Here is a 71,824-nt window from a genome sequence, read left to right on the forward strand (position 1 = left end):
AAGGGTGGGTGTCAGGAGGATGGGGCCAAGCTCTTTTCAGTAGTGTCCAGCAACAGGACAAGGGGCAATGGACACAAACTGAAGCAGATGAAGTTCCATCTGAACATGAGGAAGAACTTCTTCACTCTGAGGGTGATGGAGCACTGGAACAGGCTGCCCAGGGAGGTTGTGGAGTCTCCTTCTCTGGAGATATTCAAGACCCGCCTGGACAAGGTCCTGTGCAGCGAGCTCTGTGTGACCCTGCTTTGGCAGGGGGGTTGGACTAGATGACCCACAGAGGTCCCTTCCAACCCCTACCATTCTGTGATTCTGTGATTATGAAGTGTGAAATGAAGAAAAGACTGTCAGGGCAAGGGGGAGAGGAGGCAGGACCTCTCCTCTGCAGCCTAATCTGCGAACTTTCACAAAGTCACACCTCACTGGGAAGGAGAGACGTGCATCGCCATCTGTGCTTTGAACTTGCCCTGCATTTTGAATTTCATCAAGTGGTGGGAAACTGGGTGATCACAGGGCTGGGCTGTAGCAACGGAATAGCTTCAATAGTGTCAGTGTAGATAAAAGTGAGATACAAATGTCTATCTGCCAAGGAGCTTGGGCACTGACACGTTTAAGGGAGACTTGAACAGAGCTATCCAAAGCCACAAGCTTGCGCATCCTTCCTCCATACAAAAGCAGAGTCCCGTACCTGTCTAAAGACCAACACATGCCCAGTGAAGCGCAAGACCTTGTGCTGCCAAGAGAGAGTTGCCGAGGTCCTTGAGCCTAGAGTAGATGCAGTAAACTGACCCCCAGCTTAGTAAATTGTAGGATTTCCCTTGGCTCCACCAAAGGTTTGCCCATTACAGAGATTAAAAATCTAGCTCAAAATCCTCTACATGCCTCTAGGACAGAGAACAACAACATTGTGGTTTTTCAGAAGGCACCATGCGGACAGTCACATGGTGACATCCTGGGTTCCCAAATTCATGGTAGAGGAGGGACTGTAGTTTTCTCTGGGCCGGTCTTCCCTGTGACCTCAAGGGGTGAAACACCTCCCTGGGATCCATGAGTTACAGGACAGGTTTCGCTGCCTGTACCTCTCCCACCACATCCTCTGCAGATCTGGCTTTCAGCAATGAGCAGCCTAACAGGTTGTTGTAATGGCCTTGAGATCTGTGAGAAAAAGTCAGAAGTAAAAAGATTTCTACTTGCAAAACTTTCTCAGAGAAGCTGGATTTTAAACGAGTAGTTCCTTCAACAGTGGGACTACTAAAAGCTGATTTCTTACAGTTTTGTACTCTGTACTTTGATTTTTCTGGTAGCCAGGAAGGGGCAGACTCCAGATGAACATTTTTCTGGGTTTGAGGTGCTGAGAACATCTTTGCCTGTGTGGACTCTTCCGTGGCTGACTGCGGGTGAGGTCTGGTTGCAGCCTTTCCACTCGTGGGGATAGCAGTGCCTGTTTTCATGACAGCCAGAGGATCTCAGTTGCCTTTGAAACTGCTGATCTCTTTCAAATTTGGTGCAGACAGCCCCATGGATTCAAGAATTGCTCGAGGAGAACAGACATAGATGCATAGCGGTACATGGAGTATGATTGCATGACCCTCACTTGCTTGGGAAAATAGACTAAAAAAATAATAAAATGCAGAAGCCTTGTTATTATCACAGCTGAACAGTCCTTTCTGACATATTCTATTAAGCTGCTTCTGTTTCACTCGAGTTTTGCATTACCGGCTCTCCTTTCCATGAATGACCTTTTCCATGCCAGGCTTTGTAAAACTATTGCCATTCTTCATTTAGAAATCTGCTAAAGTGTGTTTGGAGAAACCATACATTTTTTTTCTGATGATTCTTCCCTTTTTGGGGAAAGGAACAAAGAATTATACTACTGACCTTTCTTTATATGTAACAGAATCTTTTTGCAAGTTGAAAATCATACCATTGACTCTAAGTAGGAATAGCTCTCTTATTCTGCGTCAGTGTGTTTATTCAACCGTTTTGTAAGTACATCTGTAATGGTATTTATAGCACAACATGCTTTGTGGAGAAACCTGACTTTCTCATTCCTCATAAAACATAACTGAGTAACTGAAAGAATATTTTAAAACATTTAAGAAGACAGGGATAGGTCAGTAGATGGAAGCACCGTGGGACTTGGGTGTCCTCTATTTTGATGAGAGAGAACAAAATCTGTCATTCATGAAGCCATATTTCAGTTGTTTTGCAGCTTTGGGGGTGCACTCAGGTTTCCTATCTCACGCACAGCACCACCATCTCCCCACAGAACAACAAGGGAGCAGGGCTATGATGGCCGACGGTGGTGAGTTAATTGAATGTCTTGCTGCTGTATTGCATTGTGCCCTGAGGGTGCCCACACCAGCATGGCACGACGAGAGAACAGGAGGTAAACAAGATTTAGCTTGACCTCCCCAGTCATACAAAAGGTTTGTTCGATGGCTGCTTGTACACAAAACTCTTGTTCATGCAGTCTTACTGCCTGTTCCAGGAATGTTACTTATTACTTAGGCCATGAGGACTTTGTTGCTGTAGGATTTTATTTGCTGCATGAAAAAGCTACCCAGCTTTCACCTTTACTGCTAAACTAGTTATTCCAGCCACTCTGTTGCTGGAAACAGAGACACGTTACCCTTGTGATGTAGTACCTAAGCCTTGGTAATATACAATATCACCTGGTGCACTGAGCAATGATGCTCATTAGTGATTTGTGATTCCCTGGTATGTGCTGAAGGTAGATGAACGAAATCATGCAACTCCAAAGTGCTCGCACACCCCTTTTGTGCACCTGTCAGGGTTCTATGAGAGCAAAGCTACGGGTTGGTGGCTTCGGTCTTTCTGAGATGTCGTGTTATAGATCTAGTGAGGAGCTCATGCCCAATTACAATTTGCTTCTTTCTTTAAAACCTGGCTCCTGGAAGTCTCCCCAGCTACATCTTGCATGGTGATCATGCCAGCTATCTCAGGGATTCCTGATAGCTGTGCGCAGGGTTTGGAAAGCTTGCTGGCTGTCCCCATAAATCACTGCTTTCCATTCTGTGTGGCTGTATCCATAATGAGTTTTCATTCTCTCAGCATCTGGCTCGCATCTCACAGCACTGAGCAGGCGTCTGAGCCAGGGGACCCTGAGGCATTGGGTTCAGCTATTCAACCTAATATTCCACTGTTAAATGTCTGTAAGAGAGGAATACCTTGTGCCGCAGCCGCGCCACTGTTTCCACTGATGGCCAGGGCTGACTTGCAAAGCTGCCGTTGTTGGTGCTGTAATGAACTGAGGACTTCTTCTCAGCCAAGGAGCAGAGAAGTGCCATCGAGACGTCCCGTTAACTTCAGCAGCACGTAGGTGCACAGAAGGACCGGCTCAGCCCGGGCTGCCAAGCCTCCCAGTTTATTCGGAGCAAATCTCTTTTGTTCTCCCTCTTTGTTTCATGCAGTAAATAAAAATGAGTCCCCCAAGGACTAGAGCATTTAGGCTTAGCATATTTTTGTTTGTTCAGAGCATATCAGTCTGTTGCTCTTCCTGGCTAATCAGATAGAGCGGAAGCTAAAACAATCTCAATTTGTTGTTCCATTTTATTCTATACATAATCACTGCGTCTCGTTTGCCTCTAAATAGCTGCATAAATACACATTAAATGCAGTGACATCTCTTTTGGGACTCACTCCAGTGTTTTCTGGTTATTTTCTCTCTTCAAAAGAGATTAGGTTCTCAAATATTGCCATATTTCTTGTAAAATCCTCTATACTGTGCACATGCAGGAATGGATATTGTAATGCCAGGCCCATTCTTGTCCACTGAAGACATAAGGGGTTTGGTGACACTAAATAAATGTGTAAGAATAACATGTGTCCACATACCATGTGTGAAAGCAGAAAAAAGCTCTCAGTCTCAGTAGCCATGAAGGTTATTTTGGACTGACACTTCTTGCACCATTCCCTCTTCTCTCAGCTTTCTCTCCTCTCACTCTGTCTCTGACTCTCAACCTCCCATCCCAGTTTGCAGGGATCATTTTGGGTTAGCAGCTTATGGTTCCTGCAGAATGGCTAACTCCTCCTTTGGTCTGGTTTCCATCACGCAGCAGACATCTGCTGTCATTTTTAGCTTTTCAAAGAGCCTTTATGCTCATCAGAGGCCTAATGGGTGGATACCAGCATTTTAGGCTTTCAAGATTGAAGTAGATACAGGTACCAGAATCTGAATTTCCGGCCAGTGGATAGGTGTCCTTCTAGTACAAAAAGAGCCATTTGATGCCGTATACACCAACAGTCAGGTCTAGAAAACTGTGAGCATTAAAATCTCTGCAGAATTCATAAATGAATTTTGGTCATCTTCGTGTGCTCTCTGAATTCATTTCCCAGAGATAAGCAGGAGGAGGAAAGTTTCCAGCACCTGACGAGAGTGGCTTTCAAATTCCCCCATTCAGGTAGCTGCGCAGCATCGTTTCCAGAGCGGTAGTGACCTCAGGTGGGCACATACCTCTGGGGCTGCCACATCTGCCCGGCTCAGAGCAGGAGAAGGCTGAGCCCACATCTGTCCTCAGGGTACCACACAGTCACATCAGTTTGTTCATTTTAGCTGGAGAATCAGGAGAGTAGCCTCATCGGTTTAAGCCAACCCGTAGGTAGGTTTTTGCAGTGTGGCATGAGAACTGCTAGATATCTGTCCAGAAGAGATTGTGGTTAACTAAAAGTATTTATTGCAAATTAAGTATTTCACTCTAACAGTGAGTCACGCACCCAAAACATCAGCAAATCATGCGAGATGCACATCTGTATGCACACAGGCGTATATATTAAATCTTCTTCTAGGAAGACAGTCCCAGCTATTTGGCAAAGCACTGGGACAAATCCTGAGGTTGAACACCGTTCTGCCTGGGACAAACTCACAACTGAGGTCCTGCAACACAAGTTAAGTTGGAGCCCAGTTCCTAATGGTTTGCATCCTTTTGTATTCCACGCGCTTCCCACATCTATGTGACAATTTGTCACGGCTGGTTACATCGGCACATCATGTTCAATGTATTTCCAAGGCGCAAAATGAGAGATGATCAGAGAAGTTCTGAAATACCCAAACCAGGAAAACTATGAGCTTAATTGCAACATTAAGCCTAAGTGTGGCACTAAGCGGGAGCTGGAAGAGCTCTGCTCCAGGGGAAGCATCTGCTGAGTTGCTTCTTACGGATGGCAGCTGCATGCTGCTTTACCACTTTGGTTACTGAGCAGTGCGATACCACTGCCCCCAGTGTCCCCAGTGGGCAGATGGAGTGGCGTGGGCACGGGGCAGGATGCAGGCTGGGAGCCCACCAGCCCAGCCCCAAGCACGCAGGGCAGTGCTGGGCTTGTATGCTGCCCGCTGCCTCCAGCCTCCGAGAGCAGGCAGCGGATTGGGGTGGGAATACCCTTGCAGGAAAGCAAAATGTCCTTTTCTTTTGTCTTTTTTTTTATGCCCCCTCCCAGATTTGCATGTGCCTAAGAAAGGAATAGGCACAGCACTAGCAGAGTCACCAGACAGCAGATAGGAGTTGGGGGGGGGAGAGGGGGGGGAGAAGAGTGAGGGAAACAAAACTAAAAGTTTATAACAGTGTAGTATAAAATAAACCAGCTGAAACAAAGCAGACAGCCGGAGGAGAGAGGGCGAGTCCTGCATTTCTGCCGCAGCGAAGCGCACAGAATGTCTGTGCGAGCAGAGGCAGCGTCTCCCGTGCCGCGGGCTGAGAGCCGAGCGAAAGGGCTGGGGGCAGCACGGGGGGAGCTGCGGACGCGCTGGGAGCAGCCCGCCCGCTCGCAGCAAGCCGGGGGTCACGGCCAAGGGGGGGCTGTCGGGGTGGGTGGATGTAGGGGGGGATGGAGATGGGGATTGGAGGGGGTGGGGGGGTGTCCAGCGCGGCGCCGAGAGCGGGGCAAGGCTGATCTCTAGCGGCGGCGGGCAGAGCCGCGGCCGTCCGAACTCCTCCCCTCCCCGGCTTTTGGGGGGTTTTGCGGGGGGTCACCCACAGCAGAGTGAAAATTTGCCCAGGGGTTGGGTTTTTCTCGACGTTAGTACCAGACCCGAAGGTATTTCCGTCACCGAGAGCCGTTCCTGCAGGAGCACTCCCGCTCATCGCCTGGCGCGGAGCAGAGCTCCTTCCCCTCTCTCGGGCTGCTTAACGAGAGTTGTTTGGATAAAAAGGAAAATATCCTTCTAGAATATTTAATATTCTGGTTCAGATCAGTAGTTTATTTCTTATTCTCTGTTGAATGCTTGATTTCTTTTTACTTTCTCTGTGGTGGCCAGTCTTCTTCCTCCTGTAATTGTTGGAAGGAGAAGAGGTGGAAAAAAGAGAAGTAAAGCCAAACGTGGAGTATTTTTCATGTGTTTGAAATAGTTTTCTTCCCAATTCTAACGAGGAAAAAAAAGAAAAAACAATCACCTTTCGTGCATAATATTTGCAGTGCTATTAATAAGAGACATTGTTTCTTTGGAAGAAAAAAGGATGGTTCCTCTCCGACAGGACAAGGGAACTGCTCAGGAAGCAAAGCACACACTTGTGCCACCAGCCAGACAGCAAGCCAGCAGTTCTCGCTCAAACGTGCACCAGTTAGTGCCTGGTTCACGTTCTCTGGTTTCTTGGTCAGAGTCTCTGAAAGGGCAGTTCGGAAAATCGGCTGCCTTTTAGCCACCACTCCCAGGAACCTGGACAAAGAAGGAATCCAACACACATTCCAAAATGGGCAAAAATGATGAACACTATGTACTTTGAAGGGCTATATAACATTGAATTTGTCAGACAACTCCTGTCCCTCTGGGTTGTGCTGTACCACCTAAACCCACTAATTTGTTCTCAAGCTGCAAGACTAATAGTGACGATACTGTTGCTTTTTCAGTCACGGTGCGTATTTGTGCTCTACATAATGCTGACAAGTCACTGAAACAGACACCACACATTCAGAGCATCACTGATTATGCCCACACATCCTTAATCTAAGGGCTTTCTTTTATTAGCTGATAAAACACACAGCACTGCTGTATATTGCTGTATGTTCCATTAGCAATCGTTGCTTAATAACATTTGCTGATGAACATTGCAGAAGTCTAGACAGAAAAGCCTACAAAACTACAGAAAATTATTTCATCTATCGCTGTGCTTTGAAACAGGCCAGTTTTTTCCAAATAAAATATTATATTTCCTTAATTAAGATATGATTAAGAATACTTCAAGCTGATCTAGCACAGGCCATTCAACAGTGCTTTGCCTACCACATCCTTCCCACCCCGAGCGGTTTTCATGCTGCCCATGCAGCAGCTAACACCCCGTGATCTGTTCCCTAGCTGGGTGTCTCACAACAACAGCGAATAGTATTATCACCAAAACCACAACCACCTCAGGGAAAGACAGAAACACCTAATCAGCACATAACCATGGTGTGGTGGGAAGGAGCCAAGCTGAGGGATATGGGAATTTATAGAAAGGGCACATTTGTTTTTTTCTTTAAGTGTTCAACTCTGATCTAATTCTCCTCCCACCAGCACCACTATTAAGATCCCATTTTTTAGGTGAGTACAATCCCTCTGATATTCCATACTTTTGAAAATCTTGGGAGTTACCATGTCTTTGGGCAACTCTCACTTGGTAGTGGAGCTTGGCCAGGGATAGCAGCTTGCCCTGTGCTCCTTGCTGACCTCTGTGCTGCCATAGTCCATGTCTGTCCATATCTGGGCAGATTGTGCTTTCAGCCCAGGGAATCTGTTTTTTTTTTCCTACCTCTTGTTGAAATCTTTCCTTTTTGGCGAAAGCAGTGCTGTGCCCTGCAGCAATGCCTCACTAGTGACGAGTGCTCATGGGAAGAAAGAGACCTCACTCCTCAAGAGAGTGGTGGCAAGTCCCATTCGTCCCCAGGCTGGGTCTCAGCCTTTCCATGTGATGTCCATATATCCTGGAATTTCCTTAATGGCTATAAAGAAAGGATTTAATAGAGGGCTTTTTTGGTTTTAACATCACTTTGTTTTTGAAGGGAGGAAGGTGTCCAGGTCTTGCAAAAAGCAGTAGTTCATGCCATGAGTTGGACAGGGCTGGGCTGGGCAGGAGCCTCTGGAAGGCTCTTGCAAGAGGGCACGGCAAATAGTCATGGTCATGTCAGCATAAACAGGGAGTACAAACCTGTGCAGAGGTCACCTTTTGTCACCTTTCCTGTAGCGCCTTGGAGAGCGGTTAGGGTTTTGGTGGGGCAGACGCTTTCCCAGGCTCCTGCCATGGGGGCACTGTGGAAAGCAGGTATTCAGTGCTCACGCCCCAGCATTTCAAAGGAATCGTGAACGCTTTTTGCTGGCTTCAGAGCAGTTTTTCACATTTTGCTGCTGGCTGTCCCTCTCACGGCTGCAGCAGCCAGCACTGAGGAGCTGCGTGACAGCCAACAGGCAATGGAAGTCCTGCAGCAACCTGCTGTTGTCCGCATGGATCCTTTGCCTGATGCATGTGTCTCTCTCTGGCAGCGTGGGCCTGACACATCCAGCTCTTTCTGGCATTAAGGAGAAGCCAGTCAACAGCTTTGTGCTCAGAGGAAACAGCTTGTAGAAAACTCCTTGTCCTGAGCCTTGCTGAGGAATCCTCCTCACCTGGCGTTGCCTGCAATGAGCAGCCCCAGCTGCAGAGACGGCATGGCCAAGTGTCCGTCTGGTGGGCTCTCTTGCACAGGCAGATGTAGGGGAATGAAAGAATAGCCCTATTTCCATGCTGTTTGGGGCTCTTCCATGAGAGGAGTGATGTTTTGCATGCAAGGTTCCCCTCCCCCTTGCAGTGCAGGCAGGACAGGCTGTGTTCCACCTTGAAGGGGGCACCAGAGGAAGCGGTGGCTCTTCCTCCTCTGATCCCCATCCATGTAAAGCTACTGTACTCCCTCACTTGGAGGTCACAGTGATGGAAGATGTGCTTAAAAGCCTTCTTACTTATTTATATACATATTTATATAGCTGCTACAGGAGCACTGAAGTATTCTTTGTTATGGGCTTCTGCTTTTCTAGGTTTTCCAGCTCGTATTAAAGTTATGATGTTACGACCTGCATTTTAAAGTAGGGCTTCTGGGTGGTGCAGCTCATGGTCTGTAGATAAGTGTGTGAGTCCCTGTCAGCCTGACAGTACCAAGTGATGCTCTGCTGCTTTAGGAGTGTAGAGACACTGGGAGGGTAGGAGACACCAGCCCAGCTGAGTGTGGGGCTCATGGATGTGCCAAATAACCACAGCTGGTGAAATGGCAATGGCTAATAGACATGGATCCAGTGACATCACAGAAATCCCAGGATGCTTTTAAGTCACTAGGAAGACCTAGAAACAGCCTGCACACGCATACATGGGACTCTGTCACATACATATGGTATCTGTTCTCTGCATGCAACGTGTGCACTGATAACTCTGTGTGTGGTGCACAGGGCGCCCAGGCACATCTGCACATCTGGATATTCTGCACACTGGCCAGAGCTGTCTTTCCAACTGGGTGCCCAGGGCCTAGGCTCGTGGCTTAGGATGGCATTGGAGTAACAGCCATGAGTTGGTGCAGTTCACGTCCCTGGTGCTACCTCTAGCAGTCCAGCAGCTTTGTCCCCTTCTGCAAAGCTTCTTTGAACCTACATTCACATTTCTGTTCATTTCATGCAAAATAGGAGCAGCTCCAGGAGCGAAGACCTGCTGCTCTCATCAGTGCTCACAAACCGTGTGTGTCAAGGGGAAAGCCCTGCTCAGCTGGTGTGCTCGCCCTCGTTTCTCACAGGTAATGGCTCCTGCTAAATGAGCCCCAAAACATTTCTCCAAACAGTGCTGAACTGCTTACACGCTTAGAAGTAAACCACATTTAACACTTTTTCATCTCTATTTTTATGCATTAAGATCGATTTCATGAACTTTCCTAGGTAAGATGATTGCCATCAGCAGGAAGAATGTAGTAAATTAATTATAGATGTATGTTAAATTACTTTCATTACCACCTTCAGTTCTAGGAGGGAATCGTGTGAGCAGGGTGACTGATGAAACGGTGTTTTTACATATTCCCCCAGTAATGGATATTTTGACTTGGCCGCCAGTGTTGTTTCTCAGTGCAGAGAAGCTGGAATTGCATGTTTCAGAAAATGGAGGTTCAGCCTAAAATTAACCTGCAAACATTGACAGACAACTGTGGCTAAGGCACGCTTGCTGGAAAAGAAGCTGTCTGTTCAGGGTCTTCTACTGGCATTCCTCAGGGATGTAAAAGGTGAACTTAGGGAGGATTCACCCTCTTTAACATAAGCACATCCAAATACAAGGGAGAGGGGGTCACTTGCATTTGCGGTGTTGTTTCTACACACCGTCAAAGACGTAACAGCTAAGACAAAAGTCAACATGTGTGGAAAGTTATTTTCCATATTCACCTTATAACAACCTTGGTGCAGGGTATTTTCTAGGGATTAATGACCAGGCCAGTTTAATGGCTCTCTGCTGAACTTCAGGCTATCAACTTTTCACAACCTATCATTAATCCCTGGAAAATATCTAGGTTCATGATAGATACGAGTGAAAAATAATGCACTGTGCAAAGGAAGTATATTGCTAGTGTTCCATCATGTGCTGGCCCTAATTACTAACTTCAGATACACTTCAGAATACAAGTCAATTAGCTACACCTTAGTTACACTGTAATCACAAAGCTGCTTCACTTCACTTCTATTTATATCGTGTGTAATTACTATCTTCTCTGGCTGAAAGCTGAAATCACGATATAATTGTCCCTCATGTTTCACACTGGAATGTACTACACAATACAGTATTTTGAAGGATATCTGTAACAGGTAAGTCAGAGGACAAATACCTACTCGGTAAGTGAATTCAGTGTATTTCTAGCCACTGCGTGCACAATCTTATTAGATTTAGCTAGATAAATAAGAAGATTGGTAATGGTTTTCTAGCAGAAAGAAAAAGGGAAAAAGATGAACCCAAACAGTCAGGCTGTTTCCCAAAATGTTGAGTATAGTGAGGACACCAGCCTTCTGAATATTTGGGATTTTCTAAGCCAACCCATTGATGGAAGTCTCCAAATGGAGGCTTATCTTTGGAAAGATGATGGTTCCTCCTTGTAGACCTTTGTTTAAATATTGTAATACGGGTGACATGTTTGCATGCTATGGAGGAGAAGTTCCACACGGCTGTAGCTCACCCTTTCAGCAGCTGGGAGGTTTTGCTTCTGGTCTTAATTAATCAGCACAGTCATCTTTAGTATCTTCTTGGATGAGATACAAGGACTCATCCATCTTCCCCATATCAACCCACTAGCACTGTTGTCTGACAGACTCTTGACAGACTTTCTGGAGAGTACAACATCTCACGAAGAAGCGTATGTGCTGAAACACCTTTCAACATAAATACCCACAATCTCAGTGTTAAATTGACTTTTGGAGTAATGCTAAGACATCTTAGAAAAATAAGTCCAAAGGAATAAGAAATATGAATCATCATACATCATTTCCTGGATCAGGAGCTGGGAAAAAAACTTTATTCTGTGGATTGTCCAGGCTGGAAGAGCAGAGAGGAGAGCCTAGCCATGGAGAGCAAGTTGGGCTGACTCCTCAGTCCCCAGCTGTGGACTGGGGCTGGGAGTCAGCCCTGAAAGGAGCTCCTGTCTCGCTTCACATTGCGACTGGCACCTGGCTAGGATGCATCCGGCACTATCAAAGATAATTTGAGGATCTCTCTTTTGAGTGACTCTCTGTCTTTTAACACATCAATCCTGACATCACTAGTGAATGCAGCCCCTGCATACAAGGCTTTAGCTTGTGGGTTTTCCCTCTGATCTGTTGGAGGGAGGCTGAGGCGTGGGTGCACGCATGTGCACACAAGGTAGGGACCATCTCGGAAGTCTGAGGCACATCGGAGAGGTTTCCTTCCCCATGCTGCCTCTGCAGGAGCAGGCCTCCTGTGGTTTCCATCAGACTTGTAGAAGTGCCAAAAAAAACCCGCAGTCTGCTGGGAGAATAATTAGACTTGGCAAGTTTGCTCAACAAGCACTTATTATACATAGTAGTAATGGGTGATAGGTAGAGTCTGCGGTTGTTTCACTTAATAATGCATGGATCCTCCTAGATATCCTAAGGATCTCTCTCTGGAGTTGTGTTTTGCAATCAGATGGCATAACTAATGGCCAGGGCTGATTACATACTGATTAAAAACTACTTAAGAATCTCATCTGTCCAGGAAGGGAATGCCAAGCGCTGCAGTGTGAGGGAAGTGCTTGTCCCCATTTCATCTCAGTTGTGCCAGTTCATCTGTCACTAGCAGCAGGCACTGAATGACCCTGCTTTGCACATCAAAGGGAATTCAGGACACATAAGAAATCTGATGTGTCTGAGTTTAGTCAGAATTAGACGGAGAAGCTGACATCTTTGGTGAATGGATATCTTCCCCTCCTCAGAAGCTGATGGCTTTGACCAAGAACGCAGAGAAGCACATTCTTGTCTGGTGCCTACGCAAAACAGCAGTGTCCCCACAGAAGGTGGGAATTTCTTCATGCAATACATTTTGGTGGGACACCTTTGCACTGAGCAGACAGAAATCTAAAAAACTCTGGAGAGCCTATGGGAAGCCCGTGTTTCTCTGCATTTCCCTTCTCATGGATTTAGTCTGGTGTTAAAAATGACAAATTCCTGGGCTGGGGAGTTGGTAGGGAAAAATGGACCATTCAGAGATGACCCTGGTGTGATGATGGGCAGTATCAGCTGCAGTGTTTGCACCGTTAGGACTATCAGATAGTTAGTTTGAAGTAGATCTGGACTTTGGCTCCTACAGGCAGAGCACAGGACTCTGTCCTGTGTATGCATTGAGGGACACCTCCATCATTTCCAGCTTAAGATACTTCTTCGCTGCCTTTGTAGTAATAGACATATTTCCTTCTTACCCTCCTAAAATCTCCCGGGCACCTATGCCTTAATAGGTAAGACATAAACCAGAGCTGCATTCACCAAAAGGCTTTAAACTATATGCTGGCCTGCTGGGACCGCAGCATTGGCTGGGAAATACTAATTCAGCTAAATGCAAGCTTCTGGTGTGATTTTAATAAGCCTTTGCAGAGAAGCAGTTTTTGTAGTGCTGGACATGCAGTCTGTGAATAGAAGGTCCTTTGCAGTGTTCCGTTTACAAAGGATAGCTGACCGTGACAGTCTGGGACCCTTACAGCCAAAAATCTGTCACTGAGTTACCTGTGAATTCAGAGAAATCAAAATGTAAATGCATCTTCTGAACACTGGGAGGGTACAAATCTCGATGCCTGTGCTAGGCTCACCGTGAATTGCCGCGTCCCTGCTGCAGGAGGCATGGTGCTGCTCCTCTGAAGCTGGCCCTGCCTGGCTTGCACTCTAACAGGTTTCTTAGGCTGTCCAGCAAAATTGCTTCTTGAATTTCTGACTAAAATATGATCTACAACTCTTAAATGGCTTCGTAGTATTTCAAAAATGTTGGAACAGGGGGAAACATGCTTTTAAAAAGTGTAGAAACAGCATGCTGTGACAGCCAAGCTCAGTGCAAAGTTTGTGTGTCTGAATAAGGTCATTTTAAAAAGGGAAAAGGAGAGTAATTATAGAATGCATTTTCAGTCCAAATTCATCAGTAATATTAAAGTTGAAGAGAAGTACAGTAACTTTAGAAAGTAGTAACATATAAACAAACAAATAAATACTAAAGAAAGAAAGATTATTTTTAAATGTTGTCCAAATTTATGCCTTTTTGGAGGGAGGGGATATGTAATTTTTCCATTGCAAAAATATCCTCTCTGTTTGATTGATGGATTAAGGGCTTGGGTTTCTCAAGCCACGTAGGACTGTGTTTGCCTAAGCCTCTAGACACCTGCGCTGTCGAACACGTGGAGATTCACCCTCTGCAGACACACCGAAGCTGTGGGCACAAATGTCATAGCAGGGTCACACCTTGGCAGGTGCTTGGCTCTGCAGGACAACAGGTTGTACATTTTTAAAAGGAATTATATGGTACTGTTACCTGTGATAGCAGGGTCTTGACTGTGGTGACGCAGAAGATCCCATTTACCTACATATGTTCTTTTTTTTGGTATCAGAATGTAAATGAGCCTCTCTCCAAATACAAGCACAGCAATACTTCAAAGCAGACGGCAAATTGAGTCTTCATTTCTGAGTTGCCCTGCCATTATGGGAAGCTTTACTGACAGTTATGAATGTCGCTCATCAAAACACCCTCACATGGTTCTGATAAGTCTAAACAGTACTAGTTTACAGTCAATGTCACTGTCGGCGCAGAGGGCACGAAAGTCGTCTTTTAGATTCATTCCTCAGTGTAATCAGAATGCACCTGTGTTGTCTACTAGGCGTTTTCCGAACGCAGCCAAATAAATTTGGTGTCAGATGCCACAGGAACTGTCCTTCTGAATAACCTGTTGTGTTGTCTAAAATGATTGCGTATTTCAAATACATAGGTGGGCACTTCATTATTTTGCTTGTTTGCCTGCTTGCTTGTAAGTAACACAGTTGCTAGCAAGTTACCTGTACTCAGTCATGGTTTCTCTCTGGTGCCCTCCCGTGTTTTGCGCTTTCTGGACACAGTTCTTTCTGTTTATTAAAAAGAGGCCAGTTGTATTTTGCTCTGTTGCTGCCCATATTGCCAGTGAACACCCTTCTCTTCACAGCCATGGGCTCCTCTGTGTGCCGAACGTGGAGGACTGCCCCAAGCAGCACACACACCGGTGGTGGTTACAGACCTGACAGCTGCAGCCTCCTGCGCTCACTTAACAAGACAGCCTGGTTTTACGCTCTGTTCCTTAAATGCTCGGTACTGGCATCCTCTTGGCTACCACCTCACTGAAGCAGATTTTCATTAGCAGTATAAAATAAAAAGCACTAAAGCTCTTCTTTGTGATGAGCTGAACTCTAAAGCTGACCTTGCAGAGCTGTGTCCCCCAGCCCTGCTCGTCAGCCCTGCTCCCAGGCAGGCCATGTTGCTCCCTTCCCAGCCAGGACAATGCTATGCATGGCAGCATCTGGCACAATGTGTGATGGCAGAAAATGCCCCCTTCTAGTGGAGTGGCACTCCACCATGGGGCACAGACACTGCTTTATCATGCTGTGAAAAGGGGACATAGGAAGGTGTACAAATTATTCCACTTCAGAGTAAGTGTTGAAATATGTGAATTCCTCCTCCACATCTTTAAATTTGGAAAGCTAAATATAGAGAGGGGAAAAAGTGAGGGGAACTATAAATAAGAAATTAGTACATAGGATAAATCTAAATTCAGTCCATGGTACTCAACTCACGCCTCACCAGCACGATGTGGCTGCAGGGAGTGCCGCGCTGCTGCCTGATCTGTTGGCTTCTTTTGTGGTTGTTGGGAATGATGGTTCAGCATAAAATCAGGCTCTTGTAGAAGCAACAATGGACAATTGCTTCTAATAAGATCAGAAGCTAAGGAAATATAAAAGACTTCTAATAATTGCACTGCAGTGAAAGTGTTAGCAATCATCTTTGGATGTCTGATATCCCAAACACACCCCAAGTGCCTAGTACACATTTATGGTACAACACTCACACCTCTTGACTTTCCTACACAGGTGCTTTCCAGACTTAAGCATGCATGTAAATATGGATATTGTGGTCAATTTGCCACACAAATCACTATGTTAGATGCACAGGCAGTTTCTACTCATTCACAAGAGCTTTTTCCAATGGGTATTTCATATTGCAGCAGTCATTTTTAATAACTGAAAATGTTCTTAGGAAAGTTTCAGGGTTTTCCAAGCCTGGATTACAGCTTGAGCCAGCAAGGTGTTGAATTCACAGGATCTGATTCATTGGATTGAAGCATTTCTAGGGCTACTCACATGCTTAAAAGTACAGAGTTATTTGGCCTTGTTTTGCTGCACTGATCGGCGAGATGTTGTGGTGTGAACCCACAGTGGGGACAGGAGGCCGGGTAACAGGGAAGAGCCAGGCCACCCACCACTAACAACCAGCCACAATCACCAAAATTTTATTAAAATTAGTCTGGCTTCCTACGTGATAGAAATAGTGGCACAATCTCAAAATATCTGTTTCTATGGCAGGAGGCTTGAGTAGGTTAAATGCAGTAGCTGCTTAATGTCAGAAGACTTCTGAAGCCATAAAGAACTATTTATCCAGTGTAGCATTTTTTGCCCTCAGGGACAGGTTAATAAAGGTGTAGCTTATCCAGAGGATTTTCATAGATAGCTGAACAAAAAGCCTTTATATTGAAAATGTTATCTGTATTAACAAAGTTTTTATGATCTAAAAAGCTTGCTTTGGGTTTCCGCAAGCCAAAGAGCCTTAGCATCAGCTCCTGCAGTAAGGACAGCCGAGGATCTGGGTCACTGTGCCTAAAATTAATTGATACCACCTGGTGGGAAGGTATGAAAATCATCTTGCCAAGTCGTTCTCAGCTGCTCTCAGACTTCTTATGGGCCCCCACAACTAGAGGTGTGAGTGAGGCTGGCTCAGATCACTGGGAATGTCAAAGAAACTGTGGCAAGGAGCTCCCAGTGATGGTCCTGGAATAACAGGCTATGAACAGGAGGTGTATTACCATGTATATGGAGCCAGGACCAGAAACCCTATGAGGATATATTCCTTACCACATATAAAGGCAGCATTACTGGAGATCAAAACAGGCAAGTGTAAACTCATTTCATTTTTTTAAAAGGGTTTTATTAAGTATATTAAAGCTTCCAGAAGGTATATTGGAAAATGCTCAGGAACTCCTATCAACAACCTTTTTTACTGAACAGCCATAGGTGTATTTGACAGAAATAAAGAATATTAAAAACACAGCAACAAAAGCCTAAATATATTGTATAGATTTTGGTTTTCAGAGAAAATATAAGATATTAAATTTTATCCTTATGTAATATCTTACTGAAGTCAGTGGCCAAAGACCATTTTTCTTTAGCAGAACAAAAGATTTCACAGAAAAGGTTTTGTACAAGAAGAGTGATCTAAATTTAAGATTATAGTGTATTTATGAAAGTATTTCTACAAGTTATTCTTCATTCTACAAGTTATTCTTCATAGTGTGTATACAGATGATAATTAAATACAATTCTTCAGTGACAAAGTCATGAAAGACCTATCTGATCACATAAGGGTGCCACTGAAGCAAAGAAAGAGGAGATATAGCCTATGGACTGGTGTTAGCTTTGGATTTGAGTGATCTGCCTCAAAAGTCCTTGTTTTTATCCAGTCACTTGGAGCTAAATCCACAAAAGGCTGATGATTCAACTACATCATGCCATGTTCAGCACCCATGGCTCTTGGGCAACAGCTGCTTATTATAAAATACATCAGTGCTTGCTGTCAGAGTCCGGATCTTCCCAGCTCAAAATTATTACCACTGGATGAGAGTCTCCTACGTGGCCTCAGCCACAGCTCTGCATCGCTGACCTTGGGGAACCTGATTTCATGCAACAGGATGGCACAAGGCCACCACGTATTGCGGTGCTGGCAACAGGGAGGTTCCTAACCCGGCCCAAACAAGGAGGAGGCAGCTGTGTTTGGCTTCCCTCCAGGACAGATGCAACCTAACCACGTTAAAAAATCATGGCACAAGGTTGCAGCTCCAAGACGGTGTTTAAAATCATTGATCCTGAGTAGTACGATGCACAAGGTAAGCAGGCTGCACCGCGGAGAGGGCTGTGGTTTAATGCACGATTATCCATGGTATTTCCTATTTTCTAGCGGGGGGTACCTGTGCTCAGCAGGCAGGCTCTCAGCTCCCCCCCCCCAGCTGCCAATGTTTTCCTTCATGCAGATGGCTGAGGTGCCCGACTCAGGGCAGCAGATCCCGTTTCAGGTCTGGCATGCCTCAGCTTTATGCACTGGTGCAATGATGCCCATAGCTCCTCTGTGCTTTGGTTCTACGTTTATACAATTAATTGTAACAACACCACCTCACCAGGATGTTGTAAAGAAAAAGCACACTAAAAATGGTAAGGCGCTCAGATATTGGGTAATAAGGCCTGTGTAACCTCCTAGGGAAGATTTTAAAGAATTTGCACTGTTTAAATGTAGATCAGAGTTTAAGCCCTTTAAGACCAAGCTTCTGCCCCGCATAGACAAAGGACCTGGAAGAAGGACTCCTGTAGCATGTCAGCCTTGTGCTGGCCCCCTGCATTATGCCACCTTTCTCAAGGCATTTTGCTAAATGTGGAGGTCCCTGAGAAAGTCTCTGGTCAAGCCATGAGGAGCCACCCCAAGTTAGCTCCTTCCTAACATGCTCTGGCCAGAAGGACAGGCTGTTGTGCTGCCACTTCACACACAGGTGTGTACTGCCCTCATTCTGTTCAGGCAGCTCCCTCATGTTGTATTAAAGATGAGTGTGAGGTCTATTTGACATTTCCATGAGGCAGAAGCGCAAGTCACAGTGCAGCTGCCAGTGGAAGGCAGCACCAAATCCCTGGGATAATTCTGACACTGCAGTTAAAGAGAGTTTTGACTGCCTGGTGAGAAGATCCAGCCACCACAGCACTCGATGCAAAGCCCATTCAGGCTGCTGGAAGGGCTCTACACTGACTCTGATGGCCGTTGGCCTTTTCAACGAGTAAAGCTGTAGTACTGGGAATAAAAGTGGGGTGTCAGTTACATCCTTACTCGGCCCCTCTGGAAAATGGGAAGTATCTGAAGAGATATGTTGCAGGACCTTTGGTATACTAATGGTACCGCACCATGTGTCCCAGAACTTTATAAGAAACTGGACTTGTTTCTCTTCTAGACTTCTCCTACAACAAAGAGGATGCATATGGCACAGCACAGGGCAAAATTTAAAAACCTAGTGTGATTTCACAGCTGGTGTCAAGTAACTCAGAAGTAACTTCCCATTCAGTCCATGAGAACAGTTTTAAACTTCATTTGTGCCATTCACTTCTTTCTTTTGTATTTCTTGTTCCTCTCTCAAAGGTTCCAGCTCAGGCCCATTCTGTGCTGTTTCTTTGTTCCAGTTATTTCTGCCTTCATTTTCTGTCCTTACAGATTTAGGGTCGTCTTCTTTTGCCTTTCTTTCCTTCTCCTCCTTGGCAAGCATACGATAATTATAATAATTCATGATGAACAGGAAGGTTCCTGCCAGGACCATCACAGCTCCGCATTTAATGAACATATATTTATAGTCCCCAAAGGTATCGATAAGAGTTCCTGTAAAACATATATTTAAAAAACCAAAACAACTTAGAGGTGAAGGCAAGAATATTGTGTTTTCGCATCCTAAATATAAAGGGGCACCCTTATGGCTTTAGGATAAAATAGGACATTCTCTGTACTTCTGATCTCTTCCACAAATACTGTGATCCTGCAAATACTTCACACATGTTCCACTATGTGGCCTGTGCGAAGTTAATGTTGATATAGGTAATATTACCAGTAATTTGTACAGTTAAGTAGAAGGGGACAGAGAACCTACATTGCAGAGTCTGGACTTTTCAGGGCACCTGTTTTTTCCACACAGAAACTAAGTCCTCTGATCACGAAGTCTGCAAGATAGCGTCTCCATTGACACCAATGATCGACTACAAGGATGTGCGTTTGACTTGGTAGTCCTCACGCTGCCAACAAAAGTGGCAGCTTTTGGGAAGACCTTCATGAGATGGCACCTGGCCACAGGGTCTCATCTCAGACTCTTGACAAAGACCCTCCAATTTATTCCACCACGGGTCATTCACTAGGATTAGAGGGGACTCAGCTTTTGGTCACAGCTGCCCTTTCAGAATTTACACTTGTGATCTATAGATGAAAGTGTACTGCGTGGAACTGGAAAACATTAGTTCCAGGGAAAGCAAAGATGAGATGATGCTGTCAGTGTCAGATAATTTCAAGGCCAAGACAAATGTGACAGTTTCCTCTCAAAGGTTAATGCCTCTGCTACGGAGTTACAGAGTAATTGAAGGGAGATGGCTTAATTGAAATGTCAGTGTTCTCCATTATGTCAAAATGTAATGCAAATCTTATTGGGATTATGATCCTGAGCATTAATTCCCATTTACTGGTGCAACACAGACCATTCTTAACATCTCAAATCCTAATTAAAGTAAGACCCACTCCTAACCTGGCCTTCACAGTATAGATAGTCCTCCTTGAAACTGACTCATCATCCATTAGCTCTCTGACTTTTTGGAGTATATTCTCCTCCTTAAGAGAAGGGACCTTCAATTACTTCCTGACTGACCTCTAATGTTGAAAAGCTGATGATTAATTATCCCACCACATCACGCTAACAAGTGATTTTATGGCCACAAAATAGATTTCTTGATTACAAAAATAATAATTTTAAACTGGTTTTGGTCACTGTTCTTCCTGAATCATTCCTAGACGTCTTGGTACACCATTTTCAATGCACTGTACTTTTCATGTTACTGGTGAAACATCAACCAAATGCTAATTGCAACATTTTTTCCTTTTCTGCTAATCAGAATAATGACCTAGAGGTCTCCTAAATAGGTTTCAATGAGAGTTTTAATGAGTATTGGAAAATTCAACAGTAGGATAGTCTTGCCTCTTTTCCTTTGAGAATAAGATAAAGTCATAAAACACACTGGGAACAATTTACTTAGTTCATTAAAGCAGAACCCTGCAGTAGGTTATTAAAATGCCAAAGAACCAATAAATTTGCTGCTTATTAAAATGGTGGGGAAAACCCTACAAAACTAATATTACTAATTATCACATAGAACTGGTTTAGCCTCATTAGCAGTCTATGGTCATTAACTTAATCTTCCACACAGAAAATTATGTCATTCAGAAAATGGTCATTTTAAAATTGTATTTTCTTTTGTTTGTCATTAATTAAATAATGCATCTCTAAGACAGCAAGAAGATACAGCTGCTTTTGTCACACTGTATGAGCTACATGGTAATATGAAGAATTAAATGGCTCTGCAAGATGTGTCATACAGAGTAGGAGCCAGATCTCCGTTTTGAATCCAGGAAATGGGTTTAAACTGCCTTCTTTCTGTGCATTTATTATGATACCATCATATCAAAAGAATTAGCAGAGTTCAAATTTTATACACCCAAATACAGACAGCACACACAATTAAATGTTTTAGCCTATTTAAAGATGACCAGTTTCCAAACCAGTTATTCAAGCTTGCATACAGGTGAAATGCGAACTGCAGGATAGGGCACATAGATAGGGTGGTATCTATGCACTGAGAGGATGTCACCTATAAAGTCATTTAATTCACAGCCAGCTCGGATTTGGCAAGGGCTTTACTTGAGCCAAATGCTAGATTCAAATATGGTGTCTTCCAGACAAATATGGTGTGTTCCCTGTAGAAAAAGAAGCGAGCGCATGCTATAGAGGGAAAGAATCAGAAGCTGTTAAAATCACAGGAGATCACTGCTTCCACTTACCTTCAGGTGACTGTAAGCCCTGCTGGAGGTTCCACATTGTCAGCATGGACCTTTAAAGGTCTCTGCCTTTTGATATTTCAAAGCATACCATCCGAAATAAACCTCTCTTTAATTTCAGAACAGCCTTAAATCTATCAGATGCACTAAGATGAGTGAAATCCATGAGTGGAAGTACTCAGAGCCTTAGAGACAAATAGCAAGGGTTAGGTTTGAGTCAACAAGAGGATTTCATAGAACTGATGATTTTTACTGTGCTTAACTTGTGGTGGACTCCAGCCTTTTGCAACAGGAGTCTCCAGGAGGAGTTGTCAGAAGTGCAAGGTTCTGGGTGTTGCAGGAAGTCCCACTCTACAAGTTCATCTCAAGTGTTTAAAGGGGTCAGGGACTAAAAGATCACGCTCCAAACCATTGATGTCAACTGGAGAACTACACAGAAAGGAGTAAAGAGGAAATACTGGAGGCCATACCTAGGGACCTGCCTTCTTTGGCCAATAACTAGTGGAAAAACGATGGGTGAGAAGCAGAGAAAACACATTTAGAACCATTTCTTACAAAATGTGCTTGCAAGAGTCTACATATAAGCAACAACTCAGTGCAAGCAGAGGAAGAAAATACACTCACCTCCAATAGGTGGTCCCAGCAGTATTGTGCAGCACTCCGCAATGGTGACCAGGCCAACAGCGCTTGTGAACCGGGCAGCTCCCACAAGGTCCATGAGCGTTTCAAAGAGCATGGCACAAACCATGCCAAAGGCCAAGCCAAAAAAGATGGAGTAGATGACGAGCCCCGTGTAGCCAGAAGCCAGCGGGCACAGAAGGTGGCAGGCGCCATTGAAAGCGATGGAGAAGCTGAAAAAGTATTGAATCCGTGGCCTCACCCATTTGCTGTTTGCAATGATGCCAGTGGTAGGTCGCGCAATCATATCCACGATAGCAAGGATTGAAAGAAGGAATGCAGCTGAATATTCATCAATGCCAATGTGCTTTGCATAGGGTGCCAGAAAAACAATGGGGGCAAAAAAACCCAGGAACATGAGCACATTTCCGATTAGGTAAATCAAGAAGCCTCTGTGCTTAAAGAGGGAAAAATCAAGGTACTGATTGATTTTTTCACAACAGTCCTTTCCTCCTTCCTCTTCCATTTTGCCCTCCATGGGGACATTTGTGGGACTACTCATTTCCATGGCATCTTCAGTGACCTCTTCTTTCAGAGCACCCTTCCCTTCTTCAATCGACTGGGTTTTGACTGATGCTGTGGCAGCCCTGATGGGTCTGAAAAGAGCTCCTGCCACACAGCAGTGTAATAAAATTGCCCCAAGAATTAAAAAGCTGCCCCTCCAGCCAAAATTGTCAAAAAGGAACTGGTTGAGAGGAGCCAGGGTGCAAAGCATCACAGGGCTCCCTGCCATAGCAAGGCCATTCGCAATGGGTCTTCGCTTCAAGAAGTATTTCCCTATGATTATCACTGATGGCTGGAGGTTGAGAGCAAGACCAAATCCTGGAACAGAGAAACATAGTTGAGATAAACAAAGGAAGATGAGACCCATTTATCTTCATTCAGCTCATTATTTAAGGCAAATTCATGGACAGTTGGTCCACTAGTGGCTCTTGAACACTATAGTCTGGATGCAACCCTTGCTCAAGATAACCCTAAGCTTCTAGCTGACGCGTTTAGGTAACTGCACTCCAGAAAGACACTCTCAGTCAGAGGACACCCCGTCCTTTTGCCCTGCAAATCTCTTGGGTGGCAAACCTAGCACAAAGAGTTTGCTTCAGAATAAATTGAAACTACACCCTCAATGAAAGCTGTCTGGTTTTGTGCAGACACAGTAGCCTTGTTGGAGGAGAGGATCGATCTACTAAAAAAAATGACTACTCCCAGTTTGAGGAAGGTTGTTTTGGCTTGGACGGTGCTAACCACCAAAGAGCATCCTTCCCATGGGCAGCTGGGGCTGGGACCCCCTTCCACGGGCCGTGGGCACCCAATGCTACTGCCGGGCTGACAGACCACAGAAAATAACATCAGTCTTCTCAGCTGCTACTGATTTGATGGTGTGAGCAATTCACGTCTGATGCAAAAGATTAAGAGGTCTGCAAGTACACAGCAAAACAGCTACTGAAGATGCTAATTAAACAGGACCCTAGAGCATTTCTTTTAATTAAAATTTATTTTTATTGCTTTTACATATATAAATGGTATTATAAAGCTGCATTGGTAATTCAGTTAGCCAGCTTCTCTTGCACAGGTGAAATCTGAAGGCAGAGATACCAAATGCTGTGATGGTCTCAACTTTCTGTGGTTCTGTTTGAGAGCACTAGCATATAATAATCTTTTCTTTTCAAACATTTCCATGATGTGTAGTATTTCCTTAAAAAGTTAGATTTCCAGAATTCCATCAAAATGACATTTAAAAATCATGCCACATATTTTCCATCCTGTCATCCAAGAAAGAATGAGCCACATTAGAACAAAGCAGAAATGCAATCCTTGAAGTGATTATACCAAAGAACACGAATCCTGAAAATAGGGTCATGCAGATTTCTTCTTGTTCATTAGTCTATATAATTAGTTTGTTTAACTGTGCAGTACATAATTAGGCATATGGCTTTACAGAAGAGAATTTGGAAAGGTCAAGGTCCTCAAAATTAATTAAGGAACACTATCATTAGTCGCTGATAGAGTAGAATTCAACCAATGCAGCAGAATTGAACCAATGTTGGATAGCTTCAGTTTGAACTGTTTTACAAAATTTTGATTTTTGCCAAGTCTAAGAGTCTATTTTTTTAAATTACTTGGAAGTTTACAACATTAAAGATAAATTTAAATGGCAACACTTTAAAACTAGTCTTGACATGAAACACATTCTCAGCATGAACTGTTCCAGATAGGCCATAGATTTGGTAGAGCATGTCTTTGGGAAGCTCAGCCTGCTCATAACGCATAAGGGGACAAGTTCATGCCCGTGAGAGGGCTGACCTGGGAACTATGGAGGTAAAACACAGCCTTGGTTAGACAACACATGGTGTAACGGTGCTCAGATATAGGAATGCATCTTCCTTCACCTGAGAAAATACAACATAGTGGATTAGAGTTTGCTTTAACTCTGTATTTCCCAGGCTGGTAGGTAAGGGCAGAATCTGAACCATCTTTTCCACAGAATAATTTTTGGTAGGGACCTACCATATGTTGTGCAGAGAAGGAAAATCAGACTGGATGCCAGCTACCCACTTAAACAATAATCAACTCACATATTTTATTATGTGAACATTAATTTGCCAGTTGGACGAAACTAATTTAATATTACCTCATGCTCTTCCCATTAATTAAATTTGGAGAGCTGCAAATTGACTTGACTGGAATTTCAATTTACTTCAAGCTTTTGGCTGACTTTATTTGGAAATATTTATATGCATTTCATTCCAGTTTTCAGAAACTACAACAGCTTTTCCATGACTGAAATTGTTACTCAGATAACCACATTTTCTCCCCAGGGATATGACAGAGAGGTCTGTTGGTGGTGTTGCAAGAACAGAAGCAAGCCTGGGCCAGAGGAAGCATCCTTCCCTAGACTAAATACATCTTCCTCATATTAGAAAGAAGTAACTGGTGCCACAGGACTAAGCTGTGTAGCTATTGATCTTGTTCTTACTTTATTAGCAAGGAAAGGTCTTGGCAGGTATTTCAATGCTCAGCATTAACAGTTGAGGCAAAGACTGCAGTCTCATTAGTCAACATGCTCCACCCTGGATCCCATTTTATTTCATGGCGGTCTAATTGGTACAGATTGAACTAAACTCTGACCACTTGTTATTGCCTTGTATTTTGCTGCTTCTACCTCAGACTTGAACAAGAGGTTGCATGCCGAAACGCCTATTTAATGTACCCAGGCTGGCATTTATCCAGGTGGACAGCTTGCAAACCCCATTTCTTTTTCTAAGTGCTATAGGTAAAGGAGTGAGGAAGAGAACCTGGCTTTTACAGCATATGCAGAGTGCCTCATGCAGACCACAGCTCAGTGCTGTCAAGGACAGAGCTGCTTCAGAGCTGCCTCCGACAGCAGAGCCCGGTTCCTGCTCCGCATGCAAATGGAAAAAGACATAATCAAGACCGCAATTGAGATTGCCATGTCTAATCCCTCCACCGTAAACAGACACTTCCCTCTCTGCTCCTCTGAAGAGATTTCTATTAATATGCCAAAGGCACGGGACTGTAGTAGAGACCTCCTAGTACCAACTACCTTGTTTTTATCTCCATCCCTGTGAATTACACGAACACGGTCTTTTATGTCAGTCTGTCTGTCTCCTTTTCAGGCTAGTAGGAAGGAGGCTAGAAAGAGTGTGGTGCTTACAGGTTGCTTTACCGTCATTGCAAATCACCTTTACAGAAGTCTCTCGTGCAGTAACGCTGTCTCAGCCACGTGATGAGCAGGCAGCTTCATAATTGCCCTTGAATGTTTCCGTGTTAGGCCTGACCAGTGAAAGCACTTCAAGCATAATTAGAGGCATCAAGCATGTTAGCAGGATCACAAGTCTTCCCTTCTCTGTCAACTTAATACTCCTTCCCCAGCACACACACCGTGCCTGGAAATGATGGGTTCTTAGCCAAGACCTCATCCTTACAGCCACCCTCATTCAGCAAGCGGGACGAAAAGACGTACACAACAAAAAATGTGCGTTGCTCTGAGGAGACATCACAGCATTAAAGACGAGGAGACATGGGGACGGTTTGCCCCTGTACCCTGTTGCTGGCATGAGGGTTACCTGCGTGCACTGAGCACAGCTCGTGCTGTCAGAGCTCTGGGGTGGGCAACAACCAGATTTGCAAAGATGTGCAAGGACCAAAAAAGAGCAGGGTCTTCATAACAGAATCACAGAATGGATTCATAAATTAGGGATTAGGCACAAAAATCTCTCCTGGCACGTTTTTAGACAAGTATCTTTGAAAATAGGTGTTGGTGCCTTCCTACAGCGCTGTTCCTTGCCTGAGCCCTTCTGCTCGCCAAAATGCATGTATTTTTAGCAAAGGATTTACGGTTTCAATGTGCTAATCCTGCATTAGTCAACTTGCTAGAGGACATTTGTTTAGCAAGGAATGTTGCAAGCTCATGCATCAATAAATATTGAACTTATCCATGGGAGACATTGGTTATTTTTATTTTACATCACTTTGTTTCTGGAATCTCTTTCAAGGAACCTGCAAGATTCATTCAGTAATAACACAACAGCTTCATCTAACTACAGTGACTCTCCTTAGAAAGAGTAAGGTTCAAGAGAGTGAATTCTTCATTAAGATTTATCCACTAATGTACAGATTTAATAAAGCAATATCGGTTTAGGAGAACAGGGTGACAAACCTTCTGTCCCAATTTACTTTGCTAGTGGCTGGTTTTACTGATTTTAAATGTTGAGCTTGCACTTTTCATGTTCAGAAAGCAGCAACACAATGCAGCTGCAGAGAGATAAGGAACGTTCATTAAAACACACACCTTGAAACCTTAAAAGCCAATTTTGAACTCGTTCTCTCAAGTTTTCAGGCAGATGTCCTAGCTGCACTGGAAGAAACATTGGCTGTACCTTAGCCAAAATAATAAAGCAAAAGTGCTTACAGGTAAGCATCTATACTCACACAGGTGGAGAACTCCAATCCATCTACCTTTAAAAGCAATAATCCAGCACCTGCAGGCTTTAAAGATGCTGGACTGAGCCTATGCCTTCTCTTGTTTGAGTTTCCAATATGGAAATTCATATTTCAATTTCATATTACAATTGAAATGATAACTTCAATAAGGAAATATAGGTGGGTTTCTTCTCAATAGGGAGAATATTGCACTTTTTCAACCAACTCCAGTAGTTATTATTTTCAGATAAAGGACCTCCTAACCTCACAAGCAGGCAAAGGGCAAAGCAACCCCTGAAATCTCATTTCATATATCTCACAGACGGAAGAGAACGCACAGTAATATAGGAACACAGGTGCATTCTTCATAGTCGCACTTGTATCTCGAAGGGCTTGCCTTGCCCAGGGCAGAGCGCAGTCAACGTGTGTTTGCTTCAGCAGCAGCTGTGGGCACTGATGGCCATCCTCACCATTGCCGCTGGCTGAGATCACTCATCTGCAAAGAGCACATCCCCTGCTAAGATCCCGCACGCGATGTTCAGCCAGGAACACAGTGCTTGGCAGGGGATATGCTCTTTGCTAAAGTTCATCCAGAAGAGTTACTAAGTGAGGGCCCTTGTCCCACCAGCTTTTCATCTCACCAGCTTCCCATTGCATTTGGGGGAGGTGCCAAAGTGTGGACACCCCACACCATCAGAAGTGCACCTCAATTGTGGGTGGAAAGGAGATGCTTTCTTCTTACCTGTAATGAAGCCCACGCAGATGTAGAGCTGCAGGATGCTGGTACAGAAGGCGGCTGAGACCATCCCGATGCCACACAGCAGGCCTCCGAATATAACCACGGGTCGGCTGCCATAGCGGTTTACTAAAATACTGCTAATGGGACCTGGGGAAAGAGTGCAAAATGGTCCCTGAGGTAGGTATCTTCTGACAGAAGGGCATGTTTGACACAAAGCAGGAAAAACTCTGCAATATCAGTGCCCCTGAGGTGCTGCTGACAGCTTCTAGGGTGACTTCAGGAACAAAGTGGAAAAAAAGAGAGAGATGATCCATGTTGCATGGAGATGGCAGCATGTCCCATGCCACACAGTGGCTGTGTAGTCGGTGACAGCTCCTGCCCCCAGGACTTTAAAGTGTCATCAGAGAAGAAAAACGGCAATAACAAATCAGTGAACACATGATCCCAGCATAGGAGCTTCTTGATTGATTATGATGCTGAACCAAACACACAAAGCAGTGGTTCATATTACGAGGCTGATATCACGAATACTGTTGCATTTTTAATGCCCCTATTTAATGCAATTCCGATACTGCTGACCAGGACTGAAGCTTCAGCAGAACAGTTGTTAATTAAATCTTAATGGCAGTCTATGTATGTAGAAACAATTTGGGATGATGGATTAGCCGGAGCTCAAAAGAACCAGTTTGGTCTTGCATTTATGTAAAGATGTGGTTCAGGAAAGTGCAAAATTATGAAAGTGGGAAATGGCTTAACAAAGACACTGCATTCTGAAAGGAAGCATTTACATCCGAGGAAGCGGAACATGCCAGCAGCTTTGGATGGAGGAGGAAAGGAGGGAGGTGTTGCGTATAGTAGTCTCAACCAACTGGAGGACCAGTAAAAATCAGGATCACGGAACAATATATGTGAGGGAGACTTTGAAGGTCTCAGGACGAACCTCCTGCTCAAAGCAGAGCCACCTCTGAAGTTAGATCAGGCTGAGGAGTCAGAATGAAACAAAGCAAACTGAGCAGGAAAGAGCAGTCCAGAAGTCAAGCTATGAGATGTAAGAAAAAGATTCTATATTACTGAAAAACCCTGAACCAAAATGCTGCCAAAATGATGCTGGAAATGAAGCAGGGGGATACAGGCAGCATTCAGTATCTTTTCTTACCTGGTGCTACTCAGCACACAGCAATGGTGTTTCAGAGCCCAGTGTGCCTGTTTGCCTTCTTTTCTGCCGTTAGGAACAGCCCACGCTGTCCACATACAGATTACTGGAAATGGGTATTTTGAGCTTACAGGCGTCCCTGAAGAGTTTGACTGCGGGATCTACCTCACCACAGAGCCATTTGGTAGGATGTTTACCTTTGCTTAAATAATTTCAGCCAGAAATAGTGCCAGAGCTCTTCCCAGACCCTGCAAACCACAGCACACGAGCCAGACCCAAAAACCCCAATATCCCCTCAGCATGGCTGTCGGCATCCAAACAAGTTCTCAGCTGTTATAATGCGTAAGAATAAAAAAAAGTAGATATGACTGCTTTTATCTAGGGAATGAAGCCCATTGTTATATCTATAACATGTAAAATGCTTTCCACTAAATGTCTAAGGTCAAAACACTCAGAAATGAAACACACACAAGCACAGTATTAACAGCGTCCCTGTTACCGTGTGATCTGTGAGCTGGTCCCATCGAATGTGCCGTTCAATTAAAATTTCTGCAAGTGTATAATTATGTGAAGAGATTTTTTTTCTTCTAATCCTGTAACTGGATTCACATGCATGCAACTTTTTGCTGCACAGAGCACTACAGAATTCAGTGAGAAGTTCTGGGGAAAAGATACATATCTCAGATCAGCAGAGCAGGAATGGGACCCCTTTCTCACTGAGTTTCCCCTGGTCAGGGCTTGGATTTGCATCATGCTTGAGCTGGCCTCAGCGTGTCCTGTAATTCAATAGATTGACCCAGTGCTCCTCGGAAAGGCACCAACACATTCGTCTGCAGCCTAAGGGCACACAGCTCTTCCATTTTTCAATTTTCCACATGTCCGCGTTTCTCCAGAATCAATCTAATTACTCAGCTAAGAAAATGTGGTTTCAATTATCCCTCCTGCTGGAAGGGAGCTTTCACATCAGCCCTAAAACTACAGGATGTCATACCATGGAGCAGAGCATTTAAAGCCCACAAGATTTCTGCTAAGGCCCCTCTCCCGCTCTGATTCAGGACCATTCCTGGGGAGAGAAGCCCCTGCAATGAGAAGTAAACCAAAAGGCTCTCATATGTCCCACTCTTGCAGCATCCACCTCAGGAGAAGGGGTATATGGATCCACGTCCCTCTCCAGTCCATAAGCTGTCGTATTGGCTTCAGCCATCAGTAAGGATGGGTTTGGACTATGACAGCAGATGTTGAGCTGGAAGGGGTTGAGGGTGGGTCACATTCTGCTCTGCTTCCTGGCTCCACAGACAACCCAGGGTAGAGGCTGGAGCAGACAAAAGCAAAAGTTCATATCCCAACCCCTGGCTTTACAAACAAGAGCACCCTTCTTGTACCCTTGGGGCACCCTCCACAAATGTGCAGTGTCCTCAACCGCATCCCAGCTTCCCAGCGATGCCTTACTAAGCCACGAGACCACAATTGCTCCCTGTTTTGTCTTGTGTGATCTCTCAGCAATGCTTTACAGCAGGTCTGCGTGACCTTCAGGGAACAGCCTTCATCTGCTACAACCAGCATTATCGGTTTTGCGGGGGGATACTCGGTCCCATTTGTTTGCCAGTCCAGGTGGGAGAGCTGTGGTCTCAGAGGTGTTACCTGCCTGGGCTGGGCCGAGCTCACAGGGAACTGTGACGAACTTCAGAAGCAACACAAGCCTTTCTCCTTTGCTGCCTGAAACCTTAAGCCCAGGTCCTGCAAGCCTGCTTTGCTAAAGCACGGCGTACAGGATCACAGCACGCACTTGCGAGCGACAGTATTTGATGTCCCTGACCAGCCTCACCCACATAGGTCTGAGGGTTGGAGACCTCCAAGGTACTAAGTGCAGCCAGTTAGAGGACAAAACAGGAGCAGAGCATCTGGACTAAACCCTTCCAGCCACTGCAGAATCCACAGTAAAGGCCATGATGAGCACTCAATCTGCAGGGAAAGCATCAGCTAGTCCTACACTTTACGAGACACCAGAGAATCCAACCCAATGCCTCAAACAGCTGGGAAAACAAACTTCCCTGAGCTGCTGCTCACAGGCCAAAGGTTTTGTAATAGTACTGAGCAGACCTTTCAAATGCAGTGAAGCAAATGCAAAAGCACATCCCCAAAATTACTTCCACTTAAGTCATTTGGACCTAGAGAAACGTCCGTAGGCCTTAATGGAGTAGCCTTTCAAAAGCTGTCCCTTCTCTCGGCCGAAGCTGGCGCACGCAATGTGTCACATAGCTGTGCACACTTCAGCACGCAAACCCTGCCAGTTTGGGCAGGCGCACGAAGTGCAGATGTGCACACCTTCACCCTGGCCAGATGTCCTCCGTGATCAGCATCACACCCAACAGATCAAAACGCACCTCTCCTGCCCTGCTCTGCCACGTGCCACCCGTCGTGTATTTCTCATATGGGGCTGACTAGCCATCAAGCATTAGATAACTTTCACAGCAGTGTTCTGGGGAGCTCCAGAAAACATCAGCTAGCTCAAGTCAAGGCAGAGGAATTAAGAGGGAACAACAAAGCCAGCACCGCAGCTGTGGGAAATAGGAAACATGATTACTGCTTTGCTTGCAGCTATTGCAAAAATTAAAAGTGTGACAGCCCCTGGAAACACGGTGGAATTGAAAAGCAGAACCTGTCATTTAGCAGTTATTCAGTCTGCATGAAAAGAATAAAGATACTGTACATTACCACACAGAAACCAATTACGGTAACAACGTGAGCAGCTTAGCTCCCAAGGCACATTTACGTGCTAACACCTGCTTGGTCAAACGTGCAGGAACCACAGGCTCCCTGTCCTGACACCCAAGGTAAATCATCCTTCTCTTCTGCAAGCGGATGGCAGGAGAAGCTAACAGGATTTGGGGTGATTTTTGCCTCTTAATTTATAGATGCAGGTGAGGACAGGGCAAGAGAAACAGCTGGCAAAGCTCTCAGAAAGCTGCCATTTACCTGGCTTGACCTTGCAGAAGCAGCCACACGAACTCTGTCAGAGTCCCTGAAAAGTCACAGGAAGGAGCAAAAGCCATCTCAGCTGCTGAGCGTGTCCCCGATACATGGCTGCTCAGGGACCGGAGCAGCCAGGGCTAGTGTCACCCACCCAGCGCTGTCCCCACAACCCCACCACCACGGCAGCACCACAACTTCTAATGAGGAAATTTGAAGTAAAACTTAATCACCCTCTTGCACCCCAGTACGTCACAAGGACAAGGCTGCCGACACGGGGGTGGCAGCAGCCAGTGCTTCGCTGCGGGAAGGGATGGCATTTAGACCCAGCCAGCCTTAGGAAACCAGGCAGCCACTTCCACAAGCCAGCAAGTGGCCGCCTCTCTCCTGGTCACCTTCCAGCTGTGGTGACTGTTTATCGTCCATCCCAAGGGGTGACACAGACAGCGGAGGGCACAGGGGATGCTGAGCCTCACCATGCAGGGTGCACACAAAAGGGGTTGTTCTGTCTGCAGTAAAACTCTGGAGAGCAACAGCTCGCAACAAATACCCCCTGAAGATGCTATTGGGATCATGGCACTCCTGGAAGACTGATGTAATGTAAAGCACTGTCCTCGGCCCATATAAATCATGCTGGTTTAGTGCCTGTCCTGTATAAAGCCTCTATTTTCTCATACCTGTGACAGATTTCCATTTGTTGTTAGTTGGTACATGAAAGGCCATGTCAAAGAAGCTGATCTCGGTGGCAAGCAAAACACAGCAACTCGCCGGTGGGAAATACAGCAAGCCCTAACTCATTTGTTAGCTTGTCCAATTACTGTTCACCTTGAGTTTTGTGTTTGAAGAAGTGAAAAGGACCCTGAAGAGGAGATTGTAAAACCATAAAGAAAATGCAAAATACCCTGGACTCTCCTCTCTTCTCCTCCACAAAGCCAGGCCATCTTGTCATTCATTCTATTTAAGCTGCTGAACTCTGATCCAGACAGGATCATAACGCAGATTTGGCATTTCACAAGAAATATCAATCCAGAGTGGCTTAAACTTTCGCAAGTATGACAGTGCTCAAAAAACAGACACCTGAATTGCCTTTCTGTTTTCCACAATAAGCCTGATGAATTTTTTATGAGCTGCAAAACTTCCGGTGTTGGTGCAAAACACTAATGTATTTTTTAACAAGGACTAAAACATTCTTCTCTTCCATACCTCTGACCAGGTGTATATATATATCTATCCTTTATTTGTAATGATTGGTTTGTCTTTTTTTTTAACTTAACCTAGTACTAATGGAAACATTTTTCCCTTTTCAGTGGAACCTGGCTTGGATGAATTTCTGATGGACTATTTCTGAGCAGGGCTCTCAGAGAAGCAGCTGTGAGCTGAGACCTTGAAAGACAGAACCTGTAACCCAAAGGTAACCTCCGGGCAAGGTGGGTTTTTTCCAGGTTTCACAAGACTGACCTTCTGACAGTGTAAATTGGCACAGAGCCATTGCAAACATCATACGTCTGCTGGTAAGATTGTTTGATGGCCGTCCAGATGGTCAAACAGCAACATTTTAAAATAATCCACTGTGTGGCCCCCAGTGCTGGCAGATTCGGGACCACCAGTGCCCCCATCACTGGGGCTGCAACGTGCAGCTCAGCTTTTCCCGCTTTTCCACGGTGACAAGCGGCTCTGAAGAGCTGTTGCTGCACAGCGACGTTGGTCAGCACCTAAAGAACTGCCCAGATAGTTAATACATTCCAAACCGCTGCGAAAACTCAGATGATGCGAGGGAACTCAGCACGACATGACTGGCGTTGACTATGTGGAGTCACCGGGGATGTAAGAAGGAGCAGAGCTTACTCAGCTGGGAGGAAAGAGGGGGGAAATCATTTATACTAATAAAACAAAGTCTATTATTACACTAGTAGTAAAACAACAACAGGAGCAGGCCTGCAATTTCCTCAGTAATAATCTCATTCCCTTGGTGGAATAACAACCCTGCCTTCGGCCTCGTAATTCATCCAGCAGGGTACCAGCCCATTGTAACAGAGCAACCTCCTCATTACCCCGCAAATGGAAGCAAGTACCCCCGTGTTGTTAACACGCTGCCAGAATCCACCAGCCTCCCGAGGCAGAGGGGATCAGCGTCAGCGATCTGCGCCCGGTAATGATGCACAGCCCAAAAGGGAGGTGGCCTGAGAAAACACAGAGCATGGTCTCAAGGGCAGGGGGAAAGAGATGGAGGAGGTGAAACCTGCAGACTTTCGGTCTTTTGCCTTGCTACTAGAGAAGTCCAAGGTTCAGGACCTGGGTGACTCATGCTTTTATGTGTTTGTCACCAGAGCTTGGAGAACTGCTGCTCATCAGCTAAATGAGCCCTGCACGTGCCTGCTCCAGATCTCCGGAGAAGAATTGGTGGTACCTGGTAACAATACAGCATATTATTAGTCTCAACTGCTTGGTTCAGGGGGTTTGTTTTGCACCTGCAGTGACTGAGGAGCCCACACACAACCAGTCCTTCCTCAAGCAGTGCTGCTGGAGACAGAACTGCCACGCGTGCTGGTGCTGGAGGACAACCAGCAGCAGGCAAACACCCCAGGTGACAGCCATTGTACCAAACAGCCTTCTGCCAGTCCCCAAAGGGCAGCTTCCAAAGATCTGTCCACCCCTAAACTCCCCTGATGCCTTCTGTTCGTATTACTTTGCCCTGCAAATAATCACTTTTAAATAAGGAGGCTGAAGTCCAGCATATGCAATAGCAGCTCCAACAGCTCACCAGTCACCACGAGCGGCCTTTCTGTCTTCCTCATAGGGGAGGAAGATGGTCTGTACGTTAAAGGGGGCAACAGCTGCAGTTTCAGCACAACCCCTGAGTTGCACAAGCCAAGCATGGGAGAGGCTACCTGCCCACGTGCTACTCAGTCATCAAACCAGTCGGTCCAGGCTCTGTGCTGCTGGGTCTCCTGGGCAGGATCAGCACAGTACCCAGCTGAGAAGGCAGCGGGTGTAATGGTGTGGAGCAGAAACCAATTCGCGGCAGCCCTTCCTCCCCTGCACCCACCAGGCACATCCTTGGGAAGCCAGGGACCCTGTCCTCCCATCAGAAGTACATGCATTTGCCACAGCAGCATCCTGAAGTTAAAAAAAGAAGAAAAACAAAGCAAACGAGGCCCAAGCTTCCGAAAGACAAAGCGTCCTCTTCTTTATCCAGCAATCTTATCTGATCAGTGCTTCGGCATTTCCATTTCCAGATTACACAGCTGACACGCGCTGCTCCTGCGGCGCACGGAGAAGCCACAGGCCAACAGCTCCAAAATCGGGGCTGGAGCCAAGGTCCTTCGTGTCACTTCATATTTAGGCAATTAAGTAACCGCTCCTGCAAGGGGACGGCGTCGCAGGTGCCGAGCACGCAGCTGCCTGCACTCGGTGGCTTCCCCAGGCTGCTGGTTTGGATCTCACCCACACAGCAGATCACAGCCGCTGACCTTCAGAAGGTCACGACTTCACGTCTTTCGAGTTTCTTCCCACTATTTTTTTAGCTAACCTTTTGCTCTGGCAGGACTGCAGACCTCTACCCCTTCCGTCATTTGAAGCCCAGCTGCAGAACATGAGTCCCCTATGCAGCTGAAACACCTATTCCCTGAGATCAGCAGCCCTTCGTTACAGGTCTTAATACACCTCTCTACAAGCAAATCTGGCTGTGCTCTCCAAAGGCTGTGTCCACCTCCTGGAATCCCTACATAGCTGGACCAAGAGACCTGGAAACGTGTTCAAGGGCAGAAAAGCTGCAATGCTGCGGGACAGGTCAGCATCAACGCTCTCGCACTCCTTCCTGGGGCAGCACACGAATGCATGCTGTACTGACCGGCGGAAGAAGCTTTCACATGTTTGAACTTCTCTTGGCCGACTGAACTGTAAGTTACTCCCGGGCCTGTGAAGTATTAACAAACCCCCAACCAAAACTCTTTGCTTTCTTCTTCCTCGTTCTTATTAAGCTCGGTTTTTATTAAGTCTATCACATCTCTATTACTGCTGCCTGGTGACCTTGCTAGCTCCAATGAAGGGCGAAATGATAAAGCTTTGTGACCAAGTCCACGAACACAGAAATATTTCACCTGAACCTATAGTGCTATTATTGCTTTTAAGTAGAACAGGGCTATTTAAAAAAATAAAAAATATAAGCACATACATGGTGACCTTGCAGGGCTTGAGTGCTCTCTGAGAGTCAGGAGAAGTATATGAATCTGCAGCGCCATCCATTACGGAAATCAAATCATTCCTCACCTGGCTTCCTTAACAAAATCCACGATCGTAATGGTGCTGCAACCCTGGGGATTGCCCCAGCGTGGGAAGACAGCTTGTTTCAGTGACTCGGGGAGGTTGGCTGACTGTTGGTGGGACTCCAGGGCGTGGTGACGATAAGCAAAAGGATGAGGCCCAGCACCGGGCAGTTGAGCCACAGGTACACAGGGAGGACCTGCCCGGGCTTGGGCCACGATGGCCGTTTGGGACTCCACACACAGAAAATCCACTGCAAAATACGGGGCCATGCACAACACACAAATTTGCCAGGCACCCCCGTCACCGAGTTTTAGCAGGAAACATGGCAAAGCCTCCACCTCCTGAATCCTGGCCTGGGACTTGCTGCTTGTCCTTGAAACAAACCCACACCTCCCTTCCCATGCCTCATTTTCCCCTTTTGCTGCTGTGGTACTTCACAACTACTTGGAAGCACTTGGGACAGATGGAGAGCCCTGGGTGGGGTCTTCTGGAGGCAGGGAAGGTTTTGGCGAGGTTTGGACCAGACCAGAAGAGAACACTGGCAGTTTTGATTAAGTTAAAAACTGCAGAATCAAACTCATTATTAATATAGCTTTACGCCACTGCATGTTGTAAGGTGCTTTCTAAACCCGTCACTGCAATTTATCATGCTAGCAGTGTAATAAAATACAGCTATAAAATTTTGGATTAAATGTTCAAGGTCAATGGTCGACTTTCAACTTCCCAGTCTCTTCCTTGCTGCTTTAGCAGATGCTCTATTAAGCGGTTACAAGCTCTGGGAGAAAGCTTCTTTGGAGAAAAGACTCAGTTGTGGAACATCTCCAGAATTAAATCTGCAGACATTTCACCCAATTACAAAACAATAAATAATAAATAACAAGAGTAATAAACACTGTCTGGCTTCAGGATAAGGCTTTTCACTTCAGAAACGCTCTCATTTTTCTTGTGTTTACAAAAGGTGGCTCTCTGGTCCTGTCTCTGCAAAACAGACAGGAGGTGATTCCCTAATTTTAATAGAAATTTGGATCTGTAGGAACAGCCCTCTGGAGATTTTGGGGAGAGTATTACAGCAGCCTACAGCGAGACTGAGAGCAAGACTCCACTGCGCTACACACTGAATAAAAACAACGTGTGGTCCTGATGCAACTTAACTTCTTACGTATTAAGGGGCAAGAGAAGCAGCACATATTTGTATCTACAAACTGTGTACAAACATGCACAAGGCTTAGCTGCGCAGTAATTGCAAAAGAAAGAGTGAGATTCTTCAAAACGAGGGAGAAAAAAGGTCAGATGTCTCCTGCTCTTGCCCCAGCTATTCAAGCTTCTCAGCTGAAATGACTGTGTCAGGATATGGTCTCTGAGTTCCACTCAGATGACTTCTGTTGTTTCATTACAATGATGAAAGGAGCATTTTGTCCACATAGTCACCATAAAAAAAAAAAACCAAACCTGAAAATGCAGATACTGTCCTAGGTATTAAATTATTCTCTCTATTCTGGCACATGTGCCAGAAAGCTGGCTCATTGTTCAAACTCCAACAGCTGGCTAGAATAACAGACATTACTTCTTCCCCCTATTCGTACCTCTCTTATAGCCCTAGAGGAGACCGTAACGGCTACAAGAACATTGCCGCTGTTAAATTAGTGGGATCAGTATTTCTTATTTTTAGAATGTTTGGCTGCTTCCCCCAATGCTGGGTAGGGCAACTAAATTGCTAGCAAATTAATATTGCTTATCTTTTCTTTCCTGGGAGCTCAATTGCCTCCTGCGTTCCCTGGGCAATGGTTATCTCTGGGGACTCGTCTGTGGCCTAACTTGAAGTGTGTCACCCTTAAAAATGGGAAAAGGGCAGCTCAGTTTGGTGTTGTCAACACGACGCGGGCACACGGCCCAAGTCAGGAGGCGTGAAGGCCAAAGGCTTTCGGGTTTGCGATTATATTATTTAAGATTGTCTCCTCAAGCAAAACCCATTCCTGCCATGAGACAAGACCTTGGGAACCTTGGTCTTGTGTTGGCATAGCGTGGTCCGAGGAGGCAGTTTGCAAAAGGAAACCCTGCCAGGGGCACGCAGCAGCACGACGGGTGCCCTGTGGCGCTCCCCACATTTTGACAATGTTGTGTGTCCTCACCCACCCCAGAGCCTGACACCTGGGAGCTGAGCTGCAGCTGAAAGCACCTTTAGGGAAGGATGATGGCATCTTCCCAGGCTCCTTATGGACGCATCCTGGTTCCTTTTCCTTCCATCCATCTAAGACTCTGCTCCATAATACCTTTCTCATATGGGGTAAGGAATGAGCTCTTTGTCCGTGACAAAAAAAAAAAGCAGAAACATTTGCAAAACAGAAATCCTTCTTTATCAGATGGACAGGGATTCACCCTGCAGGCTTTGGTCACAGAAAAGCAATGTTCCCCCGTGCTCCTCACTCACAAACCTCCCAGTTTGCCCTCTGCAACTGGAAACGTGGAATTGCTGAGCATGAACGCTGGCGAGAACTGCAAGTACCCTATCGTAAAGTCCAGGCTATCCACTTTACTGCACACTAATTTGTTTTACTACCTGTGTTATAGTGACAGAATTGTTTTCTGCAACCTAGTTCAGATTAAGAAACTGGGGGATAAGACACATTAAAACTTCTGCAATATATATTGCCAGAGCCTCGGCTGGTGTAAAATGGCTTCCTAGGGGAATTAAGCAAACAGCGAAGGGCAGAAACTGTCTCGGCTGCTGATTTTCAGTCTTAGTCTGAAAAACTGGAACTGCTCTGGTGCCACAAGCCGAAGCCTCAGGTGGTCACTGTAAATCTGAATCCATGCTGTCAAAATCAACAGAGCTACTCCAGTGGAGATTTGGGTTAGTTCATGCAAGTATTTTCAGAAAATATGCTTCATTTGCATTATTTACGAAATGCAAACATAAGCTCTGTTACACAGTAAGCAGCACAGCCTACAAACAAGTCCCCACACCGACGAGCGTGCCAAGGAAACGAGGGAGTGATTCCTGAGGACGTTTGCAAACACAAGCTGTCATCAGCGAGAGCATCAGACCCTCCATGCCCTGCCAAGGCGCGGGCAGCCCGGCTGCTGAGCTCCTGGGGACGGAGGGAGCCGGGCCAGCCGGCCGGGTCAGTCCTCGCAGAGCAGTTCCCCTTGCTCGGACGCCAGCCTCGCTGCCCTGAGTCCGGCTCAGAGAGCCACGGCACAGCCCGGAGACGTGGCTGAGCACCGGGGAGGGACAGCAACACCACAGCCTTTCCCTGAAGCCAGCTGAGCAAACAGGGGAGCCCATGCACTCTTGAGGAAAGCTCTCCATCTGCACGGCCACCTTCCAAACCACGGCCATTTACTGCTGCTGGAGCAGGGGGACGGGGCGGAGGCGAGGCACGTTTGGGGCTCTCCTTTCATGGCTGTGATGCCCACGCCTGACACCAGCGAATGCACCACTTGGCCCCCCAGCCCTCCAGCACACGGGGCCTGACGCTTGGTGTAGGAGACACCCGGTGCCCCCAGCACGGTTCCTGCACGGTGCTAGCCCACCCACCCCTGCACCTCCCCGCAGGCTCTGACTGTTCTGCCTCACCACTGGTTTGGGAAAGGAAGGGAAGGAACACAGAAGCCATGAAAATAATCATCTGGTTTAGTAATGCTACCACTTACTCAGGATGTGTTGAAAGCTTACTTTGGCATTTTTAGAATTTCTTTTTTTTTCAGAAAAGGTTAGCAAAAATCCAGTCTTAAACTACTTCCAAATTTTCAGCAAAGTAAATCAAACTTTGCCGCTCAGGCATCCTAACAGCTCTAACAGGCACCGCAGCAGAGCAAGACTTTGGCAGCTCACAGGACCCGGTGCCCTGTTCCTTTAATGAGAATTTCCGAATCACTGAAGTCATTCATGAGTCAAACCCACTCCGGCATTAAATGCCCAGTCAATCAAACTGGATGTGTTAAATACGCTCCTGGGCACGTGTGTTTCATTTGTTCCACATTCTGCACACTCCCATCGCGGCCCTGTCTGCAGCCACCGAGCGACTCGGCGTCTCAGCCTGGACCGCTGCGGAGAGAGGGATGATCAAACACTCATAAATCTTACTGCAGAGCAGAGGAGGGGAGGACTATTAAATGGACATAACTCTGAGCAACTACAAGGCAAGTGGGAAGGTATAAAGGTACAGCCGCCTGCAATTAAGTCTAAGTGTGCACTGTATCACCCCCCATATTACAATATAATAGCATAAGGGAGGGTAAACTTAAAGCTCCTTGCGAAAAGGCAGGAGATGCTCATTAATTGGGGTAAAAGTCCACTACAACATCCGAAGTGCAGAGCACGCAGCACTGGCCTGAACACTTGAAGAGAAAGAGAAGAAAGCGGGTTGGAAAGGCTGCAGATGGGAGAAGGCAGAGGCGATCAGTGCAGCATTTCACCTGCTCCAGCCCCAGCTCGTCGGCCGTGACCCGCACCCTGCAAGGCTCGAGCCCCCCAGCTACACCCCTGCGAGCAGCTTTGGGTGCTGCCAGGTCCACGGTTAATCTGCAGAGCACGTTCCTCACTCAGTCGTGGTCAGGCACGAAGCATCTCTGCCATACCAGATAGTGGGGGGACACGCTTTTGGTGGAAGACAAAGCAGGGCTGGCAGCAACCCAGAGAGGCAGCCAGGGAGCCCCCAGCTGCCAGGTAACTGGTTTGGTGCATTTATTGCAGCGTTACAGGGCAGGCGACGGGATATCACTTCAGCCCACGGCAGTCTGCGGAAGAGACATGATTCTGGGGGCCATTCCACCAAGGTCTCCTCCCACCCCACAGCTGAGCGGGGTTTCCCATGGCTTCACTGTGGATGATGGTGGTTGAAACAATGAGATCATCGTCACGATGCCTTGAGCCCCAGCTAACATCTACCCAAGACCGAGTGCAACAGAAGAAGCACCATTTCCCCAGGAAAGAAGGCTCACACTGCACAACGCCCTGAGCTACCAGGAAGACAGAGGGAAATGTGTTAGGGACCACAGCCATCAGGGAGAGCAGTGGTCCCTGCTCTCCATGGGACACATCTAGCTCACATATCTCTGCTAAAACCACGGCCACAGCCTTCTCAACAAGTGGTGTCCTAATTTTAGTACCAGACCACAAAATTTAGAGCCACATCCAGGTGTTCACCTGCCTTTGGTACCAAACATCAGCCATCTCTATTTGATTTCTAAACCAGGCAGCTTCCTTGACACTCATCTGTAGGCAACCAAACACACCGAAGGCATGGGCCGCCTGCTTTTCCTTTTTTTCTCACCTGACTGCTTCAGAGACATGCCACATAATTTACCCCAGCCCTTTAAAACACCATTTAAGTAGCAGCTAAATGACAAGTCGTCCTTCTGCCTGCCTCCCTACGGCAGTATTTCCTTCCCCCACTGCACCCGCTTTTGCTCCCGCTCAGCCTGTACAGAGCCTGGCTGTTTTCTTTTCACTGCAGACTGCTTATTTATATTGCTGGGGTGGAGGGAAAGGTGCTTTTCTCTGCATTTAATAACAAGCCCCGGAGGAAATTCATCCCAAAGCTGCAGAGCTCCGCAGGGCTCGGGCTTAGCATCCCATGAGGGAGGCCAAGGGGGTGGCCTGGGACAATGGCACTGGCTGAAGGGGAGGATTTCTCTTTCTAAATGTCTGCTTGGGTTTTGCACTCAAAGTGCTCCATTTGTGGGTTCTCAAATATGAACTCAGTCCTTGCAGAGCTACTCTCCATGGGACCAAGCCTTTGCAGCAGGTTACAATAGAGTCAGTTACAATAGGCTCTGATTCAAGCACCGCTTCCACTTTACAAACCTTTACAAAGCATCTTTGCTTTCATTACCAACTGCGCTCTCCAAAAAGCACTACAGTGCATGATTAAGGAAAAAAAAAAATCCCTTTTTAAAAACAAAGAATATTTTCATAATTGCTTTAATAGCCAGGATAAATATTGATGAAGTTTCCTGCAATTACAGAGCGTGGTTCCTGTCTACCTCCCATTGCAGATTTAATCAAAGGCAGCCAAGTTTTTCTTGAAAGGGATATCAAAATCATAAAAAAAGAGCAAAGTTATATGCACTGCTTCGCAACTGATAAGAATGATTGACTCTGGCAATTTCATTGCTGTAATTACAAGCTGCCACAATAAACAAGCAGCTGCTTCATGTATTGCTCTACTGCGCGGTTACCTTTGGCTGAAACCCAGACCCAGCTCTTTCACACCAGCCTGTTCGCGAGGCTTTTTCACTGATGCCCACGGGAAGCTTTCATAGAATCACAGAATCACAGAATGGTCAGGGTTGGAAGGGACCTCTGTGGGTCATCTAGTCCAACCCCCCTAACTAAGCAGGGTCACCTACAGCAGGCTGCAGAGGACCTTGTCCAGGGGGTTCTTGAATATCTCCAGGGAAGGAGACTCCACAACCTCCCTGGGCAGCCTGTTCCAGGGCTCCATCACCCTCAGAGTGAAGAAGTTCTTCCTCCTGTTCAGCTGGAACTTCCTCTGCTTCAGTTTGTGCCCATTGCCCCTTGTCCTGTCGCTGGGCACCACTGAAAAGAGTCTGGCCCCATCCTCTTGACATGCACACTTCAGATACTTATAAGCATATATTAGGTCCCCTCTCAGCCTTCTCTCTTCAGGCTGAACAAGCCCAGCTCCCTCAGCCTCTCCTCGTAGGAGAGATGCTCCAGTCCCCTCATCATTCTCGTAGCCCTCCTCTGGACTCTCTTCAGTAGGTAATATGTCGATTTCTGGGTAGGGGACCACTGCTGCTACCCTCCACAACACACCAGGTCCGGGCCGTGCTGGTACTTCACAGCCTCTAGGGTGCAAAGTTACCGACCCCGGTCAAAGCAGGGCAGGACGATGCCAGCGCCTCTTCCAAAGAGCTCGCCCGTCCCCTCGCCACTCGGATGCAAGCAGCAGGGCTGGTGCTGCCTGTCTTTGGGGGAACGGAGGTGCTGTGCGACAGGGCCAAGGCCACGGCGGGTCTGTGGTGCTGGAGAAATCCCCCAGCACAGCCCACAGCCCGCAGCGTGGCTGGGGAAGGGGATAGGGATGCAGCACCGGGACAGACACCGTGCAGCTCAGCCTCCGGTGCGCAGGGGACACTGCAGCCCTTTACAAAGACTTCCACGTAACCCCACACCCGTGTTAGTGAAATGAGCCCTGTTTCGTAAAGCAGCAAAGGTGCTGCAAACCCAGGTGGAAATAAAGGGGGTGTCAGCACCAGACTGGTCACAGACAACATTGTAAAAGGCATTTTGAGCCCCCCACCCAGGACCAAAAGGCACCTGGAAGGGTCAGAAGACATCCACACCTACTGAACCCAGTGGCAAATTCAGAAGGCACAAGGCCTGTTTGTTAATCCCAGCCAACACCAATCCGAAAAACTGCCCCTTAGCCCCTTTGGACTCCACATATGACTTGCTTCCCTCAGCGACATTGGAAACACGATCAGAAAATAAACCTGCTGACAGTACCCGTGCCGACGGACGCTGCTGCGTTCCCTGCACGCTGGCCCGGAGCGGAGATTGCTGGCTCATTTCTGCTTTTACAACACGCCACGCTGCAGGGGCTGGTGCTGGTTTACTCACCTGCACCGTAGGTCGTGGCCAGCATGATGGAGGAGACCCACGCGATCTCGCTATAGGACGTGCCAAAGAAATCCTGGATTTCTTTGAAGAAGATGGCTACGCCTTTGGGGAAGGCGTACGCGAAGCCGATCGACACGAAAGCGCCGAAGACCACCACCCAGCCCCAACCGCCGTCCGGCAGGCCGGGGGCTCGCCCCGCGTGATGGGGGGTCGGCATGGCCGGGCTGCGCGAGCGGCTTCGGGGACCCCTGAAACACAAAAGGGCGAAGGTGCCGAGTGAGACGCTGCTCCCCCGGACTCCCGGCTCGCATCGCCCAGTTACTCATTTCTAACACCGCAACCCACCCCTGCCGTGCTGTGATGCCATTTATTGCAGGGAATATCAGCTCTAGGTAACAACGCATCGCTGCTGGGGCTGGGGGGGGTCAGCAATGCCCCGTGGGGGGGGGGGGGCGGGTAAGGTTAGAAACGGCGGCTCCCACCCGGTGCATCGCCCCACCTGTGTGCGCCCAGCCCCTCCGCGGGACCCCCTCCCCAAGGCATCCCCCGGACACGCGTGGGACACACACCCCCCCATCCCCTTCCCGCAGCACCCACCTGCGGGAGCGCGGCGCGGCCGCCGGGACGGGGCGGGAGGGGACGGGGCGGGGAGCCGCCCGCACCGCCCCGGCAGCCGGGACACGGCCCAGACCTCCTCCGGGCTTTGCACCCCTGCCTGCTTTCCCTTCCCCCCATCCCCCCCACCCGCCCCCATCCCGGCCAAGGCACCGCGGCAGGCAGCAGCATCCCCCCCCCCACCTCCCCCCGGGCGTTAATTAAACCATCCTCAATTATTTAAATGGAAACGGCGACGTTTCCCCGCGTGTCCACCAGCACCGCAGCTCCTTCCTCCTCCTTACAAAGCTGCGGGCTGCTCCCCTCTCCCCGTGACACCACATCACCGCAGACCCGTCCGCCCGCTGTCGGCGTTCGCCAGTTCGCGGTATCTTCTGGTTTTCACGCTGAAGCCCGTTTGGGGAAACGTCGGCAGCGTTCGCCCTTGCCAGTGGTACCCGTCTTCAATTCCGGCTCTTCACGGCATCACTAGAAGGTGGCAGTTTCTCTGCCAGAAGCGTGGCTTGCTCAGCCTTGCCTGCACCTGGTTTAAGTTAACAGCCCCACAGGTGGTGGAGGAATCATTGAATCATTACGGTGAACGACCTCTAAGATCATCAAGTCCACGGAATTCAGGCACTCGCTCTCCCGGCCCCAGTTTTGGGGAAGTTCGTGTGGCGGGGGCAGGTGAGCGTCAGCGCCCTGTCGCATCCCGCCCTGCCCCACCTCCGGGGAGAGGGACACCTCCTTCCCACCACGCGCAGCCGGGAAGGCTGCGGCATGATTTGGGCATGATTTTACGAATCATTTTGGCAAAAGATATTTTGCCTGCCAATCAACCACACCACCCCGGCTGCAAACACGGCCCGTTCTTCCCAGTTCCCCTAAGCAGAGCTTCCATTCCCCTTTGGCTCCTCTGTATTTTAAGGGTCAGACCAACCCTTCCCTAACCTCTTGTAAATCTGTAGCCAATCTGTTGCCAAAAATGACAACCTAACACCCAAAAAGCCACTCACACTAGTTAGGTGTGTGGAAATCAGCTGCTCTCAAAATCTGCATTTATACACTGCTACTGTTCACATTTTTCTTTCCTCCTCTTCTTCTCGAGCCGTTCGCCACCCACATGGCGATGCGGCAGGGGACGGTGGGCTTCACCCTCCTGCTCCGCCCGAGACAGGAGGTCCCTGCCCAGGGACAGCGGGAGCCCTGCCCGGACAGTCCGGGAAAGAGCAGATCCCTGCACTGGCAAGGGGCTCCGTGCGGCTTGGCTGCTGCCCCGTCTCACACCCTGCTGGGCCTGTATACAGCTCTTCCCCCCCAGGGGATGGGGAGACAAAGCTTGCCAGTCCAGGCTGGGGTTTCTTCTCTAATTTTGAATTAACAACATGATTTTAACAGCGGTGCCACGTTCAGTTTGGGTACGAATATGTCAATCTCTGATGAAACAAGAAGGAGCTCCCCTCCTCCCTGCTTCCACTCTCCCTCCAACGCTCCCAAAACAGATCCTGTGCTACTCTAAATCCGACTTTTTTACACATGCAACTTAGCAGTAATGGAGAGGAGGGAAAAAATCAGTGCCTTGCTCAGTAATTTTTCCTGGCACAGTTAAAGATCTCTTTACAACACGTCTGTAAGACGTTTTATTACGACTACTCCTTTCATCCTATAGAACTGAGTAAACTTAAAACGACCAGAAGACCTTTACTCTCTGGCGCAGGGTCACAGCCTGACGACCTGGAGAGTTTTGTTTTGGCAGAGCCCGGACCCGCTTTGTGGGCCAGCAGGACACCTGCCTTCCCCGCCCCGCTGGCGGAGGCGCGGGGGGCAGCGGCCGGCAGTCGGCCGGCGCAGAGGACAGTTAAAGCCTCTGTAGTATGAAAACCCCACCTGCAGCTGAACAAAGGGGTGGCCAAGGGGACACGGCTGGCTTCCTCTGTTTTCCTACAGAGGGATGAGGGTTTGGAGAAGCAGAGTTTTTTTAATAAACAGGAATGAAGTTTGTTTCAGCAGCTGGTTTCTGTGTTTTGCCAAAAATAAAAAATTGGACCAAATCTAAATAAAACACCCGAGACAGAGCTTGGGCACATCCTTAGGAGCAGTGTGGAAGGTAGGGAGGGCAGATGGAAACCGCCAGGAGCAGAGGGGTGATGAAGCAGGTACAACTACAGCCATGACCCAGCTGGAAGATGGGAGTTCCCTTCTGCAGAAATACTAAATTTGGTGTCTTGTTAAAGAATGTCCTCTGCAGCAAGCCCTGGCATGACACCTTCTGGGTAAATGTTCACACAAACTGGTGGCAAACTGAAAACTGGAGCAGGAAACCAGTTGCAGCAGGAGATACTGGGGGCAAACAAAGGATTTCTAAAGTCGCCTGAAAGCGGTTAGTCTTTGCCCTCCTGATGCTGCTCTGGAGAGATGCTCACAAGCGCAGCACGACAGCCGGAGGGCAGAGGGTGGGACTGACGGGAGAAATCCGGGGCTCATTAGGTCAGGAAGGGTCTCTCAGCGATCTGGGGAGACTCGGGCTCATCTCTGGGGAGACTCGGGCTCATCTCGCAGTGGCTGCCCCCTCCCTGTCGGGAGCAGAGGCTCTCCCCGGGGCCAGGCTCCGCTTGCTCGTCCACAGACAGCAGAGGCTTCCCGGAGGGCAGGTTTTTTAATTTGCTGGCAAGCGGCAACAAAATGGATTAAAATTGCAAAATACCTTTTCAAATGACTCATTTCCCTATCGCAGTCCTCCGTGTAGAGAAGTGACTGCGGGGGGACTCCCAGCGCTCCGCTCCTTTCTCTGTTGAAAGAAGAGGGGCAAAGCAGGGAAAGGGGCCAGGAGCACGGCAGAATCTGAAACTCTTCCTCGCTCCTCAAAAAGTCCTGTTTTCCAATCTTTGCAGAGCTTTCCGTGACGGTTTCCATAGATGGTTTAAGTCATGATTTTTAAATCAAATGAACTGACATCGTCCACTGACTGAAGCCCAAGGTTTGATGAACAATATTTAAACTACAAGGTCACCAAAAAAAGTGGCTAGTGTTGACACCTCGAGTGTTTTTAATTTTCCTGAAAAAAAAAAAAGAGAAAAAAGAAAAAAACCTGGGCTCCCCTAAGAATGGGAAGCACTTCTACTTATTCTCGGTGGAGCACTTTGGTATTTGGAAAGAATTTTGTTCAAAGGCTTTTACGCAAGGAATTTTATTGCAGCAAAAGCTAGGAGCTACCACTCTATAACCCTAACAGTGTTGTTCCTTCACTGAGTCTTCAAAAGTCAATTAAAGGCCTTAGAAATTGCTTCTAAAAAAAAAACAAAAAAACACCAAAAAAACCTCCATTCTTACCTCTGCTGCATGGAAGGAGCAGCAGGTAAGTGAGCACCTGAGGAGGGAGTTGCACTTCTTTAAAGAAGTCTGTGATTCTCCGTTCACGACATACCTGCGTTTCTCAAAATTATTATGTTGTCATTTTCCATTTGCTCACAAGAAGCATCAGCAGTAAAATCCAATCCATAACCACAGTTAAAATGGAGCTTCTGAATGAATGAATGAGATTATAAGCAGCAGTTGTCTGCAAAACCAAAGGGCTGGACGCCGTGGTCCAGGATTTGATACCATGACTTTCCTCAGTGCAATCCGTTTTAGAAGAGAGCTGTCCCAGTACTCCGAAAACAGGCGTACACATTGACCTTCCTAATAACATTCTTAACTTTTTCCAAGGGATCAATCCGTACTAATACAGATTATTACTTGGGAAAAGGTTCAAATTCAGCAAAATTCTTGGCTCTGGACCCCAACCACGTGCAATATCCCAAAATGCAAGTCTGGGGAGAGATCAGTAGTTCCCTCCATGGCGACTGCAGAGTTACCCTTCTCCCCCCAACTCTCCTCAACACTGAGAGTGACGGGGCTGATAGAACACATTCCTCAGTGTTTAGCCACAAGACCTGCACCATTCAGGGATTTACCACTAATATTTTCATGCTCGAGGTTTTAATTAAAGGGAACCTAACTGCCCGCTGGCTCCCAGGGTGCCGAGCAGTGGGAGGGATGCGGGCAGCACCCCACCAACACGGCACCAGTGTATGATCCTAACGGGGTGTGTGGGTCAAGCATGGTCAGCATCCCTATGGATGCTATTTTAGGGGTCTTTTCATTTCCACGCAGCCTGTCCGCGGCTGCGTGAGATGCTCTGCTCCCGGCAGAGCCACCAGCCCCACGCGTCGCTGCTGGGAAGCACCCAGGATGCTGGCAGAGCCTCGCGGCTCTGCTTTCCACCAAGGAATGTTTTACAAGTGGGCCAAGGAGAGGTCAGACCAGAAACTTATGAAATGTCCAACCTGCTTTTTGCTAAACCCCAATATTAATAGCGTGGAGGCCAGGCAGGCAGAGAGGTTCATCCGACATGAAATAACTCTCTCCAGAGCCAGCAAACCTCTCGGACGGCTCCAGCCCTGCGTCCGTGCCGTCAAACTGTCCAGGTGCGTGAAGCATCGCTGCGGGATGTGCTGGTTTCTGGAGATGATAAAATAAACCGAGCGGTGACATCACTACTTCTGTTTTTCCCCTGCTGCAGGAGTTTAATCAGCAGCCCTAAACCAAAACATGTGTTGGTAAAAAGATGGCTTCAATTAATCTAAATCTAATAACTGGAATGATTTCAGTGGGGAATTAAAACAAATTATTCCTTTGCTATTGCATCTTCATCTCATTTACATTTTAATCCCAGTAGGATCTTCCTCTGTTATCTTTGGAAAATCACTGTGTAGAAAGGGAAAAACAATATGGTTGAAGTACTCGAAGATGCATCAAGAATTTAACTATTAACTTTTATGACAGAAGTCTGGCTATGCCAAGCCCTGAATGATTGAAAACTAGGACAAATACTGTGAGGTTTTTTCAAACACTGCTGAATGCAGAGCCTGGTGGCATTTCAGACTGTGCACACAAACACAGGCAAACAAACAGCTGGGGCAGAAGGTTGTGTTGAAGGTGCAATTACACATTAGCCAGAGCAGAGCGGGTCACTCTTTCATTTGTACAGAAAGGGAGCTCTTTGCTGGAGGACACAGTGTGCTGAGGGAAACCTCTGCCTCCCCACCCTGTGGTTCTCCACTCCCAGACTCAAGCCCTGTTTTCCTGTCTGTGAGGTTTTACCACAGGGTAGCACGTTCGTACCTTTTTGCTCAAGGTAAACACGTAGTAAAGAAAAGCACTTTAGTGTCGTCAATGTAAAATTAGTACTAAGTCCCATCTTACTCCAGTGCGCCTTACCTACTTTGCCTGCGTCTTCTTATTTTGAAGCAAAAGCACACAAAAAAATAAAGCAACTACACTCCTAGCCTGTCTAGGATGGGAAGCCCTGCTAAAGGTGAACTGTGTCGCACAGAGCCCCAGCGCCTGTCATGGACTAGGTGATCCCACCAGGGCCACCTGGTTGCACCAGCGACAGGGGCAGCATCTTCCTCCACACCAGAGCATCTTCTGCCACCTTCAGCCACTTCAAAATCGCAGTTTTACCTAAAATAACTATTTTCTTGTGATCCTGTGCATGCCCTTCACATAGGCCGATGTGAAATGATGGTAACACTCTAGAAAGGCAGCCACCACCTAAATCCTTGGAGTTGTTTCTAAGGGCAGTGTTTGCCCCTGGCTTGAGTTACCCCAACACAAAATCCACACGATGCCTGCCAGGTGTCTTAGACCTGTTTGCTTACAGCGCTACTTCACTACATTTTTCACCCTGAATGAATTTGGCTGATCTCCACAGGCTCACAGCTTGCAAACATGGGGAGAGTTTCTGGGTGCTGGATGTACACCCTGCATACTGCAGCCCAAGCATGAGAGCTTGGGCTCACCTCCGCTGAGCCCACGGCTATCCTGTGGCTCCTGATGGAAATACTCCTGTGAGAGTTTGCTTACTCATTTCATTGAAAAGGAACCAGATTACCAAAAATCTACAGTTTAGACTGTCAAAACTAATCCAACAAATTGCAACTGCAGGGTCCAAACACACCCAGTCCCTCCACACGCACCTTCTCCAAGGCACAGCCCTAATCAACTGTGGGACAGCTGGGTCCAGAAGGCCACTGCTGTCTCCAGCCCATCTCCAAGGCTGTCCTGCCACAAATAAACTCTTGAGTAGTTGTCAACAGGACAGAAAGAGGATCACCCGCCTCACAGCTGCCTGAATAAGGTTTCAGCAAGGTGGAGAGCTTTAGATCTCATTAAACTCTCCTGAAGTTTGAGAGGAGAGATGTTGCAGGGGTGCCACAAAGAGCAAGTCCCACTCCAGAATAGCAGAAAGGTGGCACTGCATGGTGTTGGCTGAGTTGGAACCAAGGGTCAGCAGCTCCTCAGCCTGGGGAGGGGGACGCCACTCCGGTTTACAAGCAGGCTCTGGGACAGTGTTTTTTGCTGACTATAGTGCTCCGAGCCATTGCATAATGCAGGTATTTAAAAAAAAATTAACCTCACCTCACCCAAGTTTTTAAGGTGTTAGAAGGATTGTTGATTGAAGCTATGGAAAACTATGATAAAGAGGCAGGTGGAGCTTTGTTGTTTATTTTGTTTTTTTTCCAGAAAATAAAACTGTTGTGAGAAATGATTGTAACTGCACAAGAGCTTCTGCTCTTACTGTGAGTCCCCCCCAAGAAACCCTCCTCTAGGACCACAGTGTTCTGGGAGCAGGTACCAGTGCTTGCTGCATACATGTAGGGCACCTTTGATTTGCTTTGAGGACATGGGTGCACCAAGCAGGAAGCAATATTGGCTGATACCAAGCAGCTCTTGTCACCAGTAAGGTTGCCAGACACCACAAGAGAGCGGGTGGGAAGCAGGACTGCAGGATAATGCCTGCATCCACTCTGCACATAGAATCATAGAATCATAGAAAGTTTTGGGTCGGAAGGGACCCCTAGAGGTCATCTAGTCCAACATAACCAGCTCCCCTTCATGGGATGGAGGAAACCAAGCAAGCTCCTTCATTACCTTTCAAATTCAGTTAAATGCTAGGTTACGGAAACAAGAAACTGAATCAAACACGAGAAGAGGTAAATTCATGCATCACGCGGTGTGGACAGCTATAACAGAATCATAGAACATTTTCGGTTGGAAGGGACCTCTAAAGGCCATCTAGTCCAACCCCCCTGCAGTGAGCAGGGACATCTTCAACCAGATCAGATTGCTCAGACCCCCATCCAACCTGGCCTTGAACATTTCCAGGGATGGGTCATCGACCACCTCTCTGGGCAACCTGGGCCAGGGTTCCACCACGCTCATTGTAAAAAAATATTCTTCCTTAAATCCAGTCTAAATTTACCCTCTTTGAGTTTAAAACCATTACTCCTTGTCCTATTGCAACAGGCCATGCTAAAGAGTTCATACCCATCTTTCTTACAAGCCCCATTTAAGTACTGGAAAGGGCAATAAGGTCTCCCTGCAGCCTTCCCTTCTCCAGGCTGAACGGCCCCAGCTCTCCCAGCCTTTCCTCCCAGCAGAGGGGTTCCAGCCCTCGGATCATTGCTGGGGCCTCCTCTGGCCCCGCTCCAACAGCTCCAGGTCTGTCCTGTGCTGAGGGCTCCAGAGCTGGACGCAGGACTTCTGGGGGGGTCTCAGCAGAGCAGGACAGAGGGACAGAATCCCCTCCCTTGCCCTGCTGCCCACGCTGCTGGGGATGCAGCCCAAGGCACGGTTGGCCTTCGGGGCTGCCGAGCACACATTGTCAGATCACGTCCAGCTTTTCATCCACCAGCACCCCCAAGTCCTTCTGGGCAGGGCTGTTCTCAATCCCTTCATCCCCCGGCCTGTACTGATATCGGGGACTGCTCTGACCCAGGTGCAGGACCCTGCACTTGGCCTTGTTGAACCTCATGAAGCTCACAGCAGGCCCACTTCTCAAGCTTGTCCAGGTCCCTCTGGATGGCATCGCTCAAGGCTGAGGGGCCGTCTGCACCCTTAACACGGGGTGATGCAATACACTGTATTACTGTGGGTAAACTCAGCTGGGCTCCTACGCCTGCATTTTCTGTGTTGCTTTGCCCTTCTGGCTGACCGTTGTCCAGCAGATCAAGCACGATGCTTTAGTATTAACTTTCAAGGTCTTACACAGCTTGTTCTTTAGGAGCTTGTTGAACTTTTGACACTGTACATCCATGTTACCCCACAAGATCAAAAAGAGGAGACTGTCGGTCCAAGTGTAGTATTTGCTCAAGCTTGCTGTAATCCCGGACTTACAGACTGACCTTCCCAAGAGCCTCGGAAGCACCACAGCCTCCTTGTAAGACCGGCTCCAAAGATGCACCCGTTATCTAGGTCATGTTTATAGGGCACTCCATCCCTTAACATTCCCGGACACCTTTGTGAAACCCAGTGTTTACAGACACAGCATTAATTTCTAAAACCTCATTCTGTTTTCAGCCCCCTTTCCCGAATACCACGACTGGGGCTGAAATTCTCCAGGCTGCTAGCGCCACAGAGCAGCAGATCAAACTCTGCAGCAGACAGATTAAATCCTGGCTCCACTACAGGGGACGGCAAGGTGCCCGCTGACCTCAGCGCAGCCAGTTTCACCCAGAAACGATATTCAGCGTTAATGTTTGTTGAAGCTTTTTTTGTTTTTTTAATTACTCTAGTGCACAGAAACACACCCTGTCCTAAAAGACTACTTTGTAAACAGTTAGCTGTAGCATTTCTTAATATTGTAAAACTGAAGTTAGTGCTGAAAGGCATAATTCTCCCTGAAGGGATCCCCTGCGTGCCTTCAACCACACTGGCAGGCTCCGCTGGTGTTCTCCTCCTCCCTCAAACACAACATGCAGCTTCACTGGATGCTACAGAATTGCTCTAGATTTATGCTGGTGTAGCTGAAAGGAAGATCAAACTGAGTATTCAATTACTTATGCACTCAAAGATATTTATTCCCTGAGATGAAACTCCTAAATCTGTTGTTATTGCCATTCCCTCTTCTATTACTATTAGCGTGCTGCAGCTTTCAGATCTATGGAGATGTCAGCACCATTTACTGGAAACAACAACTGAAAGATGAGAACATGACAGGGAAATGTTTAGAATTATTAATCATCCGCAAGGAACAGAGGAGATAGAAGATCTTCCTTAATTCTAGAAGAGTCTATAATAGTTACATGTGGATTCTTCCTCAGACTTTTTTTTCCAAGATCAGTTTCTTTCATAGGTTATTTTTCTTTTAACCCAGATGCTACAGTGATTTAATAACGGAGTGAGGTGAAGAGCAACAGCTACCACACCACGGGATGGACCCCAGCGAGGAAAGGTGCTCTTGCAGCAGTGAACACAGGCGTTTCTGAAAATGCCAGGAGAGGTGGGACAGGACCCCCCTGTCAGTAAAGTCTGTGTAAAGGGAAATGCAATGCTGAAAAGAAAAACTCATCTTGCTTCACAGCATCTCATATTTTCCTGCTTACGCTGACCCCCTCCTGTTGTTATACACAGCATCTGGGAAAGCCAGGCACTTGCACACATGACTGTAGTTTATAATGATAGCTCTGCAGCAATAAGATTTCATTAAAGTCTCTGTTTAAAGATGGGAAGAACAATGATGAAAACCACAGTTTTATACTGTAACGGCTTCTTCCCTCATCAGGATCACTGACAGCAGTTCCCATGCTGTAGTCTCCTCTGTATCTTCATCCAGGTGACAAGGGCCCTAGCTCAGGGAATGTGGAAAATGAAAAGCCAGAAATGTCAGCCAGTCTGAGACACGTCTAATGCTTGGTGCTCAGTTTCAGAAATCCAATTTTCACAGGGCCCAAACAGCCACCCTGTGGAAACGAGCCATCTGACAGCCCCCACCGCCTGAATCTCGCTTCAGTCTCCCGCTCAGACTCCGTCAGCCCTTTCCAGCAACCGACATGAAACCACCAGAGCCAAACAGCGGCCAGAGGATACACATTTATTGTTTCAGTGGGAAAGAGGTGCTCTGTAGAGCTGCTGATTTGATACCCCTGGAAGTGAGCCTTGCTGTCCACCTGCAGCAGGGACCGTAGCCCAAAGAGCCCCATGAAGCCTCCTCGCTGCCCAGCCGGTCAACTCCAGCCAGACCTGAACAGGATCTTTCTGCAGGCAGCGAAGCAGCTCCTCCCTCACGCCTCTCTGGTCGTGCCCACCCTGAAGCCAAGCATGTCAGCCAGCCTGGTGGGTCAGCGGCATCGGTACCTGCCCGCCGGGAAGGGGCTGAGCCCGGCCGCTGCCTCGGCAGCAGCTCGAGCCTTCAGTCTCCCGTGACAAGGGCTGGATCTGAATCCGTGAGGAAAAAGTTGCTCACTCCCATGCCAGCCTTCCCTCCCATGCCAGCTTTCCAAGGCACGCAGTTATCTCAGGAATCACATGCTCAGTAACACAAGGCATGAGCTGTCAAAAGAGTCAAGACACAGATTGTCCACAGAGTCACAGGCATCGCCTGGGGCACTTGCAGAGCAACGTCTATCGCTGCCCCGAGTGCCAGGTGAGCCTTGCAGATATTTTCTTTCACCTTAATCCACCCCATACAGGACGACAAAACAGCTCCTTTATTATTGCCATGTAAAAACAGTTCCTAAAGTACATGAGATGAGTGTGTGTGGCTTCTGTACCCTGATGTTCATAGTATGTGACCCAGGAAGCCTCCAAACCGCACCGTCCTGAGCACCGAGAGGATCCCTCCACCTACAGCTTGTTTGCAATGGTCTTTCCCAAAGCGTGCACACTGATGTTGTTTAAGGAAGAACACAGGTTTGGGCAGATGTCAGTCGGTGAGGCTGTTCTTGTGTTCTGAAGTGCTAATCCTTTTATGTTTCACCCTTGCAAAACAAGCTGAGAACCACCAAGAGTCTGCTAAGACCCCACCTATAATCTCCAGCAGCCGCACCTCACAGGCATCAGCAGCCTAAAAGAGAGATGGTCCTCTACTAACCATTAACAGCAAGATACACACCAGCTACCCAGATCAAAGTGGCAGACTGATACCTGGCATCGGTATCCGAGACAAACATCCCTCTAAGAATATCCACAGGATGATTTCGTTAAGAGGACAAGCCATACCTTCTGACAACCTTTGCACAATGGCAACTTCTGCAGCTCAGGTGCAAGTACTCTGTGAACATTTTAACTTGAAGTAACCAGTGCAAACATTTGTCCTTTCAGAAAGATTCTGCAGAGAGAAATCTAAAACATCATCCCTTAATAAATGACTTGCAGCCAGATTTTAGCAACAGAATTAAGGAACATTTAAAAGCACATTTACATACTATCTCAAGATTTACATGCATCTACACCATGCCTGTTCATGAGCAAAACTTCAGGTTTTGAGTTGCTAGCATCTTCTCTACAATCATGAGTGAAAAAAATACATTCTTCGTTTAAAGAGAAAGCCAGGAATACGAACAGAACAAAAGATGCAATACTAAATATACTGAAATAACTGTCCAAGACTCAAATAATTCCACCATGGCCCAGCCACCACCCACACATCACAAGGTTTCTGATTAAATAAGAATTGGTGACATCATATACGCTGACAATAAAATACTCGGCAGTACTGATTTTCTCCATTTTACCAGTGTACATTGTCAGAAAAGAGAGAGCCAAACTTGCAGTTAGGGCTTTCCAAGAACTTTCTCAAAGAAATGTATTCTCCCCTCCCCTTTTTGGTGTAGAGACCAGACCTCCTCCTTTCCAAAGAAACATACGGTCTTGCTTCACTTACCTCCTCCGTAGGTGGTAGCACACATGATGGATGATATCCAGGCAATCTGGCTGTAGGAGATGCTGTAAACAGCCTGGAGCTCTTTAAAGTAGATTGTGAAAGCTTTAGGAAAGGTATATGCAAACCCAACAGAGATGGAGGCTCCGAAGACCACTGCCCACCCCCAGCCGCCATCAGGGGGTACATAGCCCAGGTCTGAAGGGACTGGAGGAGACATCGTAAATCCAGATTTCAGAGCAAAAACCACTTCCCGGTGTCCTGCAGAGCAAAGGATATGTGTGCTTTACAGAACATGCACATCGTACAGTCAGGCATCTTTCTAAAGAACAGTAAAATAATTGAGAGGTACAGACGATCACCCACTCTTGATGTTTCGCTGGCTATTAACAGTTTTATTGTTCAACTCCAACACAACCAAAACCACTCTTCCCTTCCAATAACCCCGTCCAGCCCCTCCAACTGTATTTTAGATACACACCCTCAAAATACTCCCACGGCTTCTGTGTTCAGGGACGGACCTCAATCACAACTGAAGTTAATGCCTCCATCTTCTCTTCTCTCCCACATCCAGCCGGTAGCTCAGTGTCTCACCCCAGGAGATGGCTTCTGGAGGTTGCTCCTGTCACAGTTCCCCCGCAAAGAACCAGATCCCGGGGCTGTACCGTTTTTAGGGTAAATGCTTCATTGTATGTTTTTCAGATGTGGGTGGAAAACCTTATGACTATCCCTGCTTAAAAGAATAATTCCCATGACGTGAGCAGCAGGCCATCGGCCCCACAGTGCCTCCAGCTCCCCTTTTCTGCAGAGGGACGAGGCTCTCTCGGCTGCTCGCTTCCCCCAAGCCAACAAGCAAACTGCAAGCAACTGCTTGCAAAAAGAGCCTGAAGTTTCTCCCTGCTTAGGGGCAGCAATTCCGCTCATGCCTGGCGCCTGCCAGGTTAGCAGATTATGCTCAGGAGCAACACAGATCAAAGAGGGCATTCACTCATTTGCATTCTTCCCATTTGCCCTGGCTATTAAAATAAAACAAGGGTAAAAATAATAAAACCTACATGCCTCTCATGAGTTAATCCACAAGGCTCCTGTCACGGTCAAGGCATTAAATGAGAGGGCAGAGGCGTAGGTCCTGCAGCAAAGGGTGCCAGGCAGGTCTTTATCTTTGTGGATGAAAAGGTTTTTCTTTTTTTTTTCTTTGTGGATGAAAATTCAGAAGCGAGTGAAGGCAATAGGAAAGGGCATCATCAGAGCTAACGCGAAGGAGCAGGTCCACCTGGACACATTTTGCTGAACCTTAGAGGCAATAGGCAGCTAACTGGGGAGAGAGGGACCTTTGCTTACTTTGGGGGGGAAAAAAGTGGGGGGGAACAACGTAGGAAACATGCAGTGTAATTTGCATCTATTTGAGAGTCCATTGCCTCTTGAGAGATGCAGTCTGGATTCAAACTGAAAGTAGAAGGACACTACTGGAACAGTAGGGAAAAATTATTATTTTAAGCTTCTGATGTGCTTACAGATATACTCCTGAATTCATCCTTTCTTTCATCTCACTTTTACAGCTGTGAAGTGATAACACTAATCTGAGGCCCTCACGCTACAGGCTTCAAGCCCCCCTGTGCCTGGAGAACGGTTGCCAGCGCAGTAGACAGAGACGTTCTCGCCGCTCCAGCCCCAGCAGCACGCTGGGCCACCCCCAGGTTGTGAACTGAACGTACCGTGTTACGGCAAGGAGCCAACAGACAGCTCAAGAACACTGTACAAATATAATGAGATCTGCTCTGCAAACTCTCAAACTGCCATAAGCGTTTATTCCCTGCTCCTCGCGTGAAGATGTTGTCCCAGAGCCTCCCACTTCTCGTTAACCACTTACCGAACTCAAGTTTATCCACTTGTATTTTATAACGGTTCTGTGCTAATGACATTATACAGCTCAAAGGCTTGCTCCCTTTCCCCGGTGTTATCTCTGATGGTTTTACTGAGAGCAAGCACATCCCTGTCAGCCTTTACTGCACTCAGGCAAAGCAGCTGTGTTTGTCCCGTCTCCTTAACAAAGGCCATGAGAACAGAGAACCTACCTCCCTCTGCTTACCCGCACCCACGCTGCCCATCATTTCAGTGGCAACTACAGGTGGTGAAAGGGAAAACAGCTCCAAACAGGAATACCACACTGCTTTTGGAGGAGATTTCCAGATACATCAGGAAATACAGGGATGAGTTCAGGAAGCTCTTTATAAAACACTTGTCAGTCCTCTGTTGAAAGTTTTTAATTCCGCCCCCAAAGATAATTGCTTTTTTCCTATCGTAAGCTTTCTTCACTGTTTTTTTATCAGAGACCAAGACTATTCACCTCCTTTTACATTTTATTTAAGGGAATTCATGTAAGCCCATGCTCAGCGTTGCAAAGGCATCGCTGCTGGTTCTGGAGGCCCTCACAGGTTATGCTAGATAAAGATCACCACGTCAGTCTCATTCTCATCCTCCTCCCTCGGCATCCCCTACCAGCCGCTGTGGGCGAAAGGGCTTGTGGTCAGATCAACTCTAACAGCACACAGCAATTGCATTGCACACGTGGCTGAAAAGCTTCGCTCCACCAGGACCCATGTGAGCATTCACTACCATTTATAGCCGAGAATCCTCACTGTAAGGTGAGAGGAAGGTGTGGTGGAAGAAGTAATTTTGCTTAATCGCCCTTCAAATTAAAGTCAGTTTATTCCCTGGCTTGTCCGGGATTATCTCAGGCACATCTGCACAGGTAGGTCCAAGCAGGAACAACTACTGCTCATGTTTTGAAGAGGCCACATGCCTGCAAGTCTGGGGCAGGAGCCACATGAGAGCCAGGCTGCACTCCAGCTAGCAAGCCAGGCTGGTGGGCAGACACAGGCAGGTAGAGAAACCCATGTCAGTTCGTACCCTCGCTCAAAGGTGCTCTTTAAATGGGCCAAGAGCTGCTGCACTCTTCACTTAGTTGCTCCAAGAGTCATCCGGCAAATGGACACGTAGAACTACTAAACTCTTAACATAAAGGAAAATGCCTACGGCCCTAGACCTCTGTCCAAAGCAGATGAGCAAAATCCAGTGGTAACTGGAGGAAGCATTGGTCCAAAATGCTAATATTTAATAAATCCGGTCTTGAAGAACTCTAATTTCTATCTGGGTAACATCTAGGGTGGCAAGTTGTTGGGTTTCTTGAGATTTCATTGCTATATCAAGAAAAGAACAACTAAGAATTATTTTACACCAACAAAATAATGAATAATAATGAAAGTGTCCTTTACACTATGACGGATGCTATAATTTCAGCAGCAAGGAAGACTGCACTAGCAAAGTTTCTCCTGTTCTGATATCAAGTAATACAATGGCCTGACAGAAATTCATGGAACATTATTTAATATTACAGGCATCCAGAATACATAGAACAAGTTATTCTGACACAGAATCTATTATCCCCCATCATCTGAGTTTCTCCATAGAAAAAAATAATTGTCTTTTAGAGTTACATTAACTATACTTCATTACTGTAGGGTGGGATTTTAAAAGAAAACCCAAGTTAAAGAGTAATAGCAGTGATGTTGGAATGACTGTCCACTGACAAGAACTTTAAGAGCTTTTATTACTTATCAAATATGCATTTCATTGCACTGTTTCCATTTATGGTTATTCTACCCAATTTAGGCCATTCAAATATTACGGAGAATACCAAGCTCCCACAAATATTGACATATTCTATAGGTTCTGAAATCAGACATGATAAAATTGATTAAGCGGCGATCACAGTAAGGACACGTTTCCTCATTTAACATTATGTTTGGTATTCACAGTCTACCAAAGTTTAGGATATGCAAAAATTCTCAGGCCCCTTAAATTCAAATCTTTTTTTTGGCAGTCCTTTAAAAAGGTTGAGCCTGAACTTTAAATATATTTTCAGGGATTAACAAAAAAGGCTATTTTTTATTGCCACCAACTCATTCTGCTTGTAAAACTGTGCCTAATTGTACACCACCTTTAAAAGTCTCACATTACGAATATATTTGTTCATTTAATTTCATTTTCTGTTTAATGGCAGATTTATTGAGAAGACATTAGCATAAAATCAAATTACGGTATCAGCTTCATTGTCCAGCTTTTCCATATCAAGGCTAATTCTTACATAACACAGAAAAACAAAGAGAAGAACTGAAGTTAAATGAAAATGTAGCGTACACTAAAAAATAAAAATCACATCAGTTGACTCTTATTTCCCTGACTGTAAAACAAGGCTTCCAGAGGCTGACTTGGAGGAACTGAACTTTAGGGATTATTTTAACAGAGTTTAATAGCCTGAGCAATGAACAGACAGCAGTGTGATACATTCACATTCTCCCCTCCTCTCTCCTGTGGCACCCCCATGGCTTGTGGGGACATCAGCACCAAGGAGGGCCCAGAATTAGGCTCTGATGGCGCATTACCCCTTCCATTACCACCCTCTCAGCCATGTCTGTCACCTTAAAGTTTCTATGCAACAGTCCCCCATCTTCTACAGATTTGCTCTCAGTTTTCTTGTGGCACCATAGCAGCTTCTTCTCCAATATCCACTTCAAGGCAATCTTTTATGTTTTGACTTTCCTTTTTGGTAACTGTACTCTAAACTGTTTGATGTCCTCTGGAAAGCCCTTGCTTTCTTATGTCAATGCCCATTTACCTCCAGGACCACGCTTGGTTTTTCCCCCTCATATTGTTCAGGCCCTGCCACACTACTGAAGTAGAATTACAGACCTATAGCTTTCCAGGTATTATTAAATGAGTGGAGACGTTACATTTCATTTGTTGTTCTTCAGTTGCATTGTGCGTAGAATTTTATGCGTTAGTTGTTTGAGATCATCCCATCTCACCCCATCCTTGGCAGGTTTTATCTTTGCTTTACCCAGAGAGCGCTGAAACTCCCACCTCTTTATTCCCCTTCTATTGTAGCAGAGGAAAATCCTGAGAGCTGCCTTTGTGTAGCCATGGTCTGACTCACATTCACTTGTAGGCTCTCATTTTACCCCTATTTCCTTTTTGAGAAGTTCTACATATCTAGACTTCCCACTTCTCCACCCACCATTAGCTATAGGCTTCCTGCTTTATTCCTGTTACTTTTTTTAAAGCTATCTATTCATTGGTCACATCTGGATCTCCTTCTTTCTTCCCTCCTCTGCAAGAAACTGGCTGAGGCTACTATCAACAACTTCAAAATAAAGAAATTCCAGGTCTCTTGCACAATCAAGGCCCTTATATCTCAATCCAGTTGATATTACCAGCTTCTTTCCTTAATTTATTGAACTTTTGTCTTTCGGAACCGACATACACAATCACAGTCCTCCGTTCTGTAAGCCAAATCAACAGGGAACTGTTCTTGGACTACACAAACATTTTCTACAACATTTGTTCTATTTGGTTGGGGTTTCTTTTGTTGTTGTTAAATGAGATCACCATGACAAATCAAAACCAAGTCTAACACAGCTTCACCTGTTGATCCAGGGACTCCCTGGTGCCAAGTTTCCCTCAACCCAAGCAAGCCACCATGCATCAGATACACAAACTCACTAACCGCCGTCCAGTGGGACTGCTCTCTCTTCGGCAAAGCTGGGTACCGCTCGGAGTCCCCTCCCTGTGGCACTCCGGGCGCTGGCTCCCCTGGCAGTGACCTGCTCAGCTTTTAAAGCCATCTGCTGAACTCTTCCCCCACCCCAGATGCAGCTGAGATCAAAGGTTGAGATCAGAGGCTGTATCTGCAGATGCAAGACCTTTCTGTAACTTGCAACACCCTCTGCCACTCGACCCCTCAAGTCACATCCAAAGGCAACCACATCCCACATTAACGAACCTTTCATGAACAGGGAGGCCCCTTTGCCCACCAGGGACAAATTCAGGGCAAACGCCCCCACTTGCAGTGCTCGGAGTGCTGGCCTCTCTTGGATCTCTGTGGATCATAATTAATGTCTGTCAGATATTCCTTTTCCTTCCTCCCTCTCTTCCCTGTACATATTAACTTATTCTTTCCTCACGACACGTTTCTGCAGGCTCTGCCCCCACTCTCCTCTGGGGGAATTTGCATACAGAGAGCCCCTATCTTTGCCCATCCTCCTATAGCCATTTGAACCTTCTGCCCGAAATTCTCTTGCGTGACCTCTGGGTAACCTAAAATCCTGCATCAGATTTATTTAGATCACTCAAGAACAAAGGGAGGGATTCACAGGCCATGGCAACACTTATCGAGGGGTAAATCTCACCCTGGAGTGAGGGGAGGGAGTACAGAAAGCTCCTGGATTTCTTGCCAGTAACCGAGTGGTTGAGTTGGAGTAGTGAGCGAGCAACGTCCACAACACGAGTCTGTGCTTTGCGGAGGTTTATATAACCCCGATTCAGTAGGAATATTTCCACAAGACTTACGTTGCAAATCCCCATTTGGGGGATTTAAAACATTCTCCTGCTGTGTTTATAATCCAGATGCTGCAACGCACTACTTAAGCACAAGAAAAAACAGGAAAAAAACTGACCGTAGGTGGGCCAGGGTAATGTTCTCATCTAATCTGAGTAGAAAACTCAGCAGAAAGGTAAACAAAGAGAAAAATGATTCATCCCAGCTAACTTTGCAAGTCAGCATCTACTGTAGTCCGTGTTTCCTGCCCTGTAGCCACAGGCAGCCATCCATGCTGTTTCACATGGCCCCAGCAAAAACATCTTCCTTGCAAGGACACAACAAATGCTTAAAACCACGCACTAGCTCCCAGTTTACATTAATAACAAAGGCTGCTACCAGTGCTATCGCAGCCAGCTCGGGTGTTCTTCTCAAACACAGGGGACACAATGCACACCTCTCATTTTAAAGGATTTTCTACCAGCCAATAGTAACCGCATGCTAAAAAGTCTCCAATGGTCAAAAGACAGCAAGATAAATTCTTGGGATAAATCTATTGAGGGCTGTTAAATACAAAGATGCCACCTCTGGTGTCGGAAATTGAAAATTGATGGAGACTGGGGAATATTGACTGCTAGCTCTGTTCTCGTCCCCCCAGGTACCCACCATTAATTCACTGTCAGGGACAGAATAGCAGTTGGACATACCTTGGTCTGGTAGATCTTCTGGTCCAGCTCTTTCTACCTCACTGGTCATGGCTTCCACCAGTAATTCTTTCTAAAAATGTTTTACAACCAGAAATGTAGCAAGCAGATCCGGTGTTTTTCTGTCTTCTAAAAGGAATAAATCCTTAAATGCAGCTATAGGTGCTATGAGAATTCATTACAGACTGTTCGAGACGCATGTGGTCCTCTGCGCTGTCCCACAGGAGATCATCAGAAGCTGCCTATTGAAGAGGCTGTAATCGCACCAGGCCGAGAGTTCACAGGAGTCATTTCTTTCAACACTACACCTCTAGGAAAAACATTTTTGTAAAAAGTTAATGGCATTGCAAAAGGTAAAACTCCTCTAGATTTTTAGAATTAAGTAGCTTCTATACTGCTGGTCTTTTTCCTCCAAAAATGTGCTTTCTCCTTTGCTTGCAGACATTTGATAGTTCCCTTGGCTCTGAGCCATTTCAGACTGGTGCTTTACCAAATCAAAACATGTATTTGCCTTTGTCAAATTATATTGTCCCTCCTTCCACCTCTGTGTTAATAGCAATTCAAACCATTCAGACTGCTTTTCAAAATCACTTTGGAAAACCTTGGTCACCTCCAGCAGTGGTTGAGACAGTAAAGGAGAGTTTCTGCTGCTTTTGTCTATTTCATTGGCCTATGAAAAATTGAAATTTAAATGACTAATGAGATGGCTTTTTCTTCTTACATTTGCTCTCCATATACCAGTTTTGATGTAAAATGTGGTACATCTTCTATTTCTTTTGTTTAAGAAAAACAAAATGCAAATTTGCAGAGTAAATACAAATTAAGCACTTCATTTATTGGCTGTGGGAGAAGGTTAATTTGATGTTCACCAAATATTCCTGTCCCTGAACTTTTCCGAATGTTTGAGGAAATCTGTTACTGAAGGAATATGAACAGAATCAAATTGAAAGGTATGAAGTAATTCAAAATTTATCTGCAGATATTTTTCTGCGGCTGATGTATCGAATACCGTCTTGACTTCAAATTAATCTAATGAATTTAGAATTGAGTTTACACATACCCAAAAACTATACATGTATCATTCGAAAAAGAATCAAAAGTTGGCACAAACCTAGCATACAGTTCATACTTCTTACATTTGGAATGGACATTGTCACCTTTCTGTGACAGTAAGAGCTGCAGAACAGAGGTCACGTACAGGTCTAAGGAGAACACAGAGAGCATTCCTTTAAATGGATTTATTTGGCACTATTTTAGTTGAAGTTTTACAGGTATGTTATCATTGCTGGTACTCAGTGACACTTAAAGATCTAAATAAGCACATACTGTCTTTTAACAGGTCAGACTCCACACTTTAAAGACAGTTACGGAGGCTGTCAGGGCACGCAGCCTCCTGTCTTGTTAACCTGTGGTGGCTGTGGGGCCAGGCGGTGTCCTGGTCCACAGCCACGGAAAGCAGTAGGATGGAGGAGAAACCTGTGATCCACTTTTACAGAATTGCGTGCAGCAATGGTCCTTCCATGCTGGGAAGGCCTCGCCATCACTCGGGTACTATGAAGAGTAGGTCATCATGCTTTACCTATTTCCCTTTCGTTCCTCTTCAGTCAGATCTATGCCTTCTTTACTGAAAGCTTATGACCTGCAGGAAGCTGCCTAGCCCTTCAAAAACAGTCAAACCCAGACAAGTGTTCTCCAAGTGGAGATTTTTAGTGCTTTTTCCATGAGGAAATGCAGTATTGAGGGTTTTGTACATGTGCTCGATCACTCTCACTATCTGCTACCACACACACTTCAACCTCCAAGATGGTGTCTAGTTTAAATTACATTTTGTGGAGGGCCAAAGCTTTCAAGGACGTAAAGAGTTATACAGGTTTTGTGTGTAATTAGTTGGCTAAAAAGGAAAGCGATCCCACTGCCGCCTCCCGTAAGGGAAAGCTAACAAACACAACCTTTGTTATGCTTCAGAAAATCCACTATGCGAAATGAGTTAGTTTTGCTGCTCCTGAAACAACTTGTTAAACTACAGCTTGATCACATAAACTTAGCTAAAGTTAATAAATACCTGCCTCTTACAGTGGATATTTGCATTATTATTTGTGTAAAGTACAGAAACACTTAAATCAGCAGTGAGGCACACAGGACCTTAAGTAGATATTAAGAAAGGGGAGAGGTTCAAGCTTTGTTGGTCTAACTCTTCCTCCTTTAAGAGGCAGAGAGGGCAGTACACGTTGCAAAGAGATAAGAAAAAAGCAGTGGCCGGGTGGTTATTTCTCCACCTACTGACTGCACGTGTGCCCAGCTGTGAGATATTCCCTGCACGCACCATACACGAGTTTACTGCTCCATAGCTTTGGGGCTATGAAGAACCAGAGCATGGATGCATGGAATTGGGACTGCCATGGAACAAACCTGGTGGATTATTTCAATTAAGTAACGCTACTTTGATTTGGGGGATGGGGCGTTGCATTCCTCCAGCAAATTCTTCCAAAGTAGCACACCTTGCTTCCCAAAGGATGGGTGAAAGGAAAAACAACATTCCACCCCTCTCAGGACAGAAACAGTCTCTCAAGCGCCCATCTATTTCTCTCTTCAAAAAATACATCAGAATTTACATTCATGTCCAAAGAAGGAAAATAATCTTTGACACTTGGAAGGTATAATCATTTGCAAAACTGCTCCCTTAGTTAGCTGTTAACCCTCCTTGTACCAGAATAGGTTAACTTGACCATGCAAAGTTCTCATCCATTACTGTGCATTATTTCACATTATGATGCATGCCAAGCGTTAAGAGGATTTCACAAGAGCTGCTAGGAAATTTGGGGCACTGAGGGCCAATTCATTTGACCATTTTTTACCGCGAGAGCAAAAGAGAAATTAGAGAGTCGAAGAACATGGCTGAACTACTCCTGGTCCAACTGTGGCTCTGGTCCCTCTCCCCAGCCATTACAAACCCAGAGTGCCTTCCAGATAAGACTGAGGACTCCGCTGAAAGTTTGCAGACATCTCTATAAACATTTTATAAACCAGATGACAGCTATTAAACTCATACATACACTGACATCTTTTTGAAGGAGCCATGAGCACAGCAGCAAAGCACAAGAGCCATTCAGATGTGCCTGAAGACCGAGGCGCTCACTGAGGCTTCTGCTGCAACTATTCGGTTTCTTTTCCCCTCTGGTCAAAAAAAACCCTTATAAAGAGATAATTCCAGTTAGCTTCTGAAGCTTTAGCTTTGTCCAAACTGTGGACCCCAAGTTAATTTTATTTGTCCTCAGGGAGCTGATGTAATTTGGTTATCTTTTGCTTGCAGTCTCTTGTTATTTTGCTTTGATATAACTTTTTCCCTTGGGGGTCACAGAGGGAGGTCTCTTTTTTGTTCTTGTCAGCTTTAGCTCGTTCTTGATTTCTTTTAAGTCCCAACAGCTCATTACATACTAGCATGTTGCAAAACCACCACATGGCACTAGAAGATCTTCCCTTTTAAGTTCTTAGGGTTTTGGACAGACCATAGGTGCTCCAGTGAAAGGAGACAGCAGACAGGGAGGCTCAGGTTAGGATACTTCGGTATCCTAAAAAAACATAAAAGGTATTTGGTAGCTACAACTGCAAACTCCATGCTGGGGATGGACAATTTGGACTCTCAGTCACTATTCTATTAGTAAACTCCAGAGACAGCATGAAAGTACAGCTGAATCTAGCTAGACCTGTCTACCTAACAGCAGCCATTGGTGTTTCATGGCCCCAACTGAGCCCTCGGATGTGGAAGCAAGTAGAGAATGCATATAGTTTAGTGTCTGTTGTTGATTTATTCAGCCCACTAAAATAAGTTAAACAGCAAGCCTACCTCCTCTGTGCCAGCTTCATTGCTTGCTGCTACGTCTTCAAGGAGAAGCACCCCTGGTTTTTAACTGAGCAGTTGCAGATCTGGACAGGAACGCAAGAAGGCACGTACTGCCTATGCTCTGCTGGCTGCTTTCTCCAGAGGAGGCTTCCCAGCAATGGAAGGCTGCAAACAGAAAACACATCAAGATTGTCCCAGTACATGTTGTCGTAGGCTGGAGGAATGGAGCTCAACCGCATGACGAGCAATGCTGAGATCACACAAAATAAACCAGTAATTATACAAAGAGGCTGGGAACCTTGGGTGCTGTAACTGGAGAGCTGCAGGCTGCTGGTCAGGCTGACCGGAGGGAGCGTACCATTCCGAACCGGTGACCAGGAGAGTGGATCTGCCAGCACAAGCTCACCCAAGGTTAGGACCATCGTGCAGCAGTCTCCAGAAAGTCGGGTACTGCACAGCACAGCCCACGAGCAGTGTGCCACGTCAGCCTGCTGCACGGACGGCCTAGGCAGCCAACCCAGCCTGAAACACCGGCCACACGTGGCAGAGCCCCTCTGAACATACACAGCCACCATCAACCCGGACTCCTGAATTGCTTCTGCCGTGACCAAACTGCCAGGTGAACAGACTTCACATCACACCCAGACAAGTTTACAGGGGCTGAGGGGGTGGGAGGGTGGAGACAATGCCCACGAGAACCTGACAATAGGAGAGCCTTCCCAAACAAGAGAACTTCATGTTGTTTTCCTAGGTTATGATGACTTAGCATCAGTGCTAAAGGCATTAGACAGTCTCTGCAAGGGAACAAACGCTCTCAAATAAAAAGTATCACTTACAAGCAGATGTGCTAGGTGCTATCACTAGATCAGAAGCCACATATAATGCTGGAGTTTTGCTTAAACAGCTGGGGGAGAGGAGGCATCTTGTTTTCAGCTCTGCAGCCGACTCCTTTGCAACCAACATCACTATGCTCTCTGTGTCCCTTTTACCGCCTGGGAAGCACCTTCCCTACTAAGTTTCAGAGTTTTGCAATATACAGTATTATCAGACTGGAAAGCCCTATTTGGCATTCCTGCTGGGATGGCAGCTCCAGCCAAAGGCGGGGAGGAAGGGAACGGGCAAGACTATGGCGCCTGTGTCTGAGCAAATCAGAAGTTAGACCTGTGTAGCCACAAGGAATGAGACAAAAAAGCAGAACGAAGCACATTTCACCTCAAGCAACAGTGCAGTGCTGCCTTAAAAAAAAAAACAACACACAAAAGTGTGATGTGACATACAGCTGAGACATACAAGTGCAGGAATAGAAGAACTGAACAAGCATCAAAAAGTTGTATCATTGGGTTAATTTTCAGAAATTTACTAAAAATGCATGCAAGGGATTTATGACAAAACCAGTTGAACTCCACTGTATTTCAACAATAGGTTTATTTTAAGAAACATAACATGACATTAAGTAAAAATGCAAAATTGTGCAATTATGGCAAAATGTTTAAAAATCCACACATCTGCCCTCATAGGACTACAGTACTTCTTACTAACATACCTGAGCACTGAATGTTGGATGCCATCTCTAAACAGCCTTACAAACAGGGAGCTCCTCGATTTCTTGTACAACATACGTACGCTGCGTGTTTGATGCACCAAAACTGCTTTTAGTTATCCTATATTTTACTGATGGAATTGAGCGGCAATTACAAAAGATTTCCTTCTAAAGTAACTAATAATTTTGGAAAAGAGATTTACACTCACGTAAGTCCTTACAGTCCTAGAAATTCATTTAATAAAGGGAAATAAATGAATGCAGAAAAAATACCAAGTGGGGAAAACATACAGATTACTGTTTAAATATTATCAGTACCTTTGGTGCCTTTTTTTTTGTGCTGTGCAAGTTTACTTAAGCCTGACTCTAAAGCAAAACTTTACCAGGAATCTGGCTTTCAGCAAAACGTAGAAGCATTTAAGAATTGGCAAAATGTCACAGCTACATTACTGTCTCAACAAACTCCTCATGCACAAGATTTAGTATATTCTACTCCCACGGCAAGTTCCAGGATTTAGCTTTTAAACACATTACAGACTTGGATCACACCCTCAGTTTGAATGGTTAAACAGAATGGAGATCTTCGTACTTTAGTGCAGATAAACAAAATTAACAAACCTACTGCAGAATTAACCACAGCATATTGTACTTCTATACATCACACGACCAGTCAATTGCTAACTCAATTCTATTTCATAGTTTCAAGTAATATATTGAAATTTGTTCTACTAAATAAATATAGAAGATTGTCAAAAAGCAGCAAGAAGTCTTGTAAATAGTCAACCAAGCTTAAAAAAAAAAAAAAAACAACAAGAAAAAAGTTACATTAACACTTTGCAAAAAGAATGGTTTACACACAAATGCAACACTGTTAGGGAGGGTGCTTCAGAAAGCTTGCAGCTAGAGGCCTACAACAGCGCAAAGAGAGCTAGCCAAGGACTCATGATAATTTAAAAATGAAATTAGTTGTAGTTTTAAAAAAATTCCTATTCTTGGCTATGGATATATATAAAACAGCATCCAAAAGAAAACTACACAATGAAACAACACACCTCAGCACTGTTGGAAAATGCAGTCTTAGCAAGAATTGTTAACTTCAACGTCACTTCAGAAAAAAAATTCAGGTGCTCGCATTTGAAAGAAGCAGTTTGGTGAGTCTCTGGAAGATGAGGTATGTAATGCAGAGAGGCATTTCTTTTTCTTTTCATTTCACAGTTTTTTGTTTGGTTTTGCCTTTTAAACATTTTGTGCAAGAATTAAGAAATAGAACCAGGTGAGTATTTTCATGTATTAGAAATATTCCATTTGGGAACAGTAAGACCACATAGTACACAAACATTATTCAAATCCTCAGCCATGCCAGGGGGATAAACAACAAGCTAAATATTTGGCTTACTGAAATATCAGCTGTTAAGCCAGATAATGGTAAGCACTTACAGCCAGTGATGGCCACTGCTATTTCACGTTAACTGGTTTACTTAGGTCAATTTGAAAAAACAAGGAAGAGTAAGATAACATACTTGCAGCTCAACAAAAATTAGAGCTGTAACAAATTAAATTTGGCAAATTACATCTGACATGAGTTTTAGGATTCATCTTTTCCCTTTTAAATCCAATTTTCACTACTGAAGTAGATGCTGAATTTTGAACTAACTTACTTCTTAGAAATAAGCTAAATGTTAAATACGTAGGGAAAAGCGTTGCAGTATATTGGATCCCTATTTTATATTTGCATCTAAGATGATTTAAGCCATGTACACTTATTGTCAATTTTTCTTTAATACTGTGGATAATTAAGACAGCTCAGTAGTGCAAATTTTCACATTATAGATCAGAATGAAATAGGAAGTATTGGAGGGCTTTATTGGGGGGAGAAGAAAAAGTAACTTGTAAAGTTGAGCCACACTTTTCCAAACTACTGGAGCACACGCCAACTCTGCATATAGCACTGTACTTTAGTGGAGACAGAACGAACACTCCACACAAAAAGGAAAAAAAAATAAAATCATTCAACATTATTAAGGCCATATCCTGTCACCATTCTGTGCAAGAATACCACTGCAGTAAAAATGTTATGTTAAAAAAGACAATATGATGACAGGACAGGGCCTGAAGACAGACACACACTCCACAAAAAATAACAGGCTGTCTTAAACAGTAGCATAAGGCTAGCCCATTTCAGACAAACCAGTATTAAAAATGTACTAGCACCATCAACTTTTGGGTTAAAGCCCTTTATGGGATGAAAAAAAAGGTTTTAAGCAGTGTTAAAAAAAAGTTTTTACAGCACTACGATTAAGTGGCAGAAAATAGATGTTGGGATTTCCCCCCCCCCCTCCCCCCGATCATTAAGCTCGATTTCAACAAAAATCCACAGACAGGAAGTGGTACAATAATCTGAACAGGTCTCCGTCTGGAGCAACGGTACTCCAGGTTCCAATTCTGACGATTTTTTTCTCCCAAACTGTAGTGCACAAAAAACATCACAAGCATCTTAGCAGACTTCAAAAACAGCACAAAAAAAGATCATTATGAATCAGGATCTACCATTCCTATATGTACTTTCACTCTAAAAAAAAAAAGCCCCAAAAAACCCCAAACCACCTAATGATATTGCCTCAAATTTTACCCGTATTTAAAAAAAAAAAAGAGGAAAAAAAGAAAAGTCACTTCAAAGCATCTCGGACACCCTCAGCTATTAATGCTAGAGTTTCTTTCACTGTAGTGCATAGTTATCCTGGCTCTTCCACTTAATTTGCTCTTGCCACAAAAACACTCCTCTAGTATGACATGATTAAGTGTTTACCAGAAAAAAAATGCTGATAATTGCACTTTGTAACCTCCTTCTCATTTCCCAGGAAAATATCAGTAAGTATGAAACTGAACCAGTAATTCCCTCCCTAGACTGCAACCTTTGAAGAGCACCCATCCCCATATACAAAAAACTGTCTGTTTCAGCTTACAATAAATACTGACAGAATTTCTTTGTTTTCTTTTAAGACATGTTTTCTCTAGCATCAGATTACCACTGAAATCACTAAGGCCTGTTACTGAAAAAACCACAAATTAAATAACTTTCTGAAGACACTGCGGATACAATTTAGCAACAACACATTCAAAATGCCGGCCTAAATCCCAGAGCCTATCTGGAGTCTCGTATACTTTTTGCCATTGGTCAGCAACCTCATCATACTGGTAGAGTGAATTCTTCCTGCTGGTTCTGAAAACATGTTCTTCAACAGTGACTTGAGTAGCTCTGACAAACAGATGGAGTTTATTTTTCAGGAGTACAAGTTTTATATACGGATTAATGGACTGATCACATGGAAAGTCTTTTTTTCGAGTCCACTTATTTTGTTCAATGT

The 71,824-nt window shown here is 46.0% G+C and overlaps 2 protein-coding genes across 4 annotated transcripts in view; both read right to left on the reverse strand.

Moving 5' to 3' along the window:
- Positions 1–16,651: 16,651 nt before the first annotated feature.
- Positions 16,652–45,028, reverse strand: LOC104331374 (monocarboxylate transporter 2). Of its 3 annotated transcripts, none has more exons than XM_075432496.1 (5): positions 44,649–45,028; positions 43,701–43,948; positions 27,724–27,867; positions 21,987–22,862; positions 16,652–19,151 (listed from the first exon to the last, which is right to left on the reverse strand). In XM_075432496.1, exons 2-5 carry the CDS (start codon positions 43,915–43,917, stop codon positions 18,859–18,861), a joined length of 1,530 nt encoding a protein of 509 aa, XP_075288611.1. In that variant the 5' UTR covers positions 43,918–43,948; positions 44,649–45,028; the 3' UTR covers positions 16,652–18,858. The 3 variants fall into 3 exon arrangements, with proteins under 3 accessions (XP_075288611.1, XP_075288610.1, XP_075288612.1); XM_075432495.1 differs by having other exon boundaries at positions 44,600–45,028; XM_075432497.1 differs by lacking the exon at positions 44,649–45,028 and adding an exon at positions 44,298–44,342.
- Positions 45,029–68,327: 23,299 nt separating this feature from the next.
- Positions 68,328–71,824, reverse strand: part of KBTBD8 (kelch repeat and BTB domain containing 8) — a 10,701-nt gene continuing 7,204 nt past the window's right edge. The window contains exon 4 of the mRNA XM_075432828.1: positions 68,328–71,824. This exon is cut by the window's right edge and continues 165 nt beyond it. Coding sequence (XP_075288943.1) covers positions 71,526–71,824 — 299 coding nt within the window. The 3' untranslated portion in view covers positions 68,328–71,525.

This window comes from Opisthocomus hoazin, chromosome 11 (genome assembly GCF_030867145.1).
Source record: "Opisthocomus hoazin isolate bOpiHoa1 chromosome 11, bOpiHoa1.hap1, whole genome shotgun sequence".
NCBI classification, from domain to species: Eukaryota; Metazoa; Chordata; class Aves; order Opisthocomiformes; family Opisthocomidae; genus Opisthocomus; species Opisthocomus hoazin.

Bases quoted from the DNA above. Each gene is read 5' to 3' on its own strand.
- LOC104331374 (XM_075432496.1), bottom strand. From the start codon at position 43,917: ATGCCGACCCCCCATCACGCGGGGCGAGCCCCCGGCCTGCCGGACGGC. The intron at 22,863-27,723 runs GTAAGAAGAAAG...TCTCTGTTCCAG, and splicing joins CTGCGTGGGCTTCATTACAG to GATTTGGTCTTGCTCTCAAC. The intron at 19,152-21,986 runs GTGAGTGTATTT...TATGTTTTACAG, and splicing joins GCTGGGACCACCTATTGGAG to GAACTCTTATCGATACCTTT.